Here is a 59,833-nt window from a genome sequence, read left to right as displayed (position 1 = left end):
CCTTTAAAAGATGCCTCGGCACACAGTCCACCACTTGACTCCAATCCTTAGGTCGCTCAAACTCTAACTGCTCCTGAGATATCCTCTGAGATGTCCTGAACTAGACAAATACATGGTAATTCCCTTATAAAAAAAGTGATCATTTGCTTTCCAAATGCCACAGATAAAACAGGAAGTTGGTTAATCTGAAACCTGATCCGGCAGGAAGGAAGGACTCAGGAACCAGCGTTGAGATCTTTCACCAATCATATTCATCACAGCCGGTCGGCCCGGGCAGGCCCCGACTCATTAGGTTGCAGCACTGCACTTAACTAAACATCTTTCCCATAAAATAAATGCTTCCAGGTTACTCTGCCTTGCCCAGGTTGCCTCTTCACCCTGCCTCGCCTCAACAGCCCATCTGATCTCAATTACCTCAGTGAGTTGGTTGGTGGTGCTATAGTGGTGGTGGAGTGATCAGACCTGGGTTCAAATAGTGTTTGAAATCTGTCAAATGAGCGATGGCTTTAACCTGCCTGGGGTGTAAATCAGGTGCACAGGGTTTGTGAGTTGGACTATTGACTTTTGGTTCCATTGCAACAGGCAAGCTCAATCAAGCACAGATAAAGTATTTTAAATCATTTGGAATAGTATTTGAACCCAGGTTTGACTGGTGGTGGCGTAGTGATACCGGACCCCTAGTCTGACTCAAGGCCATGGCAACTGGTGAGACGCCGAGCCGTACCCCGACACAGATCTACCTGCTCTCTGTCCCTCTCATTTAGAATAAAAGGGTTGTGCCCCAAATGGCAGCCTATTCCCTATATAGTGCAAAGGGCTCTGGTCAAAAGTAGTGCAACATATAAGGATTTGGGACACTGCCAATTTGGGACACCGCCAATAGGGCAAGAGGAGGGGAAAGCGTTATTGAATAATTGGTTCCTGATGCTTTCCGCCCCTTTCCTTTGGAATATTAATGACCAAATAGTTTTCCTAGTGCACTACTTTTGACCACACGGAATAGGGAATATGGTGCCCGCCCACTGCCATTTGAGACACAGCCATAATCTTTTTGGTTGATGTTGTTGGAGGAAGTGGGGCCTAGGGTATAGGAAGAAGTCCTATTTGATGGGTTTAACTGACATTTTGTGGGAGGAGGAGATCAGACAGGTGGGTTCCAGTTCCAGAGGATGTAGAATATTTTTATTCTTAGGACTGGAGGATCTCGGAAGCCTTGGGGCCCATCCCAAATGGCACCTAATGGGCCCTAGTTAAATGTAGTACACTATGAAGGGAATATGGTGCCATTTGGGACACAGGCCATCTGAAGATCTAGGCTCAGGCTGCTATAGAAGTATTTGTGGCACAGGCTAGTGGATTAATGTTCTGGAGCATGTAATTTCTTCATAGGTCACATGCGAAAAGTCAAACAGCAAACAGGAAAGAGCAGAAATCTGCAGAACATATGTTCTGTTCCGATTTGGTGTCTAACAGAGATGTTTTCTGTTGACTTATTTCAGATCAGATGAAAGATACGTTTCAGGTAAAGAGTCCGAGACTGGGATTCCTCTGTTACACTGTCTCGCTCTCTCTAACTCCCCCTGCCTCTCCCTCTCTCACCTGTGCAGGTTGAATTTACCTAGGTATGCACTTGCCATGGAACCTGCCAGTGTCAAACTGGATGTAGGCTAGGCTACAGACTACATGCTTCAGATCGTGAATTGATTTTATATCCATTGTTAACACACATTTTTTTTCCTATCACCCTCTCTTCTTCATTTTCATTCAACCACTTACCTGTAGTTTAAGGCATGGTTGGTTTCCATAGTAACCATGAGTCCACATCCTCTCAGCATCATTGTGAATGTGTTTACAAGGAGATGAGAGGGCACCACCTTGTGACAGCACATAAACTAACAATCTGGTTGCCACAAACACTCAGAGGAGGATACAATGATTTCCCATGTATCTTGTTCCAAAAACACCATTCTGTTTTGTAATCATTGCTGCTGAGTCCAGTAAGAGATATATATCTGCTGCTATAACTCCTGTGGTTACGTTATTGTTATTTAAGTTAAGGAATTAGTGTTATCTGCTCGTCTGGGACTGTCTTTATGCTACTTGGGGAGCTCAGCGTGCTCCTTCAGTTGTATTGAGAGGTTTCTCTCTGTTTAATGGAACACTCACAGTGTTCTAGAATCATCAGTGATGAAAGTCTTTGTTCTGACTCACATACAACCCCTCCTTCAACCTCATTATCTCCAGACCCAATCTCTGAGTGTGCTGCTACAGTTAAGATTAGAATATAGACAAATGGTGCTGTTAAAAAAAGCAAGCGACAAAAAACGCAGAGCACTTCATGAGAGGAAAATACCATCTTGAGTGAATCAATTCTACTAAACGCGTGTTGGAGCTAGAAGACGTATAAGTGGTGAAAACTTCTGAGAAGGATTTTGAGAAGACGACTCGTTCTCAATATCCTCTTCTATGGTTACAGCCCTCCTTACGCCAGAGATGGTCAGTCTATAATGTAATAGGACTCTTCATCCGTTGGGTTCTCAAATGACCAATCTGAAGTTAACATAGTTTGTCATAAGAGTCAGGGAGGACTAGAAACAATTGTTATTCTTCATTTAGCCTAGTAAAAGTATTAGTTGAAGCCCACCCCAAAAAATTTATAGTAGAGGTGTTGACTAACTGAGTGTAAACTATACAAAGAAAGAAAGTCACACATTCTAATTATGCTCCCAAAGGTCTAATGGGCTGGCAGCCAACGTTTCAGCACACAGAACCTTCTTCAGGGTTTCTGGTAAACGCTTGAGCCAGGTTATGTAGCGAAACGGTGCAAGTAGTGCAGCCAATGAACACAGTGAGGGGCGTGTCATAGTAATTAAGGTAATGAGGGATGAAAAAGTGGAACTGTTAAACTTATTTTACAGCATGTGTCAAGATGTTGAATACACGAGGCAGTTATTTACATAATCATGTCTATATGATTAGATTTAATAGAATACATGTTAATATCAATTATTTGTTACATTTAATTTACTTGAATCTTTTTCATAATGTAATTTTTTATTTTATTTAAGTAGGCAAGTCAGTTAAGAACAAATTATTATTTACAATTACGTCCTACCCTGGTCAAACCCTCCCAAAACACGGACGACGCTGGGCCAACTGTGCGCTGCCCTATGGGACTCCCGATCACGGCCGGATGTGATACAGCCTGGATTTAATATCTTCTTGTGGTTCAAACATAATGCATAATGAGCATCATCAACATGGGAAACATGATATGCAGTATCAGCTAATAAGCTGTGGGGAAAACATGTTCATTGGTTTGAAATGTTCATAGAAAGGGCCTGAGATCAAAGTCAATATTTAAACCACTAGGGGTCAGTGTTTTTAGGTGGGAGATCCAGTGACGTCTCAATGTTACCTCTTCTCCTTGGTAGGGTAACATGCTCCATACCTGTGTATATGAGGGAGGAAATAGGATGGTTGGCTTCAACAAAGTAGGCTGCTACTGGGTAGTCAGTGTTCTTACACCTGACTGAGCTGTGGTGTTCAGCAATAAGTTGTTTTGTCTTTTCGTTTGCCCAACTTAAACTTCACCGCTTCATTTAGCCAACAGAGGGAGACAGAGACTGAGTCTCACATAGAAGTAACTAATAATCTGTAGCCTACCTTTGCTGCACTAATATTCCATATGACATGGCTGACAGGTTTTCTATAGTGTTTCTATATTTAATCTTGGTTGAACAGATAAGCAGATAGTATTTACACTGAGTATATCAAACATTAGCCACACCTTCCTAATATTGAGTTGCACTCACCTTACTTTTTTCTTTTACCTGTCTCCTCCCCTTTATCTACACTGATTGAAGTGGATTTAAAAAGTGACATCAATAAGGGATCATAGCTTTCACCTGGATTCACCTGGTCAGTCTGTCATGTTCTTAATGTTTTGGATACCTAGTGTATGTACACATGAATATGAACTAAATGGTGTGAGGCTGTACTGACAGCAGAGAATAATGTGCTTTCTGTTTGCACTAAGATAATGGCATCATTTAAACACTCACCTGTTTCTAGGCAGCCAACTATGTCCTCTTTACAGAATACTTAGTCTCCCACGTAAACACAGATGCATACACGAACACACAGACTTATTCCATCGTCCTCCTTTTTGGTCAGTAGGGTCTGCACACTGTCCATTTGGAAGGTCAAGGGAGCCTCTTTCTGTCTCCACCTCCCTCTCTTTCTTTCTCAATATCTCTTTCCCTTCCGCGCCACAACTAGAGGGACCATGGACGGCAACCTGTTGTCCTTCATGCTGTTTGGGGTGGTGGTGTGGATGGTGGTGGCTGTCTACCTGTGTGGTTCTGCTATGCTCCCTGTGCTGGAAGAACCAGGGAGAGGAAACTGACATGGAGAGGAAACTGACATGGAGAGTTCAGAGGTTACATCTGCTGAGATCAGAGATCCTGTGAGAACATGACAGAAAAGGGGAAGAATACTTTGTAGGTTAGAGGTTAAGTGCCTTGCTCAAGGGCACAATGGCAGGAGATGGCAATTAGGATGCTCACTTCCCATCATCTTTTCATGAGAGACTTGGGATTTGAACCGGCAACCCTCCAGTTTTCTGTCTCTCTTTGCTTTTGCCCCAAGCAACCTTATCACTGGTAAGTAGAATTTATTTTCTTACATTTCTTCCAATAAGATGATGAAACCTTATTTAGTACATCTTATTTAAGCAATATGGCCCGGGGGTGTGTGGCATATGGCCAGTATACCATGGCTAAGGGCTGTTCTTATGCACCGCGCAACATGGAGCGCTTGGATACAACACTTAGCCGTGGTATATTGGCCATATACTACAAACCCCCAAGATGCCTTATTGCTATTATAAACTGGTTTCCAATGTAATTAGAACAGTAATCAAGTCATTTGTGTCATACCTGTGGTATATGGTCTGATATAACACAGCCTTCAGCCAATCAGCATTCAACGCTCGAACGGCCCGGTTTATAATATATTTATTCTACCTAGAGATGCCAAAGTGGCGGACCCAGTCCTAAGTGGAGACAAACTGATCAGGTATACTTACAGTGAGAGTTAAAATTCTAGTCCAGTAGTTACATATTTAGTTAGTCCAGTAGTTACATATTTAGTTAGTTAGTCCAGTAGTTACATAGTTAGTTAGTCCAGTAGTTACATATTTAGTTAGTCAGTCCGGTAGTTACATATTTAGTTAGTCAGTCCGGTAGTTACATATTTAGTTAGTCAGTCCGGTAGTTACATATTTAGTTAGTCAGTCCGGTAGTTACATATTTAGTTAGTCAGTCCGGTAGTTACATATTTAGTTAGTCAGTCCGGTAGTTACATATTTAGTTAGTCAGTCCGGTATGCCTTTCATACTGAAACTACATTTAAAACATTTGTTGAATGACTTATTTTAATTTGAGTGACAGGACATTTGTACATATTATACTGAACAAAAATATAAAAACGCAACATGCAACAATTTCAATTATTTTACCGAGTTATAGTTAATATAAGAAAATCAGTCAATTGAAAGAAATTCATTAGGCCCTAATCTATGGATTTCCCCCACAAAAGGGCTTTAATACAGACAGAAATACTCCTCAGTTTCATCAGCTGTCCAGGTGGCTGGTCTCAGACAATCCCACAGGTGAAGAAGCCGGATGTGGAGATCCAGGGCTGGTGTGGTTACATGTGATCTGAGGTTGTGAGGCCGGTTAGACGTACTGCCAAATTCTCTAAAACAAAGTTGGAGGCGGCTTATTGCATAGAAATGAACAGTCAATCCTCTGGCAACAGCTCTGGTGGACATTCCTGCAGTCAGCATGCCAATTTGGACACTCCCTTAAAACTTGAGACATCTGTGGCATTGTGTTGTGTGACAAAACTGGACATTTTAGAGTGGCCTTTTATTGTCCCCAGCACAAGGTGCACCTCTGTAATGGTCATGCTGTTTAATCAGCTTCTTGATATGACACACCGGTCAGATGGATGGATTATCTTGGCAAAGGAGAAATGCTCACTAACAGGGATGTAAACAAATTTGTGCAAAACATTTGAGAGAAATAAGCTTTTTGTGTGTATGGAACATTTCGGGGATCTTTTATTTCAGCTCATGAAACATGGGATCAACACTTTACATGTTGCGTTTATATTTTTGTTCAGTATAATATCTTTTTACATAAACATGAAAAATGTGAGTTAGTTTAGAATATTTTCTTCCAAAGGTATATTACTGTTACCCACTGACATGTTCAATAACAGCAACTCTCATGCTGATCCTCATCACAGGGGACTCACAGGGGTGGGTGCTGAGCCCCCTCCTGTTCCCCCATGACTGCGTGGCTATGCACGTCTCCAACTCAATCATCAAGTTTGTAGATGATACAACAGTGGAAGGCCTGTTTACCAACAACAACGACACAGCCTACAGGGAGGAGTGGTGCCAGGCAAATAACCTCTCCCTTAATGTCAACAAAACGAAGGTGCTGATCATGAAATACAGGAAACGGCAGAGAGAGCACGCCCCCATCCACATAGACGGGGCCACTGTGGAGAGGGTCAAAAAGCTTCAAGTTCCTTGGCATGCACATCACTGAGGAACTGAAATTGCCCCTCGACGCAGCCAGTGTGGTGAAGAAGGCGCAACGGCGTCAATTCAACCTCAGGAGGCTGAAGAAATTCGGCTAAGATCCCCTAAGATTCTCGCAAACTTCTACAGATGCATTCTGTCAGGCTGTATCACCGCCTGGTATGGCAACTGCACCACAAACAACCGCAGGGCTCTCCAAAAGGTGGTGCGGTCAGCCCAACGCATCACCGGGGGCACATTGAAGAAGATCATCAAGGACCTCAGCCAACCGAGCCATGGCCTGTTCACCCTGCTACCATCTAGCAGGCGGAGATAGTACAGGTGCATCGAAGCTGGGACCGAGAGACTGAAAAACAGCCTCCATCTCCAGCCATCAATAGTCGGCCTCCGCCCAGTACCCTGCTGCCATAGGTACATAGTCACGTTTAATATCGAATTGTTAGTGTTCATGTAAACTGACTATGGCAGTAGGCCGAGTATGGCAATAGTTATGTAAACATTTTACACTGTTTGTCTTAGAGTAAATACCCTGATTAAAACACCTGGTTTTCTGAGCAATCATTCAAATGATCAGGGCATGTAAACAGCTTAATCAGCGTTCCAGCGGTGTAGTTGATCTGCGTATGTACCAACACTCTCCCTCTTATTAGAGCTCTGCTACCCTACCTGAGCCCGATGGGCTCTGACATCATACACATCAGGTTGAACCCGGGTAGGGCCTGCTTTTTCATCAATAACTAGGGCACGGCAGAACTCGGCTAAATTGATCACTAACATTTGCTCATGCTCTGCTGCGCAGTACAGTCATATCTGACTAAGATCATAACATGGTGACAGAAGTGCTTCAACCTCGTGAAATATAAGACAGCAGAGATTATTTCACAGAAAATAATGTTCCTTGAGTTTTGTCAGAGTTTAGAGTGATGAAAAGTAGCTAACAGCTAACTGCTGTCTCATGTCTCTTCATTGAGCAGAGCAGCCCAAGTGGAGCCGTTGCTATGGATACTCAAACTCAGAACCGCCTTGAGCAGAGCGCATAGAGAATGAACTGTATGCAGGGAGCGAGTGACAGACAGAGCGGAGCAGCTAATGGATTTACTAACAGAGGGAGTTATTTCTGGCAGGGCCTTAAATTTGTCAGAAGCAATCGGGCATTGGTAGGGTATGGCCTGAATGTTGTGGGCATGGGTTTGGCTCGGGCTTAAAATTCATGCCTGTGCAGGTTGTTATATACCTGTTATATGCGAGTGAAGTAAATTTGTGAAAGAACTGAAAGTATGCATCTTATAAATGTTTTTTTCCCCCATATAAACTTTATGTCCGAACTTAAAATCAAATGGTCTTTGTGGTAGAACGTTTATATATTGCCAATTTTCTGCATTTATTTAAATCCCATCAGGTAGCCTTATGTCAGATGTAAACAGGATTAGAGAAATCGTTCTTCCTGTAAAGCATGTAAACATTTTAAACTAACTATCATATTAATCTGACTATCCATAATAGTCGTTGTGTGTGCATATAACCGTACTCATTGAACATTGGTCACTAATAATGTTTACATAATGTTTATTGTTCTGAAATCGTTTCTGTAGTTAGATACAGATAACATTAGCATTCCTGCAACAATATTCTGTTGAAATGTAATTTGATCTCTGAGAAATGAAGATAATTGATTACTCACTCATACTGTATTCTCGACAAAGCTCATCCTATATATCTACTGCTGTACATACCTATTTCCTACTTAGGATACATTGTCTATACACACCACACATTTATATGTATTTCTGACTTTGCACGTTCTGATATTTCTTAATTTCTTGTTTCTTCTTGGGATTGTTTGTGTATTAGTATTGTACTGTTAGACACTCACTGCTGGAGCTAGAAACACAAGCATTTACTGCACCGCTGGAGATAGAAACACAAGCATTTACTGCACTGCTGGAGCTAGAAACACAAGCATTTACTGCACCGCTGGAGCTAGAAACACAAGCATTTACTGCACTGCTGGAGATAGAAACACAAGCATTTACTGCACTGCTGGAGATAGAAACACAAGCATTTACTGCACCGCTGGAGATAGAAACACAAGCATTTACTGCACCGCTGGAGATAGAAACACAAGCATTTACTGCACTGCTGGAGATAGAAACACAAGCATTTACTGCACTGCTGGAGATAGAAACAAGCATTTACTGCACCTGCTTAAACATCGGCTAATCTGTGTAAGCGACAAATAAACATTGATTTAATTTTACATACCCTCTGTAGATTGAATTGTGCAGTAGCAAAGTTGACTTTGGCAAGGTAGAAGAGGAGACTTGAGTTCCAGGATCCGGTCGAAGTAAAGATTTTAATGCAAAGCTTTTCAGGATACAAGTAGTCATGTAAAAATGCAAAGGCTACCAGCACCAGAGGCTAACATGGATGGGATAACAGCCCTAGTGTCCAACAGCAAATGGCTACAAAGACATAATGGCTTAGAAGCCAAATGGCCCAAGACTAGTCATTCAGAATGATAAACTGGGTGGTTCGAGCCCTGAATGCTGATTGGCTGAAAGCCGTGGTATACCAGACCGTACACCATGGGTATGACAAAACATTTATTTTTACTACACTAATTATGTTGGTTACCAGTTTATAATAGCAATAAGGCACCTCGGGAGTTTATGATATATGGCCAATATACCAAGGCTAAGTGCTGTGTCCTAGCACTGCGTGTTGCGTCGTGCCTAAGAACAGCCCTTAGCCGTGGTATATTGGCCATATACCACACCCCCTCGGGCCTTATTGCTTAATTATACATTATACATTATATATTAAAACCAACTGATACAACTTTCAATTGAACAATGAGAACAGTGAGTCATTTGCTACTTTGAGTACAGTTCAGTCAGTTCAAGGTTGGATTGTCACAAGTTGAGGATTGTGAGTAATTAAGCAGGTTACTCATGATATGATTGTAAGCAAAGACGTGTGAGGATATGACATCTTGGTCATCTGAGTCGCCCCCTCACACCTTCCTTCCATAGTATGATAACATGCCTCAAGTAAACAGTAGGTATTGCCTAGATACATCCTGAATGTTTCTAATACAGTCTGAAATGTGCAGGGTGTTGGAGTAGGGCCACTGGGTGCTATGAGATTGATTTAGCTCCCCCTGTCCCCCTCATACCATACACAATTGAATTATGGCTCAACTCACAATCGTAATCAAGGGACTTATGTGTAATTACTATGTGTGGTGTCATCCTCACAGCTTTTAGTTATCTGCAAATACAGAAATAAGGTTTAGGGGTGTTGGCCTGAAATGACAAATGACAAATTGTAAGTGGACTTTATAAGTTGGGTGCAGCTGTCTATGTAAACAATTTGAAATTGTTTCTCAGTCATGATAAACATAGTAAGACATGTATCTAAAAAATAAAATATTTCCCACACCTTGTTTTGGTATCTAAAAGGTTTCACATTGACCATTGTTTTTGCAGGCATTTATTTTAATTTCACTAATTAATTAGTAACTCAGTACTCTTTAGTCTTGGACAGACGTCTGCGACTGTTCCCTCACAGTGCAAATAGAACTTTGGACTCATTATTCCTGCATGTGTATTATGTTAGATTCCTTAAGAGGGAGTGTCTCTACAATACTGCATGCTTATGCTTCTCAAGTCATGTCCATTCAAATGTATTCATTATATTGGATAGACAGTGGCTACACGACTCTGGAATATTTTCACCAGGACACTGTTGTTAGATTTGTTAAATAATTTGTCAAAGAGAAACATAATAGTGACTAATCATCGTCAGGTTGTGATCAGCTGATACAATGTATCACTGAGTGATGGTTATGCAGTGCAACAATGTAATAATGTTGTCCAACAATGTATTTGCAACTCCAGTATCATCATGACAGCTAATAAAATGTACCAGGACCACCATAATTGATCCTATTAGTATGACTGTACCACAGATGTATTTGACTGTTCTATCCGTTTAAAAACGAGGAGGGATTTGGGAATATTCCCGGTAGTGACTTCATTTCCCTCGGTGCCTATGTGCGTTGGCTTCTGCACTCTAGTAAAAAGGTGTGGCCAGTTGGGAACTATAGCTCAGGTAAGGCAAAACAGCTTTTTCTGGGTTTTAACTAATTATAAAACGGAAAATGTAAGACTATCGAAGGTACGGCACGCTATTGTTCAAGTTTAGTCAAGTGCGTCAAGTAGTATACTGCGATTATTTTTCTCGACAAGAATTCGTTTCAACTCACCAGATGTGATATAGTCTATCATAATCTCCGAAAAATATTTGGTGTATTTAAAACCGTTAACGTACGCAATTGATTTAGATGAAATGCGTAAAGTAACACACCTACCATAGTTCTCGAAAACCCATTCTCTGCTTAGGGTTTTCACTGGTTAACTTCGTCCACGACTGGCTCCTTGAACTGTAATTCCGAAGCTGTTTTAACTTTTAGAAATGTCAATCATCGCTTGCGAAACTGTTTTCGAAAAACATATGCCCCTTTCTGATATCAGCAAGAAATAATCTTTCAAATGAAAATGATACTTACTGTAGCAGATTTTCAGAGACAAACTCTGGGCCTCCAGTTGAACTCCAGTTCCGCGTCCACACAGGTGTTCGACATGTTAGATAACTAATAGGTACAAGTTGTCAGCTCTGTCTTACATAACCAAACCCTAACCTTTACACTATAAAGGTCTGTAGTAATTTAACCTTTTTAGGATTTCTTGCTGATATGAAAGATGTGTTCTTTATGTCTCCAAAACCATAATGCAAGGGGTGTGTTTTAATGTCTATAGTAAGTATTGTACCCCGGGAAGAAGATGGCTTTAGTGTGTATGAATGGGCTAACCGACCAGTACGGTGGAATGTGCAACGTTACACTGTCATTGTAGACGGATTTGGAATTGCTGTACAAATTAGGCCTATGCAGAGCATAATCAAAGAAATATAAATCTATGAATTGTTACCCAGCTCTTTCCCCCCTCAATTGTAGAATATCCACTGCTGCAATGGCCAATGTTTGGGTAAGTTACCAGATATATCACTCTAATTACTGTAACGGAAATATATTGATTTAGATGAAATGCGTAAATATATAGTTTTAGATGATTGTTGGTTCTGTTTACACATCTCTAAGCCACTTCTCTCACTGGCCTGTGTTTGTTGGCTGCTTTCCAAGTACCTCCACTCCTCTACAGACTTGAGAGCAGACTGTCGTTTTTTAAAATGAACCTCGAGACTCTTTCGAGTCGCTATGCGTCGATACTTCCCAAATTTAAATTCTTCAACCCTTACCATGCACCTATGTTTGTCCTCTGTTGCGTGCCATTCTTAGTTTGCTGAAATCCATACGTTTTAATAAAACGTTAGTCAAATATACCACAACCACATAAATTGTGCCAATTTAATCTTAACAAGGAAATAGTCGGTGGTTGTATTTGATTATTAAAGTATGATTTTCAGCAAACAAAGGCAGGCAACAACAGAGGTTAAAACATACGGACACGGTAAGTTTAAGAATTTACATTTTTGAAGTGTTGACACAGCGAGTTGGAGGTTCATTGAGGGGAAAGAACTCATTGGAGGATGACTGCTGGTCTTTGTCAATAATGATCCTCTGGTAAGCTGTTCCTTTTCAGGGTGACTTGGATCTCCTTTTGGATTCACCTTCCTCTTTGACATTAACGGTAGGCCTACTAAGTTATACTTGTATTTCAACTATGGGCTATGTACCTTAATGTAATTAACTAGTTTTTGCTGTTTCTCAGTCCACTGCCCGAGGAACCATTAAAGAGAAAGCAGGATTCAAAGCAGCAGAAGATGTAGTTGCTCTACGGAAGGCCATAGAGGGAATAGGTAGGAATGTCAATCAGTCCACCATACTCTCTAAGCTCTTCACTGTACTCTACCACATACCAACCAAGAAATAACTTATTTGATGCCTCACCATAGGAATTTCCACTTTGATAGGAATTTTCACTCCATGTGATCCTGTGTAGCTCAGTTGGTACAGCATGGCGCCTGCAACGCCAGGGATGTGGGTTCAATTCCCACAGGGGACCAGTATGGAGAAATAAAAAACCGTATGAAAATGTATGCCCACACTACTGTAAGTCACTCTGGATGAGAGCGTCTGCTAAATGACTAAAATGTAACATTTCAGTTTCTATAAACATTGTGTGTTGATGTTCTCAGGTACCACTGAGAAGACTTTAGTTGAAGTTCTAACCGGGAGGAGCAACGCCCAGCGTCAGCTCATCTGTAAAGCGTACCAGGAAGCGGCCAACCGGGTACAACTATCCCTCTACTACTCTAAATATCAGCAGCATGATAGTTCTTCTAGAATTTATAGAAAACATCTTGTCCAGATATCTCTGAATATTGCATGAGTCAATATCCAACCCTGTTGATAACCCATGGCCTTTGACCCCCCAGACATTAGTGGATGACCTGAAGGGGGACACCCATGGGGACTTTGAGGACTTGCTGGTTGCTTTGGTCACCCCTCCTGCTCTTTTCGACTGTCATGAGGTCATCAGAGCCATCAAGGTAAGGGACATTTATCTGTATTAGGTAACAATCTGGTACCAAACATTACTGTGAATGACCATTTATGTACTTTGTGCATACCTGCCTGTTTTACACTTACACACACACACACACACACACACACAGGGTCCTGGGACAACTGAGGCGACTTTAACAGAGATATTTGCCTCAAGATCCAACAAGCAAATCAAGGCTCTATCTGATGCTTACTTAGCAGGTTAGTAGTCTCTAAACTATCTTAGTATGTACTACTAAGGTCTCCCAAGTGGTGCAGCAGTCTAAGGCACTGCAGCTCAGTGCTAGAGGCATTACTACAGACCCTGGTTCGATTCCAGGCTGTATCACAACTGGCCGTGATTGTGAGTCCTATAGGGCACAGCAACGTTTGGCCTAGCGTGGTTAGGGTTTGGCCGGGGTAGGCCGTCATTGTTAATTAGAATTTGTTCTTAACTGACTTGCCTAGTTAAATAAAAAATAGTATTAAAGTTGCACTATGCAGAAATCGCTCTGCCGTTTCCTGGTTGCTAAAACTCTAATAGTTCACTTAATTTAACTCTAATATTTCGCCTAATTTCAGTTTGTGTGATAAAATAAGCTACTATAGTGTAGATAATCATTGTACGATCCAAACCACTGTGGAATTATATTTTCCATAACGAAAAATATTGTTGTATTACCAAAAGTAAAAGATGCAAAAACTACATTTAAGAATGGGAAGCATAGAAATAGCACACGTAAAACAGATTTACTCTTCTTAGAATGATAGCTCTATAACCCACAATTGTTAGTGAATTTGGTCGGTCGCCTAAAAAGTTACATATTAATTGATTGTCAGTCATCTGTTAGTTGGATAATAATAAGATATTGTATTTGACCACAGAAACTGGGCGTTCGATGACTCATGACCTCAAGTCTGAGGTATCTGGGGATTATGCTACAACACTTCTCATCTTGGCTGAGGTAAAATGAGAACTTTATTGTCCCCAGGGGGAATTTGACTTGGACTTACAAGTAACAGTGGTATTTCTGTTACATAGTTTTTTTCAGCTGCTTGTGACCTGTAAATCTTAGATTACTTTTTCAACTTTTCGGTTCTGTGTCTGTCATTTAAGGGAAAGCGAGATGAGAGTACGAATGTGGACACGGCTAAAGCTAAAGCGGACGCTAAGGTACATTAAGCTATAATTAATTTTGCAACCATGCTCAGTATTTCACTGGTTTTGGTTTTAAGCTTCCTTGGGAGTGACTCACTCAGACGTCCTGCCAAAGACTTGTCATCGTGAAGTGTGTACCTTAATGTAGTTAAATATATTGGTTTGTTCCTCTTCCATGTTCTCTCACTCAAGCCAATGCACGATAATGCCTAACAAGTACTGTACTACCTCTGTCTCGCTGTCTGTGTCCCTCCCCCTCTCTAGGCCCTGTACGAGGCAGGAGAGAAGAAGTGGGGGACTGATGAAAGCAAGTTCATTGACATCCTGTGTCACCGGAGTGTTCCTCAGCTGAGACAGAGTTAGTAACCTTGGTCTAGCAAAGCACTGACGGACACAATACTGTAGTCTTGTCTTCTATGATGATGATGATGATGTAGGCTAACGAGATGCCTGTTTCTCTCCCTCCCCTTACAGCCCTAGTGGAGTATAAGGCCTTGAGCAACAAAACTCTACAGGAGAGCATTGAGAGGGAGATGTCAGGGAATCTAGAGGATCTACTGGTGGCTATTGGTACGAAGGACTATTCACAGGTCACTCTCAAAGATGTAATGCACTGTTATTACTAACAAACCCTTTGACTTTCCAGTGAAATGTGTGAAGAGTGTTCCTGCCTACCTGGCTGAGAGACTGTTCAAAAGCACAAAGGTGAGCAGAAGTCTTCCTGTTTATGCATTTTACAAATTGCTTGCGGTATACATTTTCTTTTTTAACTATTCTCCACCCGCACAGCCCAACGGCATACAAGGTCATAGTGCACGGTGCCTAGTCTGACGTCAGATCTGTTTGTGCTGTCTTGACAACTTCTATGGTCATTGTCATGCCAAACTGCACAAACAGATCTGGGACTGACATTTTTTGTTTAATTTCTTCTAATCCAGTGGGCTCCGGTGGTGTAGAATGTTAATCTGTGGGGTTTTGGGATTAATCCAGTGGTTGTGTGTTCAGGGCGTGGGGACCACAGAGTCCATTCTGACCAGGATAATGGTTGGCCGCTCTGAGATGGACATGCTGGACATCAGGGCAGAGTTCAAAAAGCTGTTTGGCTGTTCTCTCTACTCCACCATCAAGGTATTTGCTGATAATCTTGCTGACTGGAAACATACTTGTCCCATAGCTGCATTTCATGGGGTCAATATTCTATTTTTTACAGCTCGATTTTGTTTTGACCAATTAGTTACAGTGCATTCAAAATATTCAGACCCCCTTGACTTTTTCCACATTTTGTTACAGCCTCATTTTGAAATGGATTAAATTAATTTTCCCCTCATCAATCTACACACAATACCCAATAATGACAAAGGAAAAAAACAGGTTTTTAGAATTTTTTGCTAATATAAAAAACAAACAAACACATTTACATAAGTATTCAGACCCTTTACTTAGTCCATTGTTGAAGCACGTTTGGTAGTGATTACAGCCTCAAGTCTTCTTGGGTATGACTCTACAAGCGTGGCACACCTGTATTTGGAGAGTTCTTCTCTGCAGATCCTCTCAAGCTCTGTCAGGTTGGATGGGGAGTGTCGCTGCACAGCTATTTTCAGGTCTCTCCAGAGATGTTCGATTGGGTTTAAGTCCGGGCTCTGGCTGGGCCACTGAAGGACATTCAGTCTTGTCCTGAAGCCACTCCTGCATTGTCTTGGCTGTGTGCTTAAGGTCGTTGTCCTGTTGGAAGTTGAACCTTTGCCCCAATCTGAGGTCCTGAGTGCTCTGTAGCAGATTTTCATCAAGGATCTCTCTGTATTTTGCTCCGTTCATCTTTGCCTTGATCCTGACTAGTCTCCCAGTCCCTACCGCTAAAAACCATCCCCACAGCATGATGCACATCTATCACTCCAGTGTTTAATTGCTAAATTGTAATTACTTCGCCACTACGGCCTATTTATTGCCTTACCTCCCTAATCTTACCTCATTTGCACACACTGTATATAGAGTTTTCTATTGTGTTATTGACTGTATGTTTGTTTATTCCATGTGTAACTCTGTGTCGCACTGCTTTATCTTGGCCTGGTCGCAGTTGTAAATGAGAACTTGTTCTCAACTGGTCGACCTGGTTAAATAAAGGTGAAATAAATATAGAATGCTGCCACCACCATGCTTCACCGTAGGAATGGTGCCAGACGTACTCCAGACGTACCGCTTGACATTCAGGCCAAAGAGTTCAGTCTTGGTTTCATCAGACCAGAGAATGTTGTTTCTCATGATCTGAGAGTCTTTAGGTGCCTTTTGGCAAACTCCAAGCAGGCTGTCATGTGCCTTATACTGAGGAGTGGCTTCTGTCTGGTCACTCTACCATAAAGGCCTGATTGGTGCCGTGCTGCAGAGATAGTTGTCCTTCTGGAAGGTTTTTCCATCTCCACAGAGCAACTGGAGCTCTTTCAGAGTGACCATCTGGTTCTTGGTCACCTCCCTGAGCAAAGTCCCTTCTCTCCCGATTGCTCAGTTTGGCCGGGCAGCCAGCTCTAGGAAGAGTCTTGGTAGTTTCAAACTTCTTCCATTTAAGAATGATGGAGGCCACTGTGTTCTTGGGGACCTTCAATGCTGCAGAATTTATTTTGGTACCCTTTCCCAGATCTGTGCCTCGACAGAATCCTGTCTTGGTTTTTGCTCAGACATGGACTGTCAACTGTGGGACCTTATATAGACGTGTGTGTGTGTACCTTTTCAAATCATGTCCAATCAATTGAGTTTACCACAGGTGGACTCCAAGTTGTAGAAACATCTCAAGGATGATCAATGGAAACAGGATGCGCCTGAGCTCAATTTCGAGTCTCATAGCAAAGGGTCTGAATACTTATTTACATAAGGTATTTTTGTCTTCGCTTTGTCATTATGGGGTATTGTGTGTATATTTATGGGAGGAATATTTCATCCATTTTATAATAAGGCTGTAACATAACAATGTGGAAAAAGGCAAGGGGTCTAAATACTTTCTGAATGCACTGTATCTGCTGATTTTTATTTAATGGCTGCTGAAATAAACATGATTGGAATTTATTTTCAACCCTACCTCTCTTGTGATTTTATTATTTGTTCAGCCAATCTTATCTGCATGCGATTGCGAATCAGACCTTTTATTGTAATTTGGGGAATTTTTTTTGGTGGCAACACTGAAGATTCTCTGGAGGAAATGACGATTGACTAATAGGATCTGTGAAATTGATCATACTGTGTCATAGCCATGTAAAAGTCCTCTCCATCCCTGTGTTCAATTGTAGTCTGAAACTGCTGGAAGTTATGGACAAGCTCTGCTGAAGCTGTGTGGTGAAGACGACTAAGGTCCTGTCTACTCGGCATTGAGGGACCTCCCACTGACGCATCATAACAATGTGAAGGCTGTAGTGCCACTGTGTTACCCTGAGAAACATAGATATGTTTCTTTCAATGTTCACAATGTTTGACATTGATGTGTAACCTGGAACATGTCATGTGTCCAGACACACTCCAGGATTCCTTAGTCAGAGTCCCCTATTTCTGTTTCATGTATTTCCAACATTTACATTTCTTAATGCATCTCATTAAGACAAACCTTTATTGGTATTATCCAAATTATTAATGATATTAGGAAGGAAGGTATTCTATGAGAAGTACTATTAAAAATGTTTACTAACAGTTGCTTGTCATGTGGTCTTTTGTCCAGTGGGTGGTGATAAAGCATATCTGCAGAATACCATGTTGATCAACAATCAGTGACTCAATCTAGAAATGTTATTTTCAGTTTTCTTGTAAAGTGGTTCTACAAAGACTTGAATTGGATTTGCTAACAATAACTGACAATGCTTCTGAATCAGATGTGAAATGTAGTTTTTCTTTTAATACAAAGCCCAGATCTCACGTTGTAATCCTCAAAATAATGTTGACATGTAATGCAGTGAAAGCTGTTTAGCCTAATTCTGATATAATTTATGAATGGTATTTTACATGGCATGAATATTTAATCTCTGTCTGCACCTGAGAATAAAGACAATATGTCAAGTGAGACAAAGCGTGATAAATCCTCTTGCTCTGCAATGTTTTGCCAACACTGTCGTGAAGAAAGATATGCTTATTCATGATCTCAGGCAAGACGGTCTAATCTGGAGATTTGTTGTCTGTTGGGAGTATCTAACTCTAACCCTTTCTTACAAAATTCCAATTAGTAGCTGTAAGAAAAGAACAATGGCTGTAGATTATAATCCCTCAATTTGTGCTGGGAGGTCAGAGATTACAACAAACTGTGGAATGGGATTAATTGAAAATAAAAGTTTGAACTTTGAGGACGATGCCATTTTCTAATAACTGTATATAGCCACAAGTGAAAGTAAATAATGAGAGTAATGGCTTCTTTTTTCTGACAATTGAATTCAACAATGACATTCCTTTTAGGCATTCTTTATTCATTTATAATACTCGAGACATGTCATATTACAGATAGATTAAAATAATGTGCCCCTTTAGTCAGTGCATTCCAGCATTCAAAAGTAAGTCCATCAATAATGCCTAAATGAATGGAAAAACAAATGTTGGACAACCAAAGACCGACATTATAGCAACCATGTAAAATACAGTGAAATAATTAAAGGCATACTTGAAACAAAAGCTAATTTACAAACAAGGCTAATGAACAGTCATTACAGGCTGTGAATGTCACAGTGGGCCTTTAACGGCTGTGATATGTTCTGAGCATCATTATCTGACAAGGTCGAATGACCTCTATGGGTATTAGCTACACAGTAGGAGATCTACAATACAGGAGGCTGGTGAGGGGAGGACGGCTCATAACAATGGTATTAAAACACTTGTGTCATTCCATCAAATCAATTCCAGTCATTACTATAAGCTCGTCCCCCCCCCCCAATTAAGGTGCCACCAGCCACCTGTGATCTACAGGACACCATATTGTGCATAGATAGACCTGTCAGTAATGTGATTGTAAAACCGTACAGTATTAGTCATACAATAGATAATACTGGCCTCTAAAGTATTTGTTCTTATGCAGTTGTTCACACACCCCTGTACTATATAGTAAGCACCATCAGCGGGGTTTAAAAACTGGGTGCAACCAGTTTTCAGTGGAAATGGAAGAGCCTGTGACGCACTTCAGATTTTGGACACTTAAAAAGGCGACGCTCCATCTTAACTCCTCCTTCACATTTACTGGATTGGTTGAACAGTGCACAAGAGAACCTCCCACAAATTAAAAAAATAATTCTCATCAGGACCAGAATGTGGGGTATCCTACTCAAGTGTTTCTTTTACGTCGCTATGTTACGTCGCTACGTTAGGTTATATAGTAAGTGACTAGAGGGACGGATTCATAAATAGTCTATTAACAAACAAATTAAAGCAAGGGTCATTTCCTTCCAATCTATTTCATTGGGTTTATGTTTAAATGTAACCAACTCTCTAAACAGTTCCTGAATCAGCCCTTAGATTCAAGTGGATTGTGAGAGGAAGGGGGTCAGTTGACCACTAATACTAAAAGTAACCCCACCATTAATGAAATACAGTAAGATAACTACTCAGCCCCACCATTAATGAAATACAGTAAGATAACTACTCAGCCCCACCATTAATGAAATACAGTAAGATAACTACTCAGCCCCACCATTAATGAAATACAGTAAGATAACTACTCAACCCCACCATTAATGAAATACAGTAAGATAACTACTCAGCCCCACCATTAATGAAATACAGTAAGATAACTACTCAGCCCCACCATTAATGAAATACAGTAAGATAACTACTCAGCCCCACCATTAATGAAATACAGTAAGATAACTACTCAACCCCACCATTAATGAAATACAGTAAGATAACTACTCAACCCCACCATTAATGAAATACAGTAAGATAACTACTCAGCCCCACCATTAATGAAATACAGTAAGATAACTACTCAGCCCCACCATTAATGAAATACAGTAAGATAACTACTCAGCCCAACCATTAGTGAAAAACAGTAAGATAACTATTCAGCCCCACCATTAATGAAATACAGTAAGATAACTATGCAGGCAAAAATAACTGAACATAGGCTCTATGTTCGGTTTCCAAAGGATATATATTCTTGATTGTACATAACCCTTGTAAAGTCCCATGTGCTCAAGAAAGCATTTCAAGAAGTACCATTTCACAGCATGTAACATTCAAACAGTAGCTTACATGCAAATTAATAGATACAAATCAGGTTAAAAAAACAATCCTGAATATGAAAATATAATTGGAGATTCACAGAACATGTTCAGTTGAAGCTGTACTGTGTGTCCTAGTGACTTCACCAAGACTGGTCCCAGGTCTGTTTGTGCCATCTTACTTCCCAGACCTGCGACCAGGCTATGACTGACATGTCTTTCCTTCTTATAACCTGGCCTTACAGAAGTCTCAGCACAAAGCAGATACGATTGCATACCACCAATCGCAATCCTTAAAACCAGGGAGATGGTTCCACTCTTTTACTCGTTCGCTCTTTCTACAGACATCTGCAAGGTCTAACGGTGTGGTTATAGTTGTTCTGGTAGGGAGGCTATGCTCTTGTCTGCTTGACTGGGCATCTGTATGATAGAATTCTAGAGGTCTGTAGTCTTTTTTAATTGCATCGAGTGGCTACAGTACAGGCGGTTGTTGCTCAGTTGGTGGCTGGGCCAGCTTGAGGCTCTAGTCACTGCTTGTGTAGCAATCTGGTCTCTCAGCATTTTGTATTATTCTGTACGTAATTCTGAGACACTTCATTTAGTATGATATGTTACGTTTCGTATTGTATGTATTAATTTGTTGATGTCATCATCCACTTCGTATGATAAGTTATGAATTACAATTTGGATGATATGTTAAGAATTTGCTAAATGTACAATTTGTTATGAATCTGTAAATGTACAATATGTTACGAATTTGCAAAACGTATGATATGTTACGAATACCAATTCGTTGTACCTAACATTAGCTAGCTGGCTAATGTTAGCTAGTTTAGGGTTACGGGTTAAGGTTCGGCGTTAGGTTAAAGGGTTAAAATTAGGGGAAGAGCTTGCTAAAAGAGTTAGGGGAAGGGTTAGCTAACATGCTAAGTAGTTTCAAAGTAGCTAAAAAGTTGTAAGTAGTTGAAAAGTTGCTAAAGTTGTCCGTGACGAGATTTGAACACACAACCTTTTGGATAGCTAGACATTCATGTTATACGCCCACCCATCCACCTTGACCAACCACCCATACCAAACGTAACATATCATACTAATTTGAGTGTCCCGGATTAACTTTTACTATGTTACGTCTAGTCTATGAGACCAGGCTGGGTGTAGAAAGGAGGGCAGGGCTGGCTGTGCCTGAATTTCATTATATACACTGCAGTCTGGTGCCACCAGTAGAGCAAAAACACCACAAGGACATGCCACACCTGGTGGCTGGCACCCAGATAGTTCAGTTGACCTGTGGAGGTCAAAGTGCATCACAAGGTCACTTGAGCAAGACAAGGTGCACTTAATCACATGAGTGGTTATTTGCTATGCAAGGTCATTTGTAATATTGTGGAATAGATGTGTCAAGCATGAAGGCTCACCTGGGAAGCAGCGTTCTGGGATTTTAGAGATGTAAAAGAGGAACGCAGCTCCAGCTATCAAATACATCACAATCACACGAGGGAGGAACAACTGCAGACAGAGAGAACAGATGGTAAGGGTAACAATACTTGACTCTGATGCATAATTGTACTGTTTATGAATGTGTTATGAAGTCAACACACTTTCAAATAAAGTGTTAATTCAGGAATCTGTTGCCTCACCTGGACGACAGCTGAGCCGAGGCCTTCATTGAGCCAGACCCAGTGGCCGGCGGGGATGATCCCGTAGCCAGCCACGGAGCAGAAGATGGCAGTACGCTGGTGTCGCCACTCCTTAGAGTGGTAGTGAGGGTGGATCTGAGCTAAGAACACGGCCAATATCAACGCTAGAGCAGTCACCAGATACACCTGTCTCCAGAACTATTGATGAGAGAAAGAGGGTGGGGGTAGTAGACAGGAAACGGGGAAAGATATGTGGGGAGGAGATGGGATTTCAGAGCCAGTTTGCACAGGTATATATTTACAGAAACAAACAGTATGAGTGGAAAAAGAAAACAAATAATGGAATGTATTATTGTCCAACATACAGTGATGCAGTAGAAAGCATAGAAGACCCCTGGAATGTAACAGCCCAGGATTCCCACAGAGATTCCAACGAAGTCCAGCGCCAACCAGCGGTGACACGTCTTCTCTGAGAGGTGGCAGGAGAACATGTGATACCCTGCAGAACACAGCATACACACCTAGAAAAACAGGTCAAATACACCAGCATTACTTCTCCTGAACACAGGTTAGACCTGTAAACCACAACAAAATAAGACTGACAGATAGCTGTGACCTCTCGCTTTCTTTCTTTCTTTCACTCTCTTTCTTTCTGTCCGTCTCTTTCTTTCTGTCTGTCTCTTTCTTTCTGTCTGTCTCTCTCTCACTCTCACCCACCCACCCAAACACACACCTGAAAGCAGAAGAGTGCTATGCAGTAGATGACATAGTCTTCTCTGTTGGCACCTGAAGCCGGCAGGACTGTAGACATGTCATTCACCCCCAGTAGGAAGAACAGGAGGAAACCCAACAGATGAGTCCATATGTTGACTGTTTCATTGGACAGCACAAAGATGCTAGAGGGGTGGAAAACAATACACAACAACTAGCCTGGTTCCAGATCTGTTTGTGCTGTCTTGCCAACTGCTATGGTCATTTTGTTTGACATGACAATAACCATATGAGTTGGCAAGACAGTACAGACCTGGGACCAGGCTATACAACAACTAGCAACAACATTGTACAACAACGTACTACTTTACATTGAGCTTAGCTATATTATTCTCTTGACATACCTTTTTAAACAAAGTTTGGATTGTAAGCGGGCTCTGTATCCATCTGTAATGTATGGGTTTTCCTTCATGAATAACGGGATCTGTTCAAATGTGTACAGACGGATTCCCCTCGGCATAAGGACGGGCCAGTAACTGGCCAGCCACTGGTAACTTCCCAGGAGTAACTTGAGGAGTTTCTGAGGCATTTTGGAACATCAGATTTCACGGTTCTGGCACAGGTTTAAGGCTGAAAAGATGAAAGGGGCACAACAGGGTAAAGTTATGGCATGGCACTAAGGTGTCACTGCAATCAAAGATTGGCCGAAGATACCCACGCTACCATTATGCTTGTTTACACAGCTGCACTGGGGTCTAAACGCAATCATGGTTACATTAAGACACTGTGGAGCCGACAGGAGATAAAGGTCGGAAAACGTACCTCAATTAAGGAATGGGTACTGTACTGCAAGTTGTACCTTCATCCACACTTCATCCACATCCACACTGAAAAACTGGAAAAACAGCCCTTTGTGTTATCATGCTAGCTAACATCAGCCAAAGCAGCCATTATGGAATGGCACGTGGCGTTGAACAACAAAGGAGGTGATTGGCTGACCCTACATTTCAAAATGACTGCGGTGGCTACTGCTAGCTAGCATGAGGACAAAAAGGGCAGTTTTCTGGGAAAATTAGCAGTATTTCAATCTTCTCGATGTATCAGTGTGGATAAAGGTCAAATTTAGTGGCATATCCCATCCTGCATTGAGGTATGTTTTCCGATCCATATTTCGCGCCAGCTCCACAGTGTCTTAAAAGCTGATTTTATGGTCAATCCGAGTCTGTAGTGGCTGTACAGCATTTACAGCGATGCGGCCTCAGCAGAAGTCAAAGCATTCATACTTCTTGAGCTTCGGGCAGCTGTCATACGCATCCAATAAATTGGTCTGCACCACACCACTCGTAGTGATTCAGGATTAATCTCTATAGCCATCCAGCTAATTACGAGCAACTGGCTAAACAAAAAGAAAAGTCCTTACCTCTTCTGAGTTGTTGGAGTCCGTTTCCCGGTGCTTGACATAGCTCAGCCAAAATAGCATGAAGTAAAAAGGATGCACCGTTTTCCCACCTGCATCTCCATCCCGAATCTCCTCATTGCCCCCCAGCAAAATCAGCCTACATTTAGGCTGTTGTTTATATGTGTATTTCACACTATATGTTTGTATGGAGGTCAACCCCAATACATGTTCATGTCATCAATCAACTGCATTACAGTATAAAACGACTTTGACTACACCACCAATTTCTGTATGCTAGCTATGCTAACCTGATTATACAAACGGGAGTTAGCATTTACTAGTCACATTTTCTAAACCTGAAAAGGGACAACATCTAAATGTTATGCAGCGAAAACAGCCAAATACATCTATATCTGATTTTAGTAACCACATGGTGGGTCTGTTACAATACATCAATCATGACGGATTTCACAAATATCCACTTTCTTAGATCAGATTTGTTGAATGTGCGCCAATCGCCCTTCTATCCCCCACGGTCTGCATTCCATTGACCTCTTTACTGCATCTACAGTTGAAGTCGGAAGTTTACATACATCTTAGCCAAATATATTTAAACTCAGTTTTTCACAATTCCTGACATTTAATCCTTGTAAAAATTCCCTGTCTTAGGTCAGTTAGGATCATAAATTGTTTAACTTGGGTCAAACGTTTTGGGTAGCCTTCCAAAAGCTTCCCACAATAAGTTGGGTGAATTTTGGCCAATTCTTCTTGACAGAGCTGGTGGAACTGAGTCAGGTTTGTAGGCCTCCTTGCTCGCACACACTTTTTCAGTTCTGCCCAAAAATGTTCTATAGGACTGAGGTCAGGGCTTTGTGATGGCCACTCCAATACCTTGACTTTGTTGTCCTTTAGCCATTTTGCCACAACTTTGGAAGTATGCTTGGGGTCATTGTCCATTTGGAAGACCCATTTGCGACCAAGCTTTAACTTCCTGACTGATGTCTTGAAATGTTGCTTCAATATATCCACATAATTTTCCTTCCTCATGATGCCATATATTTTGTGAAGTGCACCAGTCCCTCCTATAGCAAAGCACCCCCACAACATGATGCTGCCACCCCCGTGCTTCACGGTTGGGATGGTGTTCTTCGGCTTGCAAGCGTCCCGCTTTTCCTCCAAACGTAACGATGGTCATTATGGCCAAACAGTTCTATTTTTGTTTCATCAGACCAGAGGACATTTCTCCATGTGCAGTTGCAAACCGTAGTCTGGCTTTTTTTATGGCGATTTTGAAGCAGTGGCTTCTTCCTTGCTGAGCAGCCTTTCAGATTATGTCGATATAGGACTCGTTTTACTGTGGACATAGATACTTTTGTACCTGTTTCCTCACAAGGTCCTTTGCTGTTGTTCTGGGATTGATTTGCACTTTTCACACCAAAGTACGTTCATCTCTAGCACACAGAATGCGTCTCCTTCCTGAGCGGTTTGATGGCTGCGTGGTCCCATGGTGTTTATACTTGCGTACTATTGTTTGTACAGATGAACGTGGTACCTTCAAGCATTTGGGAATTGCTCCCAAGGATGAACCAGACTTGTGGAGGTCTACAATTGTTTTTCTGAGGTCTTGGCTGATTTCCTTTGATTTTCCAATGATGTCACACAAAGAGGCACTGAGCTTGAAGGTAGGCCTTGAAATACATCCACAGGTACACCTCCAATTGACTTAAATGATGTCAATTAGCCTATCCGCAGCTTCTAAAGCCATGACATCATTTTCTGGAATTTTCCAAGCTGTATAAAGGCACAGTCAACTTAGTGTATGTAAACTTCTGACCCACTGGAATTGTGATACAGTGAATTATAAGTGACATAATCTGTCTGTAAACGATTGTTGAAAAAATGACTTGTGTCATGCACAAAGTAGATGTCCTAACCGACTTGCCAAAACTATAGTTTGTTAACAAGAAATTTGTGGAGTGGTTGAAAAATGAGTTTTAATGACTCCAACCTAGGGCGGCACACAATTTGCCCAGCATCGCCGTGGTAGGCCGTCATTATAAATGAGAATTTATTCTTAACTGACTTGCCTAGTTAAATAAAGGTAAAATAAATAATAATAGGAATACAGTTGAAGTTTACATACACAATGTAAACTTCCAACTTCAACTGTATTCCTATTATTATTTATTTTACCTTTATTTAACTAGGCAAGTCAGTTAAGAACAAATTCTCATTTATAATGACGGCCTACCCCGGCAAATTGTGTGCTGCCCTATGGGACTCCCAATCACAGCCAGATGTGATACAGCCTGGATTCAAACCAGGGACTGTAGTGATGCCGCTTGCACTGAGATGCAGTGCCTTAGACCACTGCGCCACTCGGAAGCTTCCTCCACAATGTCTTTCCAGGAGTTCAAACTTATTTTTGTGTCTTTGAAATCCATACATAAAGATGTATTATACTGCTGAATTTGTTCTGATAGTCCCTCGTCAAAGTTCTCCATGTGTTTTTGTGAAGTAAGCGAGTTTGTGTTTATACAGGATGAACTGCCCCCCACCTACCATCAACCAATCATGTCACTGTGGAGCTATAGGCAGTGCTTGACTTGGACTGAAATAGCTGCCGGTACTCAATTTTTGTGCCGGTACGGTTTATACTTATGTGCAGCAGCTCTACACTACTTTTGAGCTAATATTCTATAAGAGGAACAGGAGCTCAAGCAGTAGAAAATGTGAGTTGCCGGTACTAGTGGGTAGCCTAGTGGTTAGAGCGTTGCGCGAGGAACTGGAAGGTTGCTGGATCGAACTCCGAGCTGACGAGGTAAAAATCTGTTATTTTGAACAAAGCAGTTCAACCAATGTTCCCTGGGTGCCGAAGACATTGATTAAGGCAGCCCCCTGCACCTCTCTGGGTTAAATGTGGAAGATATGTTCAGTTGGACAACTGACTAGGTATCCCCCCTTTCCCTACTCAGCTCCTGACAATATTAAGCACTGGCTACGTTGAGCCCTATGTATTGCCATATGGAGCTAGATTTGGCCTTTGCAAGCCTCCAGAGGCTCTGCAATTTTGCATCATAACCTCCACATGGAGCCTCCTGATGGCATTGACAGATCAATAATAAATGAGCTTTTAATGTAACCATGATTGCGTTCCGACCCCAGTGCAGCTCAGTGTAAACAAGCATAATGGTAGGGGTCAGTATATTCTGGCAAGCATAACGTTAGATCGCTTTTCTAGGAAAGACAAATAGAGGATCTGAACCTATGACTAATAAAATTGGCAAGTCAACATGCTTTTGGTAATAGATCATTTATTGGAATAAATCAGAGCTAAGCGATCGATCAAAATATATGCATTCCTCTTGCATTCCAACTTGAAATTTAGCCGGACATGCTAGCATGCGGAATTGATCTCGCAGAGAGAAAATTACCTTTTGTTGCATGCTATCGATGGCTACGTGGTGTCATCTAGCTACAATACACCTTACTTTGTGATTTAGCAAGCTATTAATACAATATTTTAAGCAGCTGGCTAACCCAGCAGCTCATGCTTGAAAATACATAAGCACAAAACAAAAAAACTGAGTTCTGAAATTACACAATGGACATGGCTGCGCAAATCGTGCCCGAGGACCCCCTCTCTGGACTTTATAAACTGCCTGAATACAATACGATCAAAGACAGTTACTCTGTGATACGATTTCATGAACACCAGTTTAAGTCTGGTTGGCTCCAAATATCTGATCATAAATAAAAGCTTTTTTATGGCCCATCTGGATATTATGGAAATGACCCAAATAGCCAAATGTATATGATTTATGATACAGCTACAGCTACTGCAATGATTTAATTTTACTACAATGGATAGCTACACTGGAGAGATAGAAAGATATGAACAAGTCAATTTATTGAAGAATATAGAATATTAGTTGTAAATAAATGATGTGGTATTTATCCAAATACATAATCTAAATCAATTATTTGGATTTCCAATAGCCTAGTACTCAAGTGTTGAGATCAGTTTGGCCGTGTTCCTCGATTGGCTTTGATTGCCGAAAAAGGTGCCCCAGCTGTCCCCCCAAAAAGTATGCAGCAGACTAGGGGAGAACATAGAGATAGATAGATAGAGGACTCATCTGTGACAGCATGGACAGCCGCAGCGCCATTGTGGCTACAACCCATAGGAAACCCCATCCAGATGACTATTTTGACTACTTTAAAATGGCGGAAGCATGGTGGATGCACTCAATAGCGCTGCCCACGCTAAAATAGCATTTTGGCCACTAGAGGCATCTATCATTCTCTATGGAGGAGAACGCTTGCTCCCTCTTGAAGTCACGGAAGTTCAAGACCGACCGCTATATATATTTTTTGGGGACCGACCGCTGTACTGCAGGCATTTGTTAGCAGAACTGAGCCCCATTATAGTGAATGGAAAAATGTATATCTTTGTGTAAAAAAAATTAATCGAAGACAATTATGGTTCCAATAATTGCTTGTAATATACCAGATCTATGTCCATGAAACAATTTATTTAAATCGCTAACAGAAGAAGTTATAAGGATAATTTAGTTGCTAATAGCAGCCAGCAGTAGACTACCCAGGTTGGCCTTCTGCTTGAGTTACTGAGGTAGCGTGCAACATCACTTTCTGGAGTAGCCAGAAATACAGTCCTTTTGAGGAGATGGGAAACTCCATTGCAATCGTATTAACGCCTATTGTGTACGTTGCCCATTGTACGTCAGTGAGCCATACGGTGCAGTCTGGACGATTCTGGGACAAGGAGAGCTCTCCTTCATGGAGTGAATGGGAGTCAGTTGGGCGCTAGCTTAAAAACACATTAGCATGAATTTTGTCATCAAGAAGTACAACATTACAAATATTTTCCTAGATGTAAGATAATTAATTTCCTATGCAATATTGTATGGCTTTGAAATCGTGACATTACGTACTTTCGAGGAAAATAGGTACGTTAGTTTAGCAACCACGTGACGTAGCATGACGCGTGAACGTGAAAGCGATTGGTCAACAGTCTGCTGGGTGGGGCGTTATACTACCTCCATTCATTGCCCAATGGGATTCCTATTTCCTCCTTTCTTGTATCTCTAGAGTAGATCAAACTGCGCATGTTATGTCTCCATGAGACTGGAGGCGGAAGAAACGCACACCTGTTTAGGCAAAGTGCTGGCTAGCAGAATAGAACACAAAAAAAAGAAAACAGAGCCGCACACTCTAGGAGCTCAGATGCAATCAGTTAATAACCTAATAATAACCTAAGCGGCTGATAGCATGCAATAATAACCAACGTCTGTCGAAACGTTGATTATTAGGTTATTAAATAATTGCATCTGAGCTCCTAGAGTGTGCGGCTCTCCTTTCTTTTTCATGTCTCCATCAGACGGCATCGTATGCAGGAACCCCTCTTTATACTTCCCTTCCATTGGTACCTTTTTTAGCTAGGACACAGGCGGGAGTTGGGGGCGCTCTAGTACAGTAGGTGGTGGTGATGCACCATAACGTTGGATGTCAACCGCCAATTAAAACCCATGGAAGAAAAAGAGGCGGGAGCGATATCTAGGACAACGGTAGACTGTCGACCCCGCCTGTTGGGCAATGCATTCCCGCAGTTCTGTTAACGACGGCGAGGGCAGGCGGGAGCGAAGGACACTGCTAGCTAGGACTCTGGTGGTATAGGTATCTAGCTAGCGAGCACATCGATAGTGTACTTCGCCCCCGCCTGTCTGACACTGTTTTCCAACAGTTCTGTTAACGACTGCGAGGGCAGGTGTTCGGCAGGCATTACTAGCGAGCTAGGATGCCCATACACAGCAGGTGGGAGGCAGGTTCTGTTAAGGCCTTTGCAGACAGTACGATTTTAGCTGTGATTTTGACATCCCAGACAAAATGTCAATGTCGTGGGCAAATTCTTAGGTCGTAAATGATTGTCGGACGTCTTGGCTCGTTCAGTGTGACAGGGTCTAGGTCTGCTGATTCTGTGCCACTACGTCTTGGCTCGTTCAGTGTGACAGGGTCTAGGTCTGCTGATTCTGTGCCACTACGTCTTGGCTCGTTCAGTGTGACAGGGTCTAGGTCTGCTGATTCTGTGCCACTACGTCTTGGCTCGTTCAGTGTGACAGGGTCTAGGTCTGCTGATTCTGTGCCACTACGTCTTGGCTCATTCATTGTGACAGGGTCTAGGTCTGCTGATTCAGTACCACTACGTCTTGGCTCGTTGGTCAGGGAGGTGACCAAGAACCTGATGGCTCACAGAGCTCCAGAGTTCCTTTGTGGAGATGGGAGATCCTTCCAGAAGGACAACCATCTCTGCAGCACTCCACCAATCAGGCCTTTATGGTAGAGTGGCCAGACGGAAGCCACTCCTCAGTAAAAGCCTGCTTGCCAAAAGACACCTAAAGGACTCTCAGACCATGAGAAACAAGATTCTGTAGTCTTATGAAACCAAGATTGAACTCTTTGGCCTGAATGCCAATGAAACCTGGCACCACCATCCCTACGGTGAAGCATGGTGGTGGCAGCATCATGCTGTGGGGATGTTTTTCAGCGTCATGGAATGGGAGACTAGTCAGGATCGAGGGAAAGATGAACGGAGCAAAGTACAGAGAGGTCCTTGATGAAAACCTGCTCCAAAGCACTCAGGACCTCAGACTAGGGCAAAGGTTCACCTTCCAACAGGACAATGACCCCAAGCACACAGCCTAGACAACGCAGGTGTGTTTTCAGGCCAAGTCTCTGAATGTCCTTGAGCCTGGACTTGAACCTGATCGAACATCTCTGGAGAGACCTGAAAATGGCTGTGCAGCAACGCTCTCCATCCATCCTGGCAGAGCTTAAGATGATCTGCAGATAAGAATGGGCGAAACTCTCCAAATACAGATGTGCCAAACTTGTAGCGTCATATCCAAGAAGACTCGAGGCTGTAATCGCTGCCAAAGGTGCTTCAACAAAGTACTGTACTGAGTAAAGGGTCTGAATATTTTCTGAATGCACTGTAGGCACAGACAACTGCACGAAGGACAAAATGGTAGAAACAAAAACACATCACACAGCCACAAGTGTCAGTAAGAGTGTCCATGATTGAATCTTTGAATGTAGAGCGATGGAGATAAAACTGTCCAGTTTGAATGTTTTCTTGCAGCTCGTTCCAGTTGCTAGTTGCAGTGAACTGAAAAGAGGATTGACCCAGGGATGTGTGTGCTTTGGGGACCTTTAACAGAATGTGACTGGCAGAACTGGTGTTGTATGTGGAGGATGAGGGTTGCAGTAGATATCTCAGATAGGGGGGAGTGAGGCCTAAGAGGGTTATATAAATAAGCATCAACCAGCGGGTCTTGCGCCGGGTATACAGAGATGACCATTTACAGAGGAGTATAGAGTGCAGTGATGTGTCCTATAATGAGCATTAGTGGGAAATCTGATGGCCGAATAGTAAAGAACATCTCACCGCTTTAGAGCACCCTTTGCAGATGTTATCACAGCTGCAGCGAAATGCTTGTGTTTCCAGCTTCAACAGTGCAGTAATACCTAGCTAAATGCTTGTGTTTCTAGCTTCAACAGTGCAATAATATCTAGCTAAATGCTTGTTTCCAGCTTCAACAGTGCAGTAATTCCTAGCTAAATGCTTGTGTTTCCAGCTTCAACAGTGTAGTAATACCTAGCTAAATGCTTGTTTCTAGCTTCAACAGTGCAGTAATTCCTAGCTAAATGCTTGTGTTTCCAGCTTCAACAGTGTAGTAATACCTAGCTAAATGCTTGTTTCTAGCTTCAACAGTGCAGTAATTCCTAGCTAAATGCTTGTGTTTCTAGCTTCAACAGTGTAGTAATACCTAGCTAAATGCTTGTGTTTCCAGCTTCAACAGTGTAGTAATACCTAGCTAAATGCTTGTGTTTCCAGCTTCAACAGTGCAGTAATATCTAGCTAAATGCTTGTGTTTCCAGCTTCAAACGTGCAGTAATATCTAGCTAAATGCTTGTGTTTCCAGCTTCAACAGTGCAGTAATATCCAGCTAAATGCTTGTGTTTCCAGCTTCAACAGTGCAGTAATATCTAGCTAAATGCTTGTGTTTCTAGCTTCAACAGTGCAGTAATACCTAGCACAAAAAAAACAATACACACATAATGCAGAAAATAAAGAAATTAATAAATATCAGAACAAGCAATGTGAGAGACCGGAATATACATATATATACAGTGAGCTCCAAACATATTAGGACAGTTATTATTTTGTGGTTTTGGCTCTGTACTCCAGACCTTTGGATTTGAAATGATGGTGCAGACTGTTAACTTTAATTTGAGGGTATATTCATCCATATCAGGTGAAATGTTTAGAAATTACAGCACTTTTTGTACACAGTCCCCCCATTTTAGGGGACAAATTCCCTTGTGTATTAAAGTAGTCAAACGTTTTGGTCCCATATTCCTAGCTCGCAATGATTACATGAGGCTTGTGATTCTACAAACTTGTTGGATGTATTTGCTGTTTGTTTTGGCTGTGTTTCAGATTTTGTGGCCAATAGAAATTAATGGTAAATTATGTATTGTGTCCTTTTGGAGTACATTTTATTGTATACAAAACCAAAATCTAAACGCAACATGCAACAATTTCAAAGATTTTTCATATAAGGAAATCAGTCAATTGAAATAAATAAATGATGCCCTAATCTATGGATTTCACATGACTGGGAATACAGATATGCATCTGTTGGTCACAGATACCTTTAAAAAAAGGTAGGGGCATGGTTCAGCAAACCAGTCAGTATCTGGTGTGACCACCATTTGTCTCATGCAGCGGAACACATCTCCTTCGCATAGAGTTGATCAGGCTGTTGATTGTGGCCTGTGGAATGTTGTCCCACTCCTCTTCAATGGCTGTGTGAAGTTGCTGAATATTGCCGGGAACTGGAACACGCTGTTGTACATGTCAATCCAGAGGATCCCAAACATGCTCAATGGGTGACATCTCTGGAGAGTATGCAGGCCATGGAAGAACTGGGACATTTTCTGCTTCCAGGAATTGTGTACAGATCATTGCGCCATTATCATGCTGAAACACGGTGATGGCGGCGGACAACAATGGGCCTCAGGATCTCATCATGGTATCTCTGCATTCAAATTGCCATCGATAAAATGCAATTGTGTTTGTTGTCCGTAGTTTATGCCGTAACCCCACTGCCACCATGGGGCACTCTGTTTACAACGTTGACATCAGCGAACCACTCGCCCACACGACACGATACACGTGGTCTGTGTTTGTGAGGCCGGTTGGATGTACTGCCAAACTCTCTAAAACGACATTGGAGGCGGCTTATGGTAGAGAAATGAATTCAATTCTCTGGCAACAGCTCTAGTGGATATTACTGCATTCAGCATGCCAATTGCATGCTCCCTCAATCTTAAACATCTGTGGCATTGTGTTGTGTGACAAAACTTCACATTGTTTTGTGGCTTTTTATTGCCCCAGCACAAGCTGTACCTGTGTAATGATCATGCTGTTTAATCAGCTTCTTAATATGCCACACCTGTCAGGTGGATGGATTATCTTGGCAAAGACTAAATGCCCACTAAACAAATTTTGGCACAACATTTGAGAGAAATTAGCTTTTTGTGAGTATGGAACATTTCTGGGATCTTTTATTTTAGCTCATGAAACATGGGTCCAACACTTTTCATGTTGTGTTTATATTTTGGTTCAGTAAATAAGGTTAGAATATGTTTCTAAACACTTTTACATTCATGTAGATACTACCATGATTACGGATAGTCCTGAATGAATCGTGAATAAAGATGAGTGAGAAAGTTACACACAAATATCATACCCCTGAGACATGTGAACCTCTCACCACTACAATAAAAGGGGAAGTTAGCATCTTTTGGGCGTTATGTTATTTGTGCGTCTAACTTTCTCTTTGCTCTGCCATGTTTTGCCAACTGACTGTCATGGAAAGAGATGATTTGAAAATGTGATCATAATACTGCTAGCCTCTCTACACTGGCTTCCTGTTAAGGCAAGGGCTGATTTCAAGGTTTTACTGCTAACCTACAAAGCATTACATGGGCTTGCTCCTACCCATCTTTCCGATTTGGTCCTGCCGTACATACCTACACGTACGCTATGGTCACAAGACGCAGGCCTCCTTACTGTCCCTAGAATTTCTAAGCAAACAGCTGGAGGCAGGGCTTTCTCCTATAGAGCTCCACTTTTATATCTGGAGTATTTCTCCTGTCTTATCCGGTGTCCGGTGTGAATTTAGGTATGCTCTCAATAATTCTCTCTTTTTCTCTCTCTTTCTTTCTTTTTCTCTCTCTCTCTCTCTCTCTCTCTCTCTCTCTCTCTCTCCCGCTCCCGGAGGACCTGAGCCCTAGAACCATGCCTCAGGCCTACCTGGCCTGATGACTCCTTGCTGTCCTCAGTCCACCTGGTCATGCTGCTGCTCCAGTTTCAACTGGTCTGTCCCAGACCTGCTGTTTTCAACTCTCTAGAGACAGCAGGAGAGATAGAGATACTCTGAATGATACTATGAAAAGCCACCTGACATTTACTCCTGAGGTGCTGACCTGTTGCACCCTCTACAACCACCATGATTATTATTATTTGACCCTGCTGGTCATCTATGAACATTTGAACATCTTGTCCATGTTCTGTTATAATCTCCACCCAGCACAGCCAGAAGAGGACTGGCCACCCCTCATAGCCTGGTTCTTCTCTAGGTTTCTTCCTAGGTTCTGGCCTTTCTAGGGAGTTTTTCCTAGCCACCGTGCTTCTACACCTGCATTGCTTGCTGTTTGGGGTTTTAGGCTGAGTTTCTGTACAGCACTTTGTGACATCAGCTGATGTAAGAAGGGCTTTATAAATACATTTGATTGAATTTGATTGATGATCTCTGTCATCCAGGCTGCATCACATCCGGCCGTGATTGGGAGTCTGATGGGGGGGCGCACAATTAGCCCAGCGTCATCCGGGTTTGGCCGGGGTAGACCGTCATCGTAAATAAGAATTTGTTCTTAACTGACTCACCTAGTTAAATAAATAAAATAAAAAAATTAAATTGTCATCTCAGGCAAGGCTGTAATCTGGAGATTTGTAATCTAGGTTTGGAGTATCTGACAACTCAAACCCTTACAAAATTCGAATTAGTGGCTGCAAGAAAAGAACAATGGCTGTAGATTATAATCCCTCAATTTACGCTGGGAGGTTATATTGTAGAATCGGTTTAGAGAAAATATAATCCTCATATGCCAAAATTAGCCTATGCTCTGGAAGACGTTTGATTGCATGGAGAAGACCATGATATAGTCAACTTTGAGGATGAGGGCACTTTCTGAAAACTGTAGCTACAAGTAAAAGTAAATGTCATTGCAAATGATATAATATTCTCATTACATAACTTCAACAATGATATTTCTTGAGGCATTCTTTATTTATTGATATTAATCAAAGAGAAACATGTCATATTACAGATAGATTAAAATAATGTGCCCCTTTAGTCAGTGCCAGCATTCAAAAGTAAAGGTCCATCAACCATGCCAAAATAAATTAAAAACAAATGTTGAACAATGTAACAAACAAGACAGACAGGTAAAATAATACAGTAATTACACAGTCAAATAATGAAAGTCATACTTAAAAACAAAAGTGAATTTACAAGGCAAACAAACAGTCTGCTGCGTTTCCAGTCATTACAGGCTGTGATATGTTCTGAGCATCCTTACCTGACTAGAGGCTAAGTATGTCAGCTGGAGACAATCTAAAAACGGGTCACCAAAATGTCATTGCATTGCTGGATACATTTCCTTTAATTAAATGACCGGGAACTGGATTAAAATGGCAGGAGATGTCCAGTATATTGTTGCATGGAGAGAGACTGGGTAGTAATTTGACCTAACCTGAATTCAAGTGTACTACTCTATTGTGGTGTACAACATACAATCAATAATACTGGCCAGTAGGACTTTTGTTCTTATGCAGTTGTTCACACACTGTAGAGTGACAACAGGGAGACTAACAAATTAAGGCGAGGGGAATTTACTCCCAATCTATTTCGTTGGGTTAATGTTTAGTTGGTTACATTTCTCAAAACAGTTCCTGAATCAGCCCTTAGATTCAAGTGGATTGTGAGAGGAAGGGGGTCAGTTGACCACTAATACTAAAAGTAACCCCACCATTAATGAAATACAGTAAGATAACTACTCAGCCCCACCATTAATGAAATACAGTAAGATAACTACTCAGCCCCACCATTAATGAAATACAGTAAGATAACTACTCAGCCCCACCATTAATGAAATACAGTAAGATAACTACTCAGCCCCACCATTAATGAAATACAGTAAGATAACTACTCAGCCCCACCATTAATGAAATACAGTAAGATAACTACTCAGCCCCACCATTAATGAAATACAGTAAGATAACTACTCAGCCCCACCATTAATGAAATACAGTAAGATAACTACTCAGCCCCACCATTAATGAAATACAGTAAGATAACTACTCAGCCCCACCATTAATGAAATACAGTAAGATAACTACTCAGCCCCACCATAGAACCCAATGAAGTTTGTGCCAGAGGCAATAATACAACACACAAACAATTCAAGTATTGATGAATACAGATAAAACTACTCAAGCAAAAATAACTTTTTTGTTGTTGTTCCATTTCCATAGGATAGTAGGTAGGTAGATTGCACATAACCCTTTGTAAGGTCCCATTTGCTCAAGGCAGCAGATAATTATTTCACAGCATGTAACATTCAAACAGTAGCTTACATGCAAATTAATAGATACAAATCAGGTTAAAAAATCTTGAATATGAAAAGATAATTGGAGAATCACAGAAAATTTTCAGCTGTAGCGGTATATGTATTGTGTACAGTGTGTCTAGGGACTTACCCTGCCTGGTCCCAGATCTGTTTGTACCATCTTGCTTCCCAGACCTGCGACCAGGTTATGATTGACCTGTCTTTCCATCTCTTATAACCTGGCATTACAGAAGTCTCAGCAGAAAGCAGACATGATTGCATACCACCAAAAGCAAACCTTAAAACCAGAGATGGTTTCAAGCTTTCTACAGACACCTGTAAGGTTTAACAGTACTGTCATGGGTGTTCTTGGATATGGGTCTTGACTGGGCATCTGTAGAATAGGCTTATATAGGAGGTCTGTATTCTGGCTTGATTGCATTGAGTGGCTACAGTACAGGCTGTGGTTGCTTGGTGGCTGGATGCTAGTCTGTGTGGCTCCAGCTAGCTACTATTGGTGTAGAGGAGGGCATGGCTGGTTGTGTCTGAAGTTCATTATATACACTGCAGTCTGGTGCCACCAGTAGAACATAAACACTACCAGGACATGCCACACCTGGTGGCTGGCACCCAGATAGTTCAGCTGACCTGTGGAGGTCAAAGGGCATCACAAGCTCATCAAAAGGTCACTTCAAATATTAAGTGTTCAAAGTTTTTTTTGAGATTGGAATAAGGAAATGGAAGACAGGCTATTTGGCCAATCAAAAGTTGGCAAAAAAAAAGGTGACTGAAAAATACCCTGAGTGTACAAAACATTAGGAACACCCTAATATTGAGTTTCACCCCCTTTTGCATTCAGAACAGCCTACATTTTTCGGGGCATGGATTCTACAAGGTGTCGAAAGCGTTCCACAGTGATACTGGCCCATGTTGACTCCAATCTTTCCCGCAGTTGTGCCAAGTTAGCTGGATGTCCTTTGGGTGGTGGACTGTTCTTTATACACACGGGAAACTGCTGAGCGTGAAAAACCCAGCAGCTTTGCAGTTCTCGATACACTCAAACCGGTGCACCTGGCACCTACTACCATACCCCATTCAAGGGATCATAGCTTTCACCTGGATTCACCTGGTCAGTCTGTCATGGAAAGAGCAGGTGTTCCTAATATCTTGTACACTCAGTGTACAGTAACAAATGGAAAGAGTATTATGTTATACATGTCTTATAAATGGGTCAAAAGCATGAAGTCATGAAGGCACACCTGGGAAGGCAAGGTGCACAATTACTCATCTTAATCACATGAGTGGTTATTTGCTATGCAAGGTCATTTGTAGTATTGTGGAATAGATGTGTCAAGCATGAAGGCTCACCTGGGAAGCAGCGTTCTGGGATTTTAGAGATGTAAAAGAGGAACGCAGCTCCAGCTATCAAATACATCACAATCACACGAGGGAGGAACAACTGCAATACAGTAAGAAATACTTCACTCCTGCGCAGAATATTTTCTTGCATTGTAATATTTGTATTTATAAATCTTTGTATGCATTTCATCTTTGTAATAATTGTATAACAATTCTGCAGTTTCACCTGGACGACAGCGGAGCTGAAGCCTCCATTGAGCCAGACCCAGTGGATAGCTGGGATGACTCCGTAGCCAGCCACAAAGCAGAAGATGGTGGTCCGCAGGTGTTGCCACTCCTTAGAGAGGTAGTGAGGGTGGATCTGAGCCGAGAATATGGCCAATATCAACGCTAGAACAATCACCAAGTACACCTGTCTCCAGAACTGGGGGGTGAAGAGAGAAAACAAGAATAAAGGGCAGGAGAAGAAGAGATTACATTTCAGAGCCAGTTTATGTAGGTATATCTCCCCATTAGTTTAACATGTTATCTTTATTAGCCTTGTTAAACCAGACAGATCAGTCTGGTTTCACAAGACTATATATTTATATATTTTATGGGCAAAATATTTTTTTTTATATATCAGTATGGGTGAAATAAAAACAATGGGCTGAAATGTCTATTATATTGTCCAACATACAGTGATGCAGTAGAAGGCATAGAAGACCCCTGGAATGTAACAGCCCAGGATTCCCACAGAGATTCCAGCAAAGTCCAGCGCCAACCAGCGGTGACACGTCTTCTCTGAGCGGTGGCAGGAAAAGAGGTGATACCCCACTGAACACAGCATACACACCTAGAAAAACAACAGGTAACAATACTACAACAGTACTAAACGCAGAGCTGCAGAATAGAACATTACAGGTGTGTAGGCACAAAAGCAAAGTAGCTAAAGATTTTCATGGACATAAGACAGATCGCTGTGACCTCTGTCACATGCACCCACACACACACACACACACACACACACACACACACACACACACACACACACACACACACACACACACACACACACACACACACACACACACACACACACCTGAAAGCAGAAGAGTCCTATGCAGTAGATGACATAGTCTTCTCTGTTGGCACCTGAAGCCGGCAGGACTGTAGACATGTCATTCACCCCCAGTAGGAAGAACAGGAGGAAACCCAACAGATGAGTCCATATGTTGACTGTTTCATTGGACAGCACAAAGATGCTAGAGGGGTGGAAAACAATACACAACACACTCAACAACTAGCCTGGTTCCAGATCTGATTGTGCTGTTTGCCAACTGCTATGGTCATTTTGTTTGGTGTGACGAGGACCATATGAGTTGGCAAGACAGTACAGATCCGGGACCAGGCTACACAACAACTATCTATATATTACTAAAACTGAAGCTACAACAACTAGGCTTATTCTCTTGATTTCACATACCTTTTTAAACAGAGTTTTGATGTCAAGTGTGCTCTGTATCCATCTGTAATGTATGGGTTTTCTTTCAAGAATAACGGGATCTGTTCAAATGTGTACAGACGGATTCCCCGAGGCACCAGAACTGGCCAGTACTGGTAACTCCCCAGCTCAATGTAGTGACTACTCTTGTGTAACTTGAGTTTTTGAGGCATTTTGGACCATCAGATTTCAGAGTTCTGGCACCGTTTTAAGGCTGAAAAGATGAAAGGGGCACACAACAGGGTAATGTTATGGCATGGCACAAAGGTTTCACTGCAATCTAACATTGACATAGATGGAGCGCTTTTGTAGTTCAACAACGTACTATTCTGCTGATAGCAAAGACAACAGAGGATCTGAAGATATGACTAATACAATCAGAAAGTCAACATGCTTTTGGCAATAGCTAAGTTAGTTTATAGGAATAAATCAGAGCTAAGCGATTGATCGAAATATATAACATGAAGTTCAACTGAAAATTTAGCCGGGCATGCTAGCTAGCTAACTAGCTATAGCTTTCATGCTGGCACGCAGAGATACGGTGGCAGGAAAAGCAGCTTGTTACCTTTTGTTGCATGCTATCGATGTCTACGGGGTGTCATCTAGCAAGCTTTTAATTCATAGACTACAGCTAAATCAATGACACACTACACTATGCTAAGCAGCTGGCTAGCCCAGCAGCTCATGCTGACTAGTCCATAAACGAAACCAAAAATCGGCGTTCTGAAGTTACACAATAGCCCTGCGACAGACGTGCCCATGGACCCCCCTCTGTACTTTAGAAACTGCTTGAATAAAATACGATTTCATGAACCGCAGTTGAAGAAGTCTGTGTCCAGAAATGAAATATATTTGTATTGCCCATATGGATATTTATTGTAACTTGTCAGCTCGGGGATTCGAACTTGCAACCTTTCAGTTACTAGTCCAACGCGCTACAAACTAGGCTACGCTGCCGCCCCCCGTACAATTACTAAATTAAATGTACAGTACCAGTCAACAGTTTGGACACGCCTACTCATTCAAGGGTTTTTCTTTATTTGACTATTTTCTACATCGTAGAAGAATAGTTAATACATCAAAACCATGAAATAACACATATGGAATCATGTAGTAACCAAAAAAGTGTTAAACATTTGAGATTCTTCAAAGTTGCCACCCTTTGCCTTAATGAAAACTCGTGGCAGGTAGCCTAGTGGTTAGAGTGTTGGATTAGTAATCGAAAGGTTGCAAGATTGAATCCTCGAGCTGACCAGGTAAAGAAATCTGTCGTCCAACCCCTGAACAAGGCAGTTAACCCACTGTTCCTAGGCTGATTAAAAATAAGAATTTCTTCTTAACTGACTTGCCTAGTTAAATAAAGGTAAATAATGACAGCTTGGCATTCTCTCAACCAGCTTCATGAGGTAGTCATCTACAAAGCATTTCAATTAACAAGTGTACCTTGTTAATTTGTGGAATTTCTTTCCTTCTTAATGTGTTAGAGCCAATCAGTTGTGTTGTGACAAGGTAGGGTTGCCATTCATAAGATATCCCTATTTGGTAAAAGAGCAAGTCCATATTATGGCAAGAACAGCTCAAATAAGCAAAGAGAAATGATAGTCCATCATTACTTTAAGACATGAAGATCAGTCATTCTGGAAAATGTCAAGAACTTTGAAAGTTTCTTCAAGTGCAGTTGCAAAAACTGGCTCTCATGAGGACCGCCACAGGAAAGGAAGACCCAGAGTTAGCTTTGCTGCAGAGGATAAGTTCATTAGAGTTACCAGCCTCAGAAATCGGCAATTAACTGCACCTCAGATTGCTGCCCTAGTAAATGTTTCACAGAGTTCAAGTAACAGACACATCAAAACAAATCAAATCAAATTGTATTTGTCACATGCGCTGAATACAACAGACCTTAGAGTGAAATGCTTACTTACAAGCCCTTAATAACCAACAATGCAGTTTGAAGAAAAATACCTGTTAAGTAAAAAAATAAGAAATAAAAGTAACAAATAATTAATGAGCAGCAGTAAAATAACAATAGTGAGGCTATATACAGGGGGTACCGGTACAGAGTCAATGTGCGGGGGCACCAGTTAGTAGAGATAATTGAGGTAATATGTACATGTAGGTAGAGTTAAAGTGACTATGCATAGATAATAAACAGAGAATAGCAGCAGAGTAAAAGAGTAGGGGGGGGGGCAATGCAAATAGTCTGGGTAGCCATTTGATTATGTGTTCAGGAGTCTTATGGCTTGGGGGTAGAAGCTGTTGAGAAGCCTTTTGGACCTAGACTTGACGCTCCGATACCGCTTGCCTTGCGGTTGCAGAGAGAACAGTCTATGACTAGGTTGGCTGGAGTCTGACAATTTTTAGGGCCTTCCTCTGAACATCAACTGTTCAGAGGAGACTGCGTGAATCAGGCCTTCGTGGTCGATTTGCTTCAAAGAAACCACTACTAAAGCACACCAATAAGAAGAAGAGACTTGCTTGGGCCAAGAAACACGAGTAATGGACATTAGACCAGTGGACTGAGTCCAAATTGGAGATTTTTGGTTCCAACCTCTGTGTCTTTGTGAGACGCAGTGTAGGAAAACAAATGGTCTCTGCATGTGTGGTTCCCACTGTGACACATGAAGGAGGAGGTGTGATGGTGTGGGGGTGCTTTTCTGGTGACACTGTCTATGATTTATATAGAATACAAGGCACACTTAACCAGCATGGCTACCACAGCATTCTGCAGTGATATGCCATCCCTTCTGGTTTGCGCTTAGTGGGACTATCATTTGTTTGTCAACAGGACAATGACCCAACACACCTCCAGGCTGTGTATGGGCTATTTTAACAAGAAGGAGAGTGATGGAGTGCTGCATCAGATGACCTGGCCTCCACAATCACCCGACCTCAACCCAATTGAGATGGTTTGGGATGAGTTGGACCGCAGAGTGAAGGAAAATCAGCCATCAGGTGCTCAGCATATGTGGGAACTCCTTCAAGACTATTGGAAAAGTATTCCTCATGAAGCTGGTTGAGAGAATGCCAAGAGTGTTCAAAGCTGTCATCAAGGCAAAGGGTGGCTACTTTGAAAAATCTAACATTTTAAATATATTTTGATTTGTTTGACACTTTTTTGGTTACTACATGATTCCATATGTGTTATTTCATAGTTTTGATGTATTCGCTATTATTCTACAATGTAGAAAATAGTAAAAATAAAGAAAAACCCTTGAGGTGTGTCCAAACTTTTGACTGGTACTGTAGATAAGCAAATTCACCAGATTTTATGATCACATCATAGGCAGCTACAATGATGGGAAAATAAGTAGCCACATAGACTGATGAAAATGTAGGAGTAGGCGTACTGTTTATTTATGTACATTTTATCATGTAAATCAATTATTTTGGGATTCCCATTGGATTTTATATGCAAATTATGTGTATCAAGTCCATTGCATTCTGCAATTATAATAGTCTTTCCCCTAAATACCTCCTCTAGAAAATAAAACGCGGATCTGACATTATTCTCTCTTGTTCTGTTTGTCCTCGGGGACTGGAAACCGAAGCAGGGTTTTTATGTACAATAAGCATTAGGTCAAAGGGATTAGATAAACCATGTGATTTGTATTATGGCATTTAGCAACATGAATGAGATTAGGTCTGCAGCTTGGGAAAAATAGGACCCCGTTGTAGTTTTACTTGAAAGTGAAACCCTTACAATCTTTCCACAGAATGTTGAAAAATATCTTTATTTAGAAAACCACATTTGAAACAGCAGAGCTTGAGTAAAAAATAAGAGAAATACACTGTGTACAAAAAATGTCAACATTTCTATCCAATTTTTTTTCATTCACTGAGCTTTATTTTTAGTACTCTTTTATTCACTTAATTACTTACGATTGTTGTTTTATTGTCAAGAGGTGAACCTGTAAGTGAACTATTGAATTGTATATCATGTTTATATGACCAATAAACAGACTTGAACTTGAATGACTCCTGACAATAAATGAAACTGTGACATGAGGATTTTATAGCAAGTAAGCAAGCTAACATTGTTGAATGCTACTGAACAGCCTTGTTTTATCCCAGATAAATACATGTTAAATAATAAGTTCTAGGAGAGGCACATTTACAGTTGGATGTTTAGGTGTGTTGTCCATAGGCTCCTGCATAGTCGCAGGAAGTAGTTTGAGGGTGGTGGTGCTGATACAGGCGGCTATATCGGTCCGCAAATACAGGACTAGCAAAGCCCCAGTGTACTACTTTTGTGAAGTATTTTTTATATATATATATATATATAAATAAAAATAAAATATGTAATAATAAATGTTTTATATATATTTTTTCCAGGGTGCCTAGAGCACCCTCAGCACCCATTCTTCCCACGGCTATGGGCTCCTGTTCTCTCCATAGCCTCATAGTCCAAAGATTATGGTGTGTTTGACCTAATGATTGGGAACTCGGGTGAAATTCACACAGCGCCCCTGAAACGAAACAAAATGCAGATTATTTATTCCATTTAAACCTTTCACTTTACCAGGTAAGTTATTAAGAACACATCCTTTTTTACAATAGAGAGCAGTTAGGCTTAAATGTACCTATTGTATTCTACACTTATTAGAAAATGAACAGCAGTGCTTCCTTAGCATACACTATATTTCATTACAGTAGTAACACCTCCCCACCCCCACCTCCATATCAGCCTAATCCTCATGAAGAATAGTGCATGGCTGTATCTACCCATTCTCCCAACCATGTATGGACTTGTTTATCTCAGATTAATAAGGTACATCAGTTACAAAATGAGCTCCTAATGGGAGTCGCTATATACGTGGCATATCATGGACATTTTTGGACAATGCAGAGTTGGTATTTACAATAATTGATCATAATTAAACTCAATTGAGGCAGCCTGTAATGGGTAAGGTGGAGATGGCGAATGGGCCGGCGCAATGTCACAACATCAATTTTAGCCAATCAAGCACGAGAGCATAACTGGCTGAACAGACAGCCACTCCCATTCTGTCAAGAAGGGAGCGCCCATCATTATCCCAGGCGAGTATAGAGCAGGTACAGTGCCTTGCAAAAGTATTCATCCACCTTGGTGTTTTTCCTATTTTGTTGCATTACAACCTGTAATTTAAATGGATTTTTATTTGGATTTCATGTAATGGACATACACAAAATAGTCAAAATTGGTGAAGTGAAATGAAAAAAAATCACTTGTTTCAAAAAATTCTCAAAAATAAAAAACAGAAAAGTGGTGCGTGCATATGTATTCAACCCCTTTGCAATGAAGCCCCTAAATAAGATCTGTTGCAAACAATTACCTTCAGAAATCACATAATTAGTTAAATAAAGTCCACCTGTGTGCAATCTAAGTGTCACATGATCTGTCACATGATCTCAGTATATATACACCTGTATATATACACCTATATACACCTCAGTATATATACACTGAAAGGCCCCAGAGTCTGCAACACCACTCAAGCAAGGGGCACCACCAAGCAAGCGGCACCACGAAGACCAAGGAGACTTTGAACATCCCACAGAGCACTATTAAAAAATTGAAAGAATATGGCACCACAACAAACCTGCCAAAACTCATGGACCAGGCAAGGAGGGCATTAATCAGAGAGGCAACAAAGAGACCAAAGATAACCCTGAAGGAGCTGCAAAGCTCCACAGCGGAGATTGGAGTATCTGTCCATAGTACCACGTTAAGCCGGTACACTCCACAGAGCTGGGCTTTACGGAAGAGTGTCCAGAAAAAAAGCCATTGCTTAATTTAATAAAGGAAAAAATAAGCAAACACGTTTGGTGTTCGCCAAAAGGCATGTGGGAGACTCCCTAAACATATGGAAGAAGGTACTCTGGTCAGGTGAGACTAAAATTGAGCTTTTTGGCCATCAAGGAAAATGCTATGTCTGGCGCAAACCCAACACCTCTCATCAAATCAAATCCAAGTTTATTTGTCACGTGCGCCGGATTGAACAGGTGTAGACTTTACAGTGAAATGCTTACTTACAGGCTCTAACCAATAGTGCAAGAAAGGTGTTAGGTGAACAATAGGTAAGTAAAGAAATAAAACAACAGTAAAAAGACAGGCTATATACAGTAGCGAGGCTATAAAAGTAGCGAGGCTACATACAGACACCGGTTAGTCAGGCTGATTGTGGTAGTATGTACATGTAGATATGGTCAAAGTGACTATGCATATACGATGAACAGAGAGTAGCAGTAGCGTAAAAGAGGGGTTGGCGGGTGGTGGGTGGCGAGACACAATGCAGATAGCCTGGTTAGCCAATGTGCGGGAGCACTGGTTGGTCGGCCCAATTGAGGTAGTATGTACATGAATGTATAGTTAAAATGACTATGCATATATGATAAACAGAGAGTAGCAGCAGCACCCCGAGAACACCATCCCCACAGTGAAGCATGGTGGTGGCAGCATCATTCTGTGGGGATGTTTTTCATCGGCAGGGACTGGGAAACTGGTCAGAATTGAAGGAATGATGGATGGTGCTAAATAAAGGGAAATTCTTGAAGGAAACCTGTTTCAGTCTTCCAGAGATATGAGACTGGGACAGAGGTTCACCTTCCAGCAGGACAATGACCCTAAGCATACTGATAAAGCAACACCTGAGTGGTTTAAGGTGAAACTTTTAAATGTCTTGGAATGGCCTAGTCAAAGCCCAGACCTCAATCCAATTGAGAATCTGTGGTATGACTTAAAGATTGCTGTACACCAGCGGAACCCATCCAACTTGAAGGAGCTGGAGCAGTTTTGCCTTGAAGAATGGGCAAAAATCCCAGTGGCTAGATGTGCCAAGCTTATAGAGACATACCCAAGAGACTTGGCTGGCTCTACAAAGTATTGACTTTGGGGGGGTTGAATCGTTATGCACGCTCAAGTTTTCTGTTTTTTTGTCTTATTTCTTGTTTGTTTCACAATCAAAAATATTTTGCATCATCAAAGTGGTAGGCATGTTGTGGAAATCAAACGATACAAACCCCCCAAAAAATCTATTTTAATTCCAAAATTGGAAAAATGCCAAGGGGGTTGAATACTTTCGCAAGCCACTGTAGGTACCAGCCCTCCTATAGCCACACACCAGGAAGAGGAACTGTAGGTACCAGCCCTCCTATAGCCACACACCAGGAAGAGGAACTGTAGGTACCAGCCCTCCTATAGCCACACACCAGGAAGAGGAACTGTAGGTACCAGCCCTCCTATAGCCACACACCAGGAAGAGGAACTGTAGGTACCAGCCCTCCTATAGCCACACACCAGGAAGTGGAACTGTAGGTACCAGACCTCCTATAGCCACACACCAGGAAGAGGAACTGTAGGTACCAGCCCTCCTATAGCCACACACCAGGAAGAGGAACTGTAGGTACCAGCCCTCCTATAGCCACACACCAGGAAGAGGAATTGGTGCATGGTTAAACGCATGCTTACAGCTAGTATGGCTGTTCAATGTTCACATTTATCAATTACTTATTGAAGCCAAGATGTTTTACGCAGTTTTGCTTGAAATAGTACATTTTGGTTGCAGTTTTAAGTTGAAACCGAAATCTGGAACCATAATAATACGTTACATTTGACCTCAACTGACCTGTAACTTACAAAACCATAACCAAGAAATAAAACATTTACAACAAAACGTTGTTATAGTAAATGTAGTGTAGTAATTCAGAACAAATTCAGTATAGTATTATCACATGAACTGACACCCCAGACAGACCCCACCTCCCTTATTAAAGGAAAGACGATGACCAGCATCCTGCACTTACCTAGAGTGTCTGGTCTATAATGACAGGACAATAGTATGAATGACCAGTGTCTTAATTAACACGTACTACAGTACACGAACACGGTGTGACAGAGTACACGAACACAGCATGACAGAGTACACAAACACAGCGTGACAGAGTACACGAACACAGCGTGACAGAGTACACGAACACAGCGTGACAGAGTACACAAACACAACGTGACAGAGTACACGAACATAGCGTGACAGAGTACACGAACACAGCGTGACAGAGTACACGAACACAGCGTGACAGAGTACACGAACACGGCGTGACAGAGTACACGAACACAGCGTGACAGAGTATAAGAACACAGTATGACATCCCCCCATCCTCGTTTACATCCAGCCCTGCTCTGCTTGTTATCTCGTTAGTGCTGTCCTGAGCTGACTGTGACAGGGCAGAGGCCTCACATAATGGTGCTAATACAATGCATTCGGTAAGTATTCAGACCCCTTGACTTTTTCCACATTTTGCTACGTTACAGCCTTATTATAAAATTGATTAAATAATTGTTTTTCCTCATCAATTTATACACAATACCTCATAATAACGAAGTGAAAACAGGTTTTTAGAAATGTTTGCAAATGTATAAAAAATAAAAAACAGATACTTTATTTACATAAATGTTAACACACTTTGCTATGAGACTCGAAATTGAGGTGCATCCTGTTTCCACTGATCATCCTTGAGATGTTTCTACGACTTGATTGGAGTCCACCTGTGGTAAATTAAATTGATTGAATTTGGAAAGGCACACACCTGTATATATAATGTCCCACAGCTGACAGTGTCAGAACAAAAACCAAGCCATGAGGTCGAAGGAATTGTCCGTAGAGCTCCGTGACAGGATTGTGTCGAGGCACAGATCTGGGGAAGGGTAACAAAAAATGTCTGCAGCATTAAAGGACTCAAACAAGACAGTGGCCTCCATCAGTCTTAAAAATGAAGAAGTTTGGAACCACCAAGACTTCCAAGAGCTGGTCGTCTGGCAAAACTGAGCAATCGGGGGAGTAGACATCAGAAGCCACACCTCAGTAAAAGGCACATGACAGCCCGCTTGGAGTTTGCCAAAACACACCTAAAGGAGTCTCAGACCATAACAAACAAGATTATCTGGTCAGATGAAACCAAGATTGAACTCTTTGGCCTGAATGCCAAGCGGTACGTCTGGAGGAAACTTGGCACGGTGGTGGTGACAGCATCATGCTGTGGGGATGTTTTTCAGAGTCAGGGACTGGGAGACTAGTCAGGATCGAGGGAAAGATTAATGGAGCAAAGTACAGAGAGATACTTGATGAAAATCTGCTCCAGAGCACTCAGGACCTCAGACTGGGGTGAAGGTTCCCCTTCCAACAGGACAACAACCCTAAGCACACAACCAAGACAACGCAGGAGTGGCTTCGGTACAAGTCTCTGAATGTCCTTGAGTGGCCCAGAGCCCGGACTTGAACCCGATCTAACATCTCTGGAGAGACCTGAAAATAGCTATGCAGCGACGCTCCCCATCCAGCCTGCCCGAGCTTGAGAGGATCTGCAGAGAAAAATGGGAGAAACTCCCCAAATACAGTCTGTCACGTATGCTCCCTCTCTGGCCTCTAGGTCACCAGGCTGCTCGTTAGGGTGCACACCTGTCACCAGCGTTACGTGCATAATGACACTCACCTGGACTCCATCACCTCCTTGATTACCTGCCCTTTATACAGTTGAAGTCGGAAGTTTACATACACTTAGGTTGGAGTGATTAAAACTTGTTTTTCAACCACTCCACCAATTTATTGTTAACAAACTATAGTTTTGGCAAGTCGGTTAGGACATCTACTTTGTGCAGGACACAAGTAATTTTTCCAACAATTGTTTACAGATTATTTCACTTATAATTCACTGTATTACAATTCCAGTGGGTCAGAAGTTTACATACACTAAGTTGACTGTGTCTTTAAACAGCTTGGAAAATTCCAGAAAATTATGTCATGGCTTTAGAAGCTTCTGATAGGCTAATTTACATAATTTGAGTCAATTGGAGGTGTACCTATGGATGTATTTGAAGGCCTACCTTCAAACTCAGTGCCTCTTTGCTTGACATCATGGGAAACTCAAAAGAAATCAGACCTCAGAAAAAAATTGTAGACCTCCACAAGTCTGGTTCATCCTTGGGAGCAATTTCCAAATGCTTGAAGGAACCACGTTCATCTGTACAAACAATAGTACGCAAGTATAAACACCATGGGACCACACAGCCGTCATACCGCTCAGGAAGGAGATGCGTTCTGTCTACTAGAGATGAACGTACTTTGGTGCGAAAAGTGCAAATCAATCCCAGAACAACAGCAAAGGACCTTGTGAAGATGCTGGAGGAAACAGGTACAAAAGTATCTGTATCCACAGTAAAACGAGTCCTATATCGACATAACCTGAAAGGCCGCTCAGCAAGGAAGAAGCCACTGCTCCTAAACCACCATAAAAAAGCCAGACTACGGTTTGCAACTGCACATGGGGACAAAGATTGTACTTTTTGGAGAAATGTCCTCTGGTCTGATGAAACAAAAATAGAACTGTTTGGCCATAATGACCATCGTTATGTTTGGAGGAAAAAGGGGGAGGCTTGGAAGCCGAAGAACACCATCCCAACTGTGAAGCACAGGGGTGGCAGCATGATGTTGTGGGGGTGCTTTGCTGCAGGAGGAACTGGTGCACTTCACAAAATAGATGGCATCATGAGGATGGAAAATGATGTGGATATATTGAAGCAACATCTCAAGACATCTGTCAGGAAGTTAAAGCTTGGTCGCAAATGGGTCTTCCAAATGGACAATGACCCCAAGCATACTTCCAAAGTTGTGGCAAAATGGCTTAAGGACAACAAAGTCAAGGTGTTGGAGTGTCCATCACAAAGCCCTGAATTTTGGAATGGGCCAAAATTCACCCAACTTATTGTGGGAAGCTTGTGGAAGGCTACCCGAAACGTTTGACCCAAGTTAAACAATTTAAAGGCAATGCTACCAAATACTATTTGAGTGTATGTAAACTTCTGACCCACTGGGAATGTGATGAAAGAGATAAAAGCTGAAATAAATCATTCTCTCTACTATTATTCTGACATTTCACATTCTTAAAACAAAGTGGTGATCCTAACTGACCTAAGACAGGGACTTTTTACTCTGATTAAATGTCAGGAATTGTGAAAAACTGAGTTTAAATGTATTTGGCTAATGTGTATGTAAACTTCCCATTTCAACTGTATGTCACTCCCTTTGGTTTCTTCCCCAGTCATCATTGTTCCTGTTTCATGTTGATGCGCTGTTTGTGTTTCTTGTTTTGTTCATTTATTTATTTTATGTATTCACTCTGAACTTGCTTCCCGACTCTCAGCGTACATGCTTACAGAATGACGACTCAACAAAGGGAAGCATCAGGGAGTGTTTTTGTTGTTGTTGTGTGTGTTGGGGGTGATGTCGGGTCCGGGTGTTGGAGCTGGAGCTGGAGCTACCTGGGAGGCCTCAGCCGGTTTGTAGGCTCCCATGCCTCAGCCGGTTTGTAGGCTCCCATACCTCAGTGGGTTCGATAGGCTCCCAAGCCAAAGCTGGATGAACAGGTTCCCGAGCCTCAACCGAGGCAACCGGGGAGGTCTCAGCCGGCTCATCAGGCTCTCACTCCTCAGCCGGTTCGTCAGGTTTTTTGCGCCTCAGTGGAGGCGACCGGTCCACTCCGGATCCCCGGGATCGTCCCTGTGGTTGGCGTCCTGCGGCTGGAGCCGAACACTCCGGGGAAGGGGGTACTGTCACGTGTGCTCCCTCTCCGGCCTCTAGGTCACCAGGCTGCTCGTTAGGGCACACACCTGTCACCAGCGTTGCGCCTATAATGACCCTCACCTGGACTCCATCACCTCCTTGATTACCTGCCCTTTATATGTCACTCCCTTTGGTTTCTTCCCCAGTTGTCATTTTTACTGTTTCATGTCGTTGCGCTGTTTGTGTTTCTTGTTTTGTTCATTTATTAATTAAATGTATTCACTCTGAACTTGCTTCCCGCCTCTCAGCGTACATAGTCACACAGTCATGCCAAGCTTGTAGCGTCATACCCAAGAAGACTCGAGGCTGTAATCGCTGCCAAAGGTGCTTCAACAAAGTACCGAGTAAGGGTCTGAATACTTATTTAAATGTGATATTTACGTTTCTTTTATATATACATTTGCTAATATTTCTAAAAACCTGTTTTTGCTTTGTCATTATGGGGTATTATGTGTAGATTAGAGGGGGGAAAAACATTTTAATAAATTTTAGAACAAGGCTGTAACGTAACAATGTGGAAAAAGTAAAGTGGTCCGAATACTTTCCGAACACACTGTAGACATTAAGGGTCAGGGTGGCCAGTCACACCAACATGGACATCCATCCTCTTCTCTCAGTGGAGAGTCATAACTAACCTTGTAGGTTTTCTTTCTCTCCCTTACTGCCCCTCGCCACTGATGAGCTAGACAAGGTTACTAACGTGTGAAAACTGGACAACAATGACCAAACAGAGAGCTCAGTCTTCTTTTCTCTCTTTCTCTTTTCTCTCTCTTTCTCTTTCTCTCGTTCTCTTTCTCTTCTTTTCTCTCTTTCTCTCTTTCTCTTCTTTTCCCTCTCTTTCTCTCTCTTCCTTTCTCTTTCTTTTGTTGCAATCAGAGTTTGGTCAATTCCATTTAAATTCAGTCAATTCAGGAAGTAATCTGAAAACATTTATAGAAGGGGGTACCTTACCCTGTCCTGTGCTGTTGGTCTCATGACAGCAACTCGATCATACTGGTGCCTGAGTAATGCTACTAGAGCATCAAAACGCCCCTGAGAGAAAGAAACAATGAGAATCATGGTGATGAAACCAGTTTAAACAAAGATATGATGAAACCAGTAAAAAATCTTAAAGATATCAAATCAGTTACTGACTGCCATTGTCAACTGGGTTTGAAAGCATCCGAACTAACCTTGATGGGTGTGTACCATCTGGACTGTTCTGGGATGTGATAGGTAGGGCGTGGGCTCTGAGGCATTGGTTTTCTTCCAATGGTTTCTTCCACCTCCTCTTCCACCATTGTGACCACTGCGTTCTTAGCTTTCTCTAGCCGTGCACCTTCCTCCGTGGAACCCTTCTCTCCCCATCGAACCTAATACACACTTTACATTAGGTTCTTTTATACAGTTCATCTTTCATTTTATACCATTTATATATTTTTTGTAGCAGAAAATAACCATTCAGACCTTTAGAGTTACTAACATCACTCAAAATAAAGTGACTCACAACTCACTGTCAAGATATAGTGCAGCCCAAATAGATGGGGTTGAATGGGGTAATACTCATTCTGACATACCTCCATGCGTTTCATTCCTCCGATACCTCTTCCCCCATAATAGGATGCATCCACCATGGGCCATTTCCTCTTGGGCAGAGGGTCCTCCTCAGGCTCCTAATGGAGGAGACACCGCGAAACCACTGCATTAACCCTGTGAAGAGCTGAATGAACTGACATTCATGTTGATTTAAACAACAGTCTTAAGGATCTAAGCGACAGTCCACTCACAGGTACTGGTGGAGGAGGGGGAGGAGGGGGGCGACGGGGAGGGGGGTCCTTGATCACCTGTAAAATAGAAGCCTTCTTCCATTACTATATACTATCAACCAACAACCATTTTAACTGATTCACTCATACTGTTTCTGTTTTTCAAGGGGAAAAGTGCTGCGTTGAACCACTCACAATAGTGCAGCAGAGCGGCCAGAACCACCACAGCAGAACCAGAGCCAGTAGCAGGAGGAGAACCAAGACCAGCACCAGCACCACTGTCCCATCAGACTGCATCAGGAGACACTGTCACTTTAAATGTGTAGCTATAGCACTCTGAATGAATTCTATTGTATAGTTTCTGTGTTTTTATGTTTTATGTACCATCTTTTTAAGCACATGACCAAATTCATTTCCCTCTTGTGGAATATAAAGTTGATCTGAATCTGAGTCTGAATGGTAAACAAAGCAGCCTGGTACACAACACAGACTTGAACAGATTACTTTATATCAAACATAAATATAATATATCATACTTGATAAACTGGGTGTTTCAAGCCCTGAATGTTGATTGGCTGAAAGCTGTGGTTTATCAGACCGTATACCATGGGTATGATAAAACATGTATTTTTACTGTTCTAATTACATTGGTAATCAGTTTATAATAGCAAAAGCGCACCTCAGGGGTTTGTGATATATGGCCAATATACCACGGCTAAGGGCTGTATCCAGGCACTCCACGTAGCGTCGTGCTTAAGAACAGCCCTTAGCCGTGGTATACTGGCCATATACCACACCCCCCCGGGCCTTATTTCTTAAATATTTGATGGACTTTATCAGACTAGACTTTGGTGAACTAAGACTGAGCAAACTGAATGTCAGTGGCGTGAGGCTGTTTGTTTTGAGTGTTGGTGTTGTCTGTAATACTGATACTCACACATACTGTAGCGTAGATAGTGAATGGACTTGAGATGTAGGACTGACCCTTGTTCAAGCTGATCAGCACATCTATCGATCTATTGAGAGAGAAAGACAATCCAGCCCATTTCTCTGTTATTGCTGAGAGAGAAAGAGACTAACAAAGTAGGTCAGGTCGAACTTAATTGAAGTATCGGCCTGGCAGACCAAACGTTGAAATGCCAAGACACTGTGCCATAGCAAACAGGCATGCTGGTGGCAGGGTAAACACTATTACATGGTCAACGGTGGGAAGCCACTGGGCACAGACATCAGTTCAACGTCTAGTTTTGATTCGTATTTGGTTGAGTTGTCAACAATCAACAACAAATGTTACCATGTCATTGGGATTTAGAGTAAAAGTTGGGAGAAGAAATTGCCCTGATGTTGATGACTTTCTCTGTCCTTTTCCAATCAGTTTCACACGTTGATTCAACGTTATCACATAGATTTTTGGGGTTGAAATGGTTCAGCCTATTCGGTTTATATTTTATAAAGAAACCAGGCAGGTAACTGTAATGGAATAGGACTGAACCGCATTTATTCTCCAATCTCCACCAAACTTCTATTCTATTTTTATACTTGAATTATTTGATTTTGTTGCTTTTATAAAGCAATCGATCCGTTACCCGTGGAACCAACTGCCCACCCTGAATGAAAGTGTGTGTAGTCTTCGGCAGTGGAGCTTGGGGTTTCAGCATGGTTCTTCTCTCATGGCAACCAACAGACAACACGCCATTCCTTTGATCTGGCCATCTGAACACGCTCAGTAGCTCACTGGCCATTTATGGCTACAGGAAGTTCCACAAGGAGAGAATCAAGTGCAGCACTTACTGTCCGGCTTCATGCAGCACTGGTGCTGGACACAACAGATAACCATCCTGCACCACACTGGGCCTCTCATCTGGGAGAGAGGGAAAGAGAGAGAGCGAGAGGGAGGGGTTGTGGGGAGCGAGAGAAAGTGTGAAAGGGAGGGGTGTGTGAGCTCTATGCCCTCTCAGTGAGGAGACATTGCTTGTTATGTTCTATATTAAGCAATGAGACAGAGACTAGCTCCATGCACTCAGCTGGCTACAGAATGACGTCTCTGTTCTCTAGCTACTAAATACGACACTGTTCTGTTCTCTCTGGTTTGGAAAATAGTGAGCCCCAACATTCACTCCATGGTCTCATTACTCTATTAGTATGGCTACAGAATGAACTGGGTGACCAACATCTTTCCATGATGAAATTGAATGAATCCTGAGGAATGGCATTGAAGAGCATTGTTTGGTGTACAACTACAAAGGACTGTGTCATCTGGTAATATACATGAATGAATGTGGTGTAACAAGCGGTTAGGGGGAGTTATTGTAAATTTGCACTCTTACAGTAGGTCGGTATGTCAATATTGCAATGCAGAATGTGATGCATTATGGAGCTTGTGGTAGGGTATACTAACTGTATGTCTTCTGGTTGACTGTGAGTACACAGATCACTCCCTCCTGGCTCCTCCCACGGGTGAAATCATATCCTCTCAGCACAATGTTAAAAGATTCTGGAATGTTATGGAGGGTCACAATGTTAGGATTTTCGGGCACAAACGAATAATAATGTTAACCAATATTGATAACATTTAATCAGTATAATGACAAACTAAATCTTTGCAGCATACCGTTCACACAAACATTAGTGGGCTCTATACTGAATATTTCCCTGCAGGATTTCTTCAAAATCTGTGAAAAATATAAATAACGATGATGTAAATTACATGGTATGTGTCTTAAAGTTTATTCTGACATATTGCTCTATGTAATTATTGTGACCTCACCGAATTCACAATGGTTTTGAGTGCATGAAATCCAGCCAACACTGGGAATACTTGGTCTTTGCTGTCTGCAATGTCAACAAGCTGTAGGGATAAGAATGCAAGCATACTCTATGATGTTACACAACATCTGAGAGATTGCCTTTCCACATCTAACGTACGACATAGCACTCTCTCCCTCATTGCCTGTCCATTACTCTGTCTCTCTGTTGATGTTTTCCTGCCTGGTTTCCAAAGCTTTCATCTAATGTAATGAAACTATAACAGGAAGCAGGGCTGGCACGATCGTGATCTTATTAGATGACTACAGTACAACGGACTTCCTGTCCAGACTGCTAACGCTCGCTGAGAGGGACAGACGATCAAATCATTAAACTGGTACTCTCATTTTCCTTTCACTATGTTATCAATATCAATCAGCTGTTACAGCATTGTGCATGCTTATCCAACAGTCTCTCATCATTGTAAACAAATATTTCAGCAGGGATACTGTTTGTGCATGGCTGTGTGCAGTTTGTGAGTGCTTCTCCAGCCTACAATTGATAAAGTGAGACTTCAAAATCATACCTGTCTCTCATCAAAGTCCTTCACACCGACACAGTACACTCTAGCACCAAACTCCCTGGCCGCATTAGCCTGAAACAAAAAGAGAGGACCAATAGATTCATTTATGGAAAATAGCTGTGTACTAGTAAGAGCTCAAAGCAAAGTAAGTACTATGTTATTGCTCATCACAGTCTATTATAATGGCATTACCTCCTCTACTGTCAGTTCATAGGGATAGACCTCCAGTTTCCCATCAGTCAGAGCGATGATGATGCTGGATGACCGTGTGACCTGGGCCTTTATCTGCTCTGAAGCCTACATGTAGGAAGCCATGTTTTAATGGACAACACATACAGTACAACTACAAAAATATATATAACTGCTATGAATCAAAACTTCATACCACTTTCATTCCTTCGTGCATGTATGTTTCACCAGCTGGTCTGATTTCACTTAACTTTTTCAAGCCTTCCTCTATTTCATACCTACAAAGGAACAAGAAATATGCATTTTAGGTCCGATATTATCTGAGAGATGATGTGTACCGCGAGAGAGTGTGTGTGCCATCTCGTTAGGTGAAGTATGTTTACTGTAGTAGTACCTGTCTCCAGTTAGTGGTAGAATCACCTCCGCTCTAGATGAGAAAACTATGTAGGAAACTCTCATCTTTGGACTAGAACAAACACAGGGATACACAAGGGGATAAACGGGATTAAACACCCAAGAAGATACAGAAGCAGATTAACTCCAGCAATGACTGGTCATTTTGTATTTAAAAGACTACACCAACAGTAGCTCTACTTAGCCCTACTCCCCACACCCTTTGGGGCTAACCATTTTTTTCTACATTAGCCTACAATTATACACCAGTTGCCACCACAGCCAGATGTGCCGAATGTTTTGTGGAGTTAAATTTAGTACCCCATTATTAAGTTTAAAAATAATCCCAGGCATCCTAGTGTTTGGTGGACCTACTTTTTGTTAAATGCCTAGGCTTCTGCTCGATAAAGATATGCTCCACTTTCACAGGACCGTGTTTACTAAAGTTTATCTATTGATTCCAGCTGTGAAAACATGCCCTTGGTAAATCATTGATAAAAGGGGCTCATTCAGTCAATATACTGAAAACTTGTATCATGAGAGAAAGGGAGAGAGAGAGTTGTGTGGGCTTTGTCCTGAAGGATAGTGACATGTTCAAGGCAAATTTAACCTCATAGAGAGCATGACCTGAGAGCATAGACAGTTTACCTCAGAAAGCGGTTGGTGAGCTGCTCCACAAATTCATAGATCTCTCCCCAGTTATCATACACACTACCAGACCTGTAGAGCACACAATTAAACTCTCTGAACCAAACAAACCCATACAAGGACTATACAGACTGAAGTAGAACATTAGTCATTTTAATACTATTTACATTAGCATTTTGACTACTTGTTACAGATTTGTTTTTTTCACACACATCATTTGATAATAAAATTCTTGATACGCGCACTCTGACACTTGATAGATGCTATTGAATCATGTTGATACAAGATACTTCCACATAAAAAAAAACAGAACAAGAAGTCACGTTCATATCAACTACATCTTGCATTTAGTTTATAGGCTAGGCTACTTACCTATCCAAAACAAAATAAATATCAAAAGCTCCATGGCAAGATGCCTCTTCGCTTTGACAAAATAATGTGTTTATTAGAAAGGTAAGAAGAAATACAATCCCTTGTCCGTTGAGGATCATTGCCTTGATAAAAATCATATTTTCTCAATTATATTTTGCACATTGCACTGTACCACTGTCTACCTTACATGCGCTTCCTTGTATGTAAAACAAGATAAATCAAGGCTCAAGACTGACTGATTTTCCAACGAAAGAATTGACAAGAAACTGACATTACTTTTACGCGACATGTTACTAGCATATGTCTTTGTAAATACCGATGATCGTCCTTGCCACTCGCATAGTTGTTATATATACATTGTCTGAATTGAGAGAATTAAATGGTTTGGCCGGTCGCATCACCGCTGATACTGTACCATCCCATCTGAAGTGGGCATGCGCAAGAGATCCGGACACGTTGAACCGGATCGCTCCCTCACCAGCGTTGGGGAGACAGCAGGTGACAAAATGTTTTGTTAAATTAAACAATTTAGGTAACTATTTCAGTTCAACAACCAGACTTTATTGGAGCTTGATACGCAATTAATTATAGCCAAAACCATAGAAAGACGTCGATATTACTTTTAATTTCATTCTACACACTGAAATAAAAACATTGTTTCGTTTGAAAACTTCAATTCGACAGATTCTGATGGCCATGCCATTGTGGACGTGACAATATGGACATCACTCATTAGAATACTGTGTAGAGTGAATTCCAACATTGGCGTGATCCATCAAAAAACAGGGTTTCTCTATCGCATGAGGTCGCAGAAAAGCGCGCTTATGGCGCACACACCCGCGTTTGTCGTCGTGGCCTCGGGGCATGAACACCAGAACATCACCCACCGTCACCTAAATACACTATATTTCGTCCCTATTTACCAAATGTCATGAATTCAATATCCAATCGAAATTGGCTTCTTCTACACTGGCCCCTGACACCCACGACCTCTTTAGACTGTCCACCGACACTCTCTGATTGTCAGAGATCATTAATGTCACCTAGCTAACAAGAGGATATAGGAGGAGCGGAGAACAGTTAAATCTCATTGTGCAGATTAGACTAGACTATAAAACCAGCTCCTCCAGTAGACCAGTCGCATTGCAGGTGTTGATGGGCATCTACAAGAAACCGCGCGCTGTATAATACAAGCAAGGACAGTGCAAATAAGAGAAGAGCAAACCTTATCGCAGAATTGTTCGTATTGTTTTGGATTTAGAACCTGCGGTTTTACGCACGGTTTCTTTGGCGTTTGCCAAACTAATTTTTAAATGATTTATTCTCAATTGTTAAACCTAATGATATAAATTATATGTTTATCAGGTGACCCCGGAGGCAAATATTCTGTTGAAACTATTTTGGAACGCAGAGGCGAGAGCTCAGCAACGATGTATAAGTGACATTTTTACGCGCGTCTACATCTCCTACGTTCCCGAGAACGCCGTTTTTGGACCGTATGAGCTGAAACACACCTCCGTTTATGACAGCATCGCCTTCACTGCTCTCAAGTCTATGGACCGAAGAACGGCACCATACATTTTGAGGGTGAGAACACTTACCAAATCCGTGCGTCTTAAAATAATGTGTTCCAAACGAATGGTTGGTTAGTTTCTCATGCCCGCATAATTGTTTGAAATGCATCGAACCTTTCAGGTCAT

The 59,833-nt window shown here is 41.7% G+C and overlaps 4 protein-coding genes and 1 long non-coding RNA gene across 8 annotated transcripts; 1 reads left to right on the top strand and 4 right to left on the bottom strand.

Annotated features, from left to right (window-relative positions):
* Window positions 1-2,952: 2,952 nt before the first annotated feature.
* LOC106568388 (uncharacterized) lies at window positions 2,953-11,377 on the bottom strand. 2 transcript variants are annotated; one of them, XR_001320277.2, is made up of 3 exons: window positions 10,989-11,377; window positions 4,065-4,466; window positions 2,953-3,451 (listed from the first exon to the last, which is right to left on the bottom strand). It is a non-coding gene; the product is annotated as an uncharacterized lncRNA (long non-coding RNA). The 2 variants fall into 2 exon arrangements; XR_001320278.2 differs by having other exon boundaries at window positions 11,187-11,376.
* Window positions 10,713-18,012, top strand: anxa3b (annexin A3b). The gene is given in 14 exon segments (NM_001140943.2): window positions 10,713-10,729; window positions 11,634-11,664; window positions 12,280-12,327; window positions 12,409-12,496; window positions 12,836-12,930; window positions 13,076-13,189; window positions 13,316-13,406; window positions 14,070-14,149; window positions 14,302-14,358; window positions 14,608-14,701; window positions 14,818-14,913; window positions 14,990-15,048; window positions 15,349-15,471; window positions 17,619-18,012. Coding segments are annotated over 13 exon segments (1,020 nt in total). The 5' UTR covers window positions 10,713-10,729; window positions 11,634-11,649; the 3' UTR covers window positions 17,679-18,012.
* Window positions 18,013-18,755: 743 nt separating this feature from the next.
* Window positions 18,756-27,922, bottom strand: LOC106568389 (progestin and adipoQ receptor family member 3). 2 transcript variants are annotated; one of them, XM_014138694.2, is made up of 8 exons: window positions 27,698-27,909; window positions 24,285-24,420; window positions 23,269-23,494; window positions 22,887-23,049; window positions 22,519-22,674; window positions 22,154-22,351; window positions 21,932-22,022; window positions 18,756-21,801 (listed from the first exon to the last, which is right to left on the bottom strand). In XM_014138694.2, exons 3-8 carry the CDS (start codon window positions 23,451-23,453, stop codon window positions 21,647-21,649), a joined length of 948 nt encoding a protein of 315 aa, XP_013994169.1. In that variant the 5' UTR covers window positions 23,454-23,494; window positions 24,285-24,420; window positions 27,698-27,909; the 3' UTR covers window positions 18,756-21,646. The 2 variants fall into 2 exon arrangements, with proteins under 2 accessions (XP_013994169.1, XP_013994168.1); XM_014138693.2 differs by lacking the exon at window positions 24,285-24,420 and having other exon boundaries at window positions 27,698-27,922.
* Window positions 27,923-35,682: 7,760 nt separating this feature from the next.
* Window positions 35,683-40,816, bottom strand: LOC106568390 (progestin and adipoQ receptor family member 3). Of its 2 annotated transcripts, none has more exons than XM_014138698.2 (7): window positions 40,430-40,816; window positions 39,847-40,078; window positions 39,463-39,625; window positions 39,061-39,216; window positions 38,608-38,805; window positions 38,391-38,481; window positions 35,683-38,157 (listed from the first exon to the last, which is right to left on the bottom strand). In XM_014138698.2, exons 2-7 carry the CDS (start codon window positions 40,035-40,037, stop codon window positions 38,153-38,155), a joined length of 804 nt encoding a protein of 267 aa, XP_013994173.2. In that variant the 5' UTR covers window positions 40,038-40,078; window positions 40,430-40,816; the 3' UTR covers window positions 35,683-38,152. The 2 variants fall into 2 exon arrangements, with proteins under 2 accessions (XP_013994173.2, XP_013994172.2); XM_014138697.2 differs by having other exon boundaries at window positions 35,683-37,670.
* Window positions 40,817-43,576: 2,760 nt separating this feature from the next.
* Window positions 43,577-58,552, bottom strand: LOC106568391 (anthrax toxin receptor 2). Its single transcript, XM_014138699.2, has 17 exons — window positions 58,134-58,552; window positions 57,762-57,833; window positions 57,115-57,186; window positions 56,917-56,998; window positions 56,724-56,828; window positions 56,535-56,603; window positions 55,971-56,051; window positions 55,815-55,875; window positions 55,602-55,697; window positions 54,995-55,064; window positions 54,141-54,219; window positions 53,399-53,494; window positions 53,225-53,281; window positions 53,015-53,110; window positions 52,631-52,810; window positions 52,410-52,490; window positions 43,577-44,330 (listed from the first exon to the last, which is right to left on the bottom strand). The coding sequence occupies exons 1-17, from the start codon at window positions 58,268-58,270 to the stop codon at window positions 44,292-44,294; spliced, it is 1,473 nt and encodes a 490-aa protein (XP_013994174.1). The 5' UTR covers window positions 58,271-58,552; the 3' UTR covers window positions 43,577-44,291.
* Window positions 58,553-59,833: the final 1,281 nt, after the last annotated feature.

Source organism: Salmo salar, chromosome ssa13, assembly GCF_905237065.1.
Source record: "Salmo salar chromosome ssa13, Ssal_v3.1, whole genome shotgun sequence".
NCBI classification, from domain to species: Eukaryota; Metazoa; Chordata; class Actinopteri; order Salmoniformes; family Salmonidae; genus Salmo; species Salmo salar.
The sequence above is the reverse complement of the archived record's forward strand: the minus strand, read 5'-3'. Positions and strand labels throughout refer to the sequence as shown.

Excerpts from the sequence above, each read along its gene's own strand:
- LOC106568389 (XM_014138693.2), bottom strand. The coding sequence starts at position 23,453 with ATGCCTCAGAAACTCCTCAAGTTACTCCTGGGAAGTTACCAGTGGCTG. Across the intron at positions 23,050-23,268 it reads TCCAAACTTTGTTTAAAAAG|CATCTTTGTGCTGTCCAATG; the intron begins GTATGTCAAGAG and ends CCACCCCTCTAG. Across the intron at positions 22,352-22,518 it reads ATGCTTTCTACTGCATCACT|TTCTGGAGACAGGTGTATCT; the intron begins GTATGTTGGACA and ends TCTCATCAATAG.
- LOC106568390 (XM_014138697.2), bottom strand. The coding sequence starts at position 40,037 with ATGCCTCAAAAACTCAAGTTACACAAGAGTAGTCACTACATTGAGCTG. Across the intron at positions 39,626-39,846 it reads TCAAAACTCTGTTTAAAAAG|CATCTTTGTGCTGTCCAATG; the intron begins GTATGTGAAATC and ends CCACCCCTCTAG. Across the intron at positions 38,482-38,607 it reads TCAGCTCCGCTGTCGTCCAG|TTGTTCCTCCCTCGTGTGAT; the intron begins GTGAAACTGCAG and ends ACTGTATTGCAG.
- LOC106568391 (XM_014138699.2), bottom strand. The coding sequence starts at position 58,270 with ATGATTTTTATCAAGGCAATGATCCTCAACGGACAAGGGATTGTATTT. Across the intron at positions 57,834-58,133 it reads ATTTATTTTGTTTTGGATAG|GTCTGGTAGTGTGTATGATA; the intron begins GTAAGTAGCCTA and ends TGTGCTCTACAG. Across the intron at positions 53,282-53,398 it reads GGCCGCTCTGCTGCACTATT|GTGATCAAGGACCCCCCTCC; the intron begins GTGAGTGGTTCA and ends TCTATTTTACAG.